This window comes from Dioscorea cayenensis, chromosome 14 (assembly GCF_009730915.1).
Source record: "Dioscorea cayenensis subsp. rotundata cultivar TDr96_F1 chromosome 14, TDr96_F1_v2_PseudoChromosome.rev07_lg8_w22 25.fasta, whole genome shotgun sequence".
NCBI lineage: Eukaryota > Viridiplantae > Streptophyta > Magnoliopsida > Dioscoreales > Dioscoreaceae > Dioscorea > Dioscorea cayenensis.
Window position 1 is genome coordinate 9,797,811 of NC_052484.1, and position 72,089 is coordinate 9,869,899.

Here is a 72,089-nt window from a genome sequence, read left to right on the forward strand (position 1 = left end):
TGATGTACTTCGGTTGGAAAAAAAGTGTTACCGAGATTTATTGAAGCCACCGATGCCCGTTTCCAAAAATATTGAGGCCACATTAAGTTGTCACGAGGTCTCCATCAAAAAAACATTGAACATCAATTAGGAGAGATCTTGGACATGCTTGCTAAGGAAAAAAAGAAGAATTTGAACAAGCAAGGCAAGTATCTCCGGGACATGATGAGGCCATGAGCAACATTGAAGAAATTGGGCAAATTGAGTACATTGGGGCGGAAAATGAAAAGAAAGAAGTTGAACATCATCTTGAGATTTTGGATTGTGTGAATGAAGATTATGCTTGTGTCCCTCCAATTTGTGTATTCACTAGACCATCTTGGAGGTTGGCACACATCCACATGCCTACAAGCATAACTTGTGCCTTGATCCTTGTTTGGTCCAAGACTTACCTCATCAATTGCATCCATGATCTATTTTTGCTTCCTTTCTTCCAACCTTGTCTCCACAGCCCTAAATGCGCAAAAGAACACAAATACACATGAATGAGACATAAAATCTGATAAAAGTAATGTTCAATGTAAGAAAATTATACTTTGTAATACTTTTACACAAGCACTTATCAAGAAGTAACACCAAGGTGTTTTAGCTCACCGAGTTTGTGAGTAGGATTTACTAAATTATGGGTTATAAATCATGCATGTTTTCTAATATTTAAATTGCTCGCCTTTGAATGATAAACTTCTTGTTGCTAAAACTCTTGAAATATTTTCCAGGGGATTTAGAAATCATGATGATTTATGACTTGGCTTATTTCGTGAAGATTGGTAAAGTTTATATATTACTTGTGCTTTGGAAGCCCTATGTTTTGAAATATATATTTTCAAATTGTGTATTTTCATGGACTTGATATTCTTATTATAATGACCAAAAAGCCATGTGTAAACCAAGTTAAATTTCATTGTGATAATGCTATATTTGAAGCATACTTTCGAAAGATACTCTTCTATGATGTTTTCTTGATGAAAATGGTTTCATTGAAGATGTGATAATAAGTTTTCTCATTCTTGGAGCGATTTTGTATTTGAACACTTGTGATCTCTTGATGAGATTTATACTATCATGTTAATGTATACACTGAGCCTACAGGCTAGATACCTATTTACTGGTTTTGATGGTGACATGGGGGGATCCCCAATACTTGCTGCAGTAAGAAGTAGATGGTTTCCACAGGCCGACCTAGTTGAGGTGGTGATAAGTGCTTGTGTGATATTAATGCCAAGCATTCTTTCCTTATGTTGAGCATTACTCTTCTCGGGTTTTTACACTAATATGTGTGTTTTTAAGTTACTTTTGTGCAGGTAGGGTTGTGAGGCCGAGTATGAAGGAAAGAAGCCAATGTGGATCATAATGCACCGATTATGGAGGAAATTTTGCTAAGGTTCAAACGCGAAGACATAGGTCGGGTGCGAGATCCTAGAGTGTGTGCCAACCTCCTCGTATTTGAGTTAGCACAACCATTTGGAGTGGCACAAGGGCAGTCACACTCAAGCATTCCGACTTATGCACATAGAACAAGATCTCCAACAATTTGTCCGTCATTAAAGAAGCAAGTGATCCACGACGTGAATGTGTGCCCGTTTGCGTTACCTCGATGAAAGCATGGATTCGAAAAGCTATTCAGGCCAGATACTGTAGCAGGATAATGCAGCAAAGTACTGTAGCAGCACTGTTCACAGCCGGCCGAGAAAACAGGAATTCAGAGAATCCACATGGGCGTGTGGAAATTATACACGGCCGTGTGGAAATTCCACATGGGCGTGTGAAAAATCCACAAGCCCGTGTGGTCACCCGATTCCAGCCCCATTTAAAGCCGATTCAGCCCCGATTTCAGCATTGTTTTCTCCATCTTTTCCCCAACTTGAGAGAGGGCTTCGGCTAGGGTTTTGAGGGGTATTGGCCAAGGTTTTGGAGAGGTTCTATGGCTCCGACATCGTCATTCCTGAGGAAGAAGGTTGGTAGGGGAGCTTCCGTCGAGGCGTATCCTATACCGGACGAGGGAATCCTTGGACGACGAGTAGAGGACTCTCCACAAGACCATCGACACGATCATCGAGGTGGTTTCTTTATGGATTCATTGCTTTTATATTCGATTCCTTTGATTATACTTAGCTCCATGGAGAGATAAACCCCTAGTGGGTACTTGGGTATTTGTGAACCCTAGGATGTATTCGTTTCATTGAATCTCTTTATTATGCTTTCAATTAATTGATGTTTATTGTGAGTTCCAACCTTTAATGCTTGATTGTATGAACATTTCCCCTAGAGTAACACTAGGGTTGAGAGTTCTTGTTGGTAACCTTGTGAGTGAGTGACACACCACGAGCGTTAGACAAAGCTAGGTTAGAGAGGGTTGAGAGGGTGAGTCGAGAGGTATAGGAGCGTCCCCTTTCCCCTCCAACATGATAGATTCTACCTCCGTTCCTCGAGTTCTTTGCGGCCATAATAGAGTGAATGATCTAAGGGATGACCCTCCGCTGGGGCTTAGTTGCGCGTGCAACGGAGTGAAGCGTTGAGGTGATCTTAGTATCTAGGGCTTAATCGTGGTTAGGGACCTTCCACCTGGACCAAAGGGTTAGGTCTATAATTAGGAAGAGATTTATCTCTTGGAATCCCTAGAGCTCTCTGCAACTCTATTCGAGTGCGAGGTTGAGAGGTTATCTAATCTCTCCTCCGGGACATGTATAGAGTTAGGCATAGTTGACCTTAGATTTGGGACTATGTAATTAAGGATTTCCACGACTCACCATTGCATCGATTAGGAAGCATAATAGAGGGTTCTTGCACTTGAAACAATTATCCTAGGCGGAGCATTATCGGAGTACCCCATCTTTATTGATTGCCTTACCTCCTCCTTTACTCGTACTCTCTTACTTGTTGCTTTTACTTTTGAGAATTGAATCATTGTCACACTTATCACTATTGATCTTTCACATAGCTAAGAAGTGGATTAAGTGTTTCTATTCCCTACTCCCTGTGGATTCGATACCCGCTCATCCGGAACTATTACTTCGACAAACCCGTGCACTTGCGGGATATACGCAAGGGGACCTTGTCAGGTGGTGTGGAAAAACTGTCAAACCGGTTGTGCCACTTCAGGTGGGAGCGTAGAATACTGACTTGGATATTGTTGGGTTGTTAGAAGTCACCACACGGGCTTCCCAATGGCCAACACCAAGATACGTGCATCTTGGTTGCTCCTGGCCTAACCGCGGCCATAGTTAGTGATGGAGGGTTTTTGAGGCTATTTGTGAAACTTTTGACATTTGATTTATTTATTTGTTCACATTATGAACTCTTGAATTGTTGAGTTATTGAATGGGTTTATTAAACTTGGATTTCAGGCTTGTACCATTTTCATGGATGATTTCAAAAAGTTTTATTTTGCATTCCATTGAGGAAGTTAAAAATTTTCTTATGTTAAATGGTTATTTAATGTATCTTATTTATTGATGAGCATTGAAAACATACTTTTAGCACTCCATTTTATTTATTCACGTATGAGATATAGTTCAATGTTTATCCCCTCATTGAGTAACTTAGTTACTCACCCCCTCTCTTTTTCCTTCCAAGTGATAGCACAGCATTGGGGTGAAAGCGTGAAGACTAGGCCGAGTTTATATTGGTTTTTTTTTTCTTGAGTTGTGTATGATACTTAAACATTTTGGCATGTATTAGATGGATTCACTAGGATGTTATACTTTCATGTGGTGTATTACTTTCCATGGATGTCCATATTTATCTCAGTCAGGACCTTGTGTTGTATGAAGAATTTACCCAGTGTTAGAGTTGTTGATATCATTGTCTTTATGACCTCTATGTTATGATTATCTATGTGCCCATTGTGTGTTCAATCGATGTTCTTATGTAGTAAGGTTGTTGTATGTCTTCATTGTTAAATTATCCTTTCTTTATATAGTGGCTATTATATAGGGAATAGGTTAGCCTTATGGTGATCTGGGGTAGAGGCAAGTATTTGACCTCCCTTGGGTTTTCATGGTGGTATGTCACGTGTGGGACCCATAGGATGGGGTGTGACATACCTCTCGTATTTTCCTATGTAAAAAATCTCACACACATTATATAATCTTTTAGTCTTATTTTCAAATTTAGAGTCATTAGTAGTAGTCACCTCCTTCCCTGTGGACAAACACTCTGCATTTTACTCACATCCTATTACGTGATCCATACACTTGTATCTCTATCACTCTCCTAGTCTAACCTTTTGAAATATTTAATAGGGCATAAGGTTTATGCTTACCCCAAGATCAGCAAGTGCTTTTCATCAACAAGATTTCCAATTATGTAAGAGATGATAAATCCCCAGTGATACTTTTCCTTTTTCAGAAGCCTATTAGTGATGATCACCAATCACTCTTCACTAAGTTTTGTCGTGGACACTTCTTCTAACCTCCTCTTATTAGTGAGCAGTTTCCTCAAGAATTTTTCATACCTTGGCATCTAAGCAAGATCTTCAACAAATGGTACAATTATCTATAAAGTCTTGAACATGTCAAGGAATTTTCTGTATTGCTCCTCATATTGATCCTTTTTGACCTTAGAAGAGTAAGGAAGCTTTAGTTGATATATGGGCAGTTCAACCTTAAAAATTAGACTACTTGATATTTCTTGTTCTATTATTGGTTAAGGATTAACAATTTCAAGCTCGGATTCTTTCACTGTAGCGATGAGAGTTCTTTTCCACTTCTTAGGGTGACAGACTTCAGGGATTCCCTAGGATTTACTTCCTTCTTGCTCGGAAGGGAACCCGGGAGTCGCTCGACAAGTATCTTTAACATTTGAGCTACTTGGTTCTCCAAATTCTTCACCGAAGAATTTGTATTTCTCATCATCTCCTCATGACCTAAAATACAGGTTTCATTATCCTTTATGTACCGTGTCAAAGGGCTATGATGTTTGGTGTCTGTAGATTAGGATGGACACTGGAATTGAGGTTGAGGTGGCCTTGGTTGTTGCTGTGGACCCTCTTCCTATCCTTGCTGACTCCATGATAAGTTAGGATGATTCTTCCACTCTAGGTTATAAGTGCTTCTATATGCCTACAGTCTACTTATTTTGATAGTCAGACACCAGAGTCAGCAGGGGTATAACTTGTACCTGTCTAAGCTCCCCAACTCTCACAACTCATAACTGGAGCTTGAGATTGTGACTGGCAAGAATCCAAACACTTAGTAATTGCCTCAACCTATGCTGCTAGTGTGGTGATGGTATTGATAAGGTCCCCTTGCGTATATCCCGCAAGTGCACGGGTTTGTCAAAGTAATAATCCCGGGTGAGCAGGGTCGAATCCACAGGGAGTAGGGAGTAAAGACACTTAATTCGATTCTTAGCTATGTGGAGTATCAACAATGATAAGTGTGATAATGATTCAATTCTCAACAATTAAAAACAACAAGTAAGAGAGAGAAAGTAAGGAGAAGGCAAGGCAATCGATAAAGATGGGGTACTCGGATGATGCTTCACCTAGGAAAATCGTTTCAAGTGCAAGAACTCTCTATTATGCTTCCTAATCAATGCAATGGTGAGTCGTGGAAATCCTTACATACATAGTCCCAAATCTAAGGTCAAATATGCCTAACTCTATTCATGTCCCGGAGGAGAGATTAAATAACCTCTCAACCTCGCACTCGAATAAAGTTGCAATGAGCTCTAGAGATTCCAAGTGATAAATCGCTTCCTAATTATAGACCTAACCCTTTGGTCCAGGCGGAAGGTCCCTAGCCACAATTAAGCCCTAGATACTAAGATCCCCTCAACGCTTCACTCAATTACACGCGCAACTAGGCCCCAGCGGAGGTTCATCCCTTAGACCATTCACTCTATTATTGCCGCAAAGAACTCAAGGAACGGAGGTAGAATCTATCACATCGGAGGGGAAAGGGGACTCTCCTATACCTCTCGACTCACCCTCTCAACTCTCTCCAACCTAGCTTTGTCTAACGCTCGTGGTGTGTCACTCACTCACAAGGTTACCAACAAGAACTCTCAACCCTAGTGTCACTCTAGGGGAAACATTCATACAATCAAGCATTCAAGGTTGGAACTCACAATAAACATCAATTTATTGAAAGCATAATAAAGAAGTTCAAAGAAACGAATACATCCTAAGGTTCACAATCACCCAAGTACCCACTAGGGGTTTAGCTTTCCATGGAGCTAAGTACAATCAAAGAAATCGAATATAAAAGCAATGAATCCATAAAGAAACCACCTCGATGATCATGTCAATGGTCATGTGGAGAGTCCTCTACTCGTCGTCCAAGGATTCCCTCGTCCGGTATAGGATACGCCTCGACGGAAGCTCCCCTACCAACCTTCTTCCTCAGGAATGACGATGTCGGAGCTGTAGAACCTCTCCAAAACCTTGGCCAATACCCCTCAAAACCCTAGCCGAAGCCCTCTCTAAAGTTGGGGAAAAGATGGAGAAACAAATACCAAAATCGGGGTTGAATCGGCTTTAAATAGGGCTAGAATCGGGCGACTCCACGGGAGTGGACGGTACACGCGCCCGCGTGGAATTTCCACACGGGCTTGGGTAATTTCCACACGCCCGTTTGGATTCTCTGAAACTGGCATTTTCGGCCGGCTGTGAACAGTGACTACTACGGTGTTTGTTACAGTGATTTGCTACATTACCTGCTACAGTACTATGCCAAAAATACTCCCGAATCCATTTTTCATCGAGGTGACATAAACGGGCATACGTTTATGCCGTGGATCGCTTTGCTTCTTCAATGACGGATAAGTTGATGGAGATCTTGTTCTATGTGCATAAGTCGGAATGCTTGAGTGTGACTGCCCTTGTGCCCCTCCAAATGCTTGTGCAAACTCAAATACGGAGAGGTTGGCACACACTCTAGCATCTCGCACCTGACTTATATCTTCGCGTTTGAACCTTGGCAAGATTTCCTCCAAAATCGGTGCATTGTGATCCACATTGGCTTCTTTCCTTCATAATTGGTTTCACAACCCTACCTGCATAAAAGTAACATAAAAACACACATATTAATGTAAAAACCCGAGAAAAGTAATGCTTAACATAAGGAAAGAATGCTTCGCATTCATATCACACAAGCACTTATCAAGTATACACCTCATACATACTAATGGCATACAACTCCATTGATATCTATTGGCTCTCATCTCTTCAATCAAGGTTTGTGCGGCACTAGGTTGTTTGCTATACAAAGAAGCCCAGATGCTGCATCTAACATCTACTTTTTTGTACTATTTAGCCCATCATAGAATGTCTAAATCTACATCCATTCTACTATACCATGCTGTGGGCATTTTCTTAACATCTCCTTATACCTTTCTCAGGTATTGTACAAGGAATTAGACTCCATCTACATGAAAGAGGAGATATCACTCCTCAACTTGTTGATCTTTGCCTGTAGGAAGTATCTTATCAAGAATTTCTTGGATAATTACTTCCAAGTGGTAATAGACCCTTGAGGCAAGGAACTTAGCCACTATTTGGTCTTTCCTTGCACTGAAAATGTAAAGAGTCTCAAACAAACTTGCATCCTCAGACACATTTCTCAACTTAAAATTATCGCAAATCTCCAAGAAATTCTTCAAGTGTTCATATGGGTTTTCGTCCTAACTCCCATCAAATTATCACATTTGTTGTACCATCTATATGAAGTTTTGCTTCAATTCAAAGTTGTTTACCATGACATGAAGACGAACAATACTAGAACCAGCTCCTTCCAAGTTCGGTTGGGCATAATCAGAAATGCTCTATTGTTGGTTCCCGACCATTTATTCTACTTGATCAACTTCTATACTCACTTCAACAAACCCGGTATCCCTCAAATTGACTTTCCTCAATCTTCTTTGAAAAGTTTACTCAATTTCAGGATCAGGGCTCGCTAATGGAGATGAAGAACTCCCTCGAGTCATACACTTGCTCCTTCAAAATTGAAAAGGAATAAAATAAGCCAAAAACAAACTAAGAAAAGAAAAACAAAGATATGTACAAAAAATTGGTAAGAAGAAAAGAAAAGAAATAATCACAAATATGAACAAGATAAACAATTACTAGATCACTATAATCCAAATTTTTCTAAAACTTGATGTACGCTCTCCACAAGTGCACGGATCGTAACAAGTAATATAGTGGTACCTCGTGAGGGGTAGGGTTGTCAAACCTCAGTGACTACGACACCTAGTATTGATTTCTATTCTAATCTCTACTCGATTGACAAAGGATTGGGTGTGCAATAACTAAGAAAAAAATATTGGAGAAGAATGGAAGGATAAGTGAAAACAGATAGATTGTGCAATTAATGAGAAGTAATGCCCCAGACTAATTCCCAAGTGCATTAGTGTACTCACTTCCTTCTAATGACTATCAGGTACATTTCAAGGTTCTTAATTGTGCTCACAATCAATGTTGTATCAATAGCTTTCCTATACGTCAAGTTTTGAAATTGTGACTATGGGTCTCTTATACGTCAAGTTTTGCAATCACACAAGGTAATTACAACTACAACAATTGACACCCGTCAAGTTTCACAACTTAAACGATGTAATTTAAGTACATCAAGTTATACAACACAAGATTTAACATAAGAACACATTAAAAATCCACAATCATTATATGCAAGTAAGTCAAAATACACTAAGCAACAAGGTTCATAACCCGGGGTACAGTGGAACGATTAGCCCTTCATGGGTTCATACAAATGAGAAAGTGAAAAGGTACAAAATATTAAGAAATCATAACTCCCTTTTTCTTTGCAAAATCTTCTCAATTGGATTCAAAGAACTCCTTCAATTGGCTAGCTTCACTCCTCAAAGGTGCCTCCAACTCTATCTTGGTCTCCTAAGAAGGTGTGGTGAAGTTTGGTCTTGACCTCTTGTGATAGTCTAAAAGTAGGGCTGAAAACCCTCGTCAAGCTCTTCCTTGAAAAACCTAGATCTAGCCACCTAAAGGAACTTTTTGAGCTCAACACAGCCTAATCATGGGTGTGCTTAAGTCATGCTCTTCTTGGGTCTTTGGAGATAATCGGCTAAGTGTCCAGGCAGAGGAATGCACTGGGAGAGCACAGTCATGTTTTACCTATGCTCAACCAAAGCACGCCCATGAAAGAGGCAAAGAACTTATGCTTCAGCTGAATGGAGAGAACTTCAAAAATCCAAAGAAATGTACAGGGAGGAAGCACGCCCATGCTTGACTCATGATTACCCTAGAGCACACCCGTGCTTGATTTGTTGTTCAGCTATCCTGAAATTAGCAATAAGCACAGTAAAGAAGCACAACCGTGCTTAGGAAGTGCTTGGCTTAAACACTTAGAAAATGATCTTCTTTTACTAATTTTTCTTTCAATTTCACTCCTATTTCTTTGAGCCCTAGATTCTTCATGACAAACAAAATATACCAAGACTAGCATCGAATATAAATAAAGAATGCTAAAAGACAAGTAAAAATATAATTTAGAGGTAGATAAAATATGATATGAAATGCACTCATCAGTTCTATCTAAAAAATGGAAAAATAACCATAGAGAATGTGAGATCAATTTGTAAAACTCATAGATAGAAAAGAAGTGAGCTAGGGTTCGAGATTAAGAGATGTGGACGATTACAAAGGACAAACACCCAAGCCTGCAAAGAAGATCTACCAAAAAATGGGGAAGAGTATAAAAGGGAATGGGGAAGAGCTAGATAGCAATCATATGGTGAGCTTGTAAAAGAAACATGGGTGAGTGAAGAAGAAGGTGAAGGGGAAAGTCCCTTTCTCTTTGACAATGCCCCTTGCGTGTGACCCGCAAGTGCAGGGGTTTGTCAAAGTAATAAATCCCAGGTGAGTGGGTATCGTATCCACAGAGAGTAGTGAATAAAAATACCAAGATTGCTATCTAACTAAGCAAAGACGGAATAATGATTTTTTTAATAAAACATAATGAAAGCCAGAATAAAAGAAACAAGAATGAGAGAAGCACAAATAGATGAGACGTAAGGCAATCGATAGAAGTGGGGTACTCGGATATTGTTCCACCTAGGACAATTGCTTCAAATGCAAAATCAACTATTATATCTCCTAATTGACGCTTAATGAGTCGTGGAAATCCTTAAACACACAGTCTCAAACATAAGGTCAACCGTAATCAACTCTACACTATGTCGCGGGGGAGAAATCGATCAATCTCAACACCTCACACTGTGTAGAGTTGTAAGACACTCTAGGGATTCCAAGTGATAAACCCTATTCCAATGTATAGATCTAACCCTTTGGTCTAGGCGAAAGATACCTAGTCGCAATTAAGCCGTAAGTACTAAAGTCACTTCAACGCTTCACTCCATTGCCTATGCAACTAAGCCCCAGCGGAGGTCATCCCTTAGCCCATTCACTCCACTATGACCGCAAAGAACTCTTGGAACGTGGAGGTACGATAAATCACATCGGACGGAAAAGGGGACGCGTGTGTCACTCACTCACAAAGATTACTAATGTAGACTCTCAACCCTAGTGTCACTCTAAGGGAGAAATCATGCAACAAGCATTCAAGATTGAAACTCAATTAAAAACATCAATTAAGGAAAACATAATAAAAAATTAATAAAACAAATACATCCTAGGGTTCACAAATCCAAGTACCCACTAGGGTTTTAGCTCTCCATGGAGCTAGTTACAATCAACAATGAAATCGAATGTAAAAACAAGTAATCCATTGAAAAACCCCCTCAGTATTCATGTCGATGGTCTTGTGGAGTATTCATGTCGAAAGCTCCCCCAATAACCTTCTTCCAAGTGGAGCGCGGTGTTAAATCCGTGGAACCACTCCAAAGACTTGCAAAAGTCTCTCAAAACCCTAGCTGACGGCCTCCCAAAGATAGAGAAAAGTTGGAGAGAAGGGTGAAAAGGGTCGTCAAAATAGTGATTTGCTACAGTAACTTGCTACAATACTCTGCCAAAACACTCCCAATTCCACATTTTTCATTGAAACAACATAAACAGGCACACGTTTATGCCATAGATCGCAACTCTTCTTCAATCAAAGGCCTCATTGGTGAAGATCTTAATATCAATGCACAAGTCATGATACGCAAATGTGACTGCCTTTGTGGCCCTCCAACTCATTGTAATAACTTGAATACATGGAGGTTGGCACACATTCACCTATCTTAGAGCCTCACATGTGTCTTCGTGTTTGTTCCTTCCAAGATTCCACCAAATAGTGCGTTCACGATCTAGTTTTGGCTTCTTTTCTTAATACTTAGCTTCATAACCCTACATGCGCAAAGAACACAAATACACATGTATTAGCGCTTAAACTTGATAAAAGTAATGCTCATCGTAAGGAAAGAATACTTCGCATTCTTAACACACAAACACTTATCACTCTTCTCAAAGTACAAGGGCAAAAGAACTGTCACACCCTGAACCCAGCTCAATTGACCTGGGACACTGACAAACAGTCGTACACCTACTAGGCTAAAACTGAGTAGACATACAAGGCCTCAAAACTTGATCCAATACAGAACAAAGAAACACAATATGTTGTTTGCAAAAACAATACAAACTTATTCAAATGCCCATAATAAATGGGACATATTACAAGCTAATTAATTGGTGATTACCAAACTATCCTCCCTAAGCTATACACAACTCAAATCTACTCCTGATCTAAAAAGAGATATCAACAGCATTTATGAGCTTAAAAGCCCAGTAAGTACCCACTAAAAAATATAGGGATCATTTACAAAAGTGATAATTTATCAAAATCAAAAATCAGAAATCAAATTTAGTTCAAATAAACACAGATGTCAAAAACTGAGCATATAGGTCCCCCAAACAATTATTGCCAAAACAAAATAACAGAATTCATATATTTACTCTCAGTGACCCAAGCAAGAATTATCAGAGGTCATATTTTTACTCTCGGTGACACGAGCCAGACTTATCAGAGGTCGTTATTCTTCACTAACGGAAAGCGGTGGAAAACAATAGTTTCTATATCAGAATACATGTCGACACGATCAAAGTTTAACCCCTAGTTTGCATGCCAAAATACTTCATGTTTACAAAACAATAAACTATCAAAATTCAAATTGGGCAAAATGCGAGTTGCCAGGAAAAATTTTTAACAGTACTGTTATCCCATTTTATCATATCAAAATAAACTATTTATTTTAATCAGAAATTAAATAAAATATCTGAAATTTGGAACTTAAATAATCTGAATTTAAATAAATATTTAAACCTTTCAGATAATTATAATCCAAAATAAAATATCATTAACTCAAAATTTATAATAATTTAGAATAATTCTGAAAATAATAATAAATCAATCAATCAAAATATAAATAAAAAAAATCATTACTTTTCACAAAAATTCCAGATCTTCAAAAAACTAGAGTATATACGTATAATAGGATTTATATGTGGGAAACTTACCTAATTAATGCCCAAAACTCCAAATCCCAAATTGAACAAGTGTCCTCAGAAACCCCTATATTAGAGAATGATTTCCAAGGATATAAAAAGCCTATTTAATACAAGCAAGAAAATTAAAAGAAGTGATAAGGTAACCTAACTTCTAAAGCTTTCAACAATGGCAGACGAACGTACATAACACTGGATTCTTAACCACCTAACTAGAATGATCAATTATCCCTACTTGAACTATCAAACATTCTGAATATCAACAAAAGAACTCACTAGAATAGAAATATATATAAAATGATTAACAAAAGCATGATTCAAGTAGGACTCGTACCATTGATAACTGAATCTAGCATAACTTTTTCTATGCTTTTCCAAATCACAAAATTCAAGATAACGAGAAGATTATACACCTATAACTATGACATATCCAAAATTTACATTGTTTAGAATACTACAAAATCTATACCATTCAATTGAATCTACAACTATTTCTACAAACTTTTAATTCAGAAGCATCCCTATCAAACATGCATATCTCTCAATATACAACTTCAAAAACAATGAAATTTAACTTACAATTAGATAACTTAATAATAAACAATTTTTCTATTTTTTTACATTACCCAATTCAAACTCCATGATCATCAAAAATGCTCATAAATCTTCAAATTATGCACAGAAATATCATCCGAGACAATTATACTGATAGGGTTATATCTCACAAACTAAAGATGTATAAATCTGAAATTTTGCAGGTACTTAGTTAACATCAAAAATCTACAATTTCATACATAAATCAATGTCTAATTTAGACTAAAAAATGATAAAATAAATCAAAAACTCATAAAGGCTTGCATAGAAATCCTACTCGAGGCATGTATATTTAAAGGCTATATCTTACAGGATACAACTGCCAAAATTTTGAAATTTGGCAGGTATTTAGCCAACTTCGAACTCTACAAGTTTCACATTTTACTCTCCTCCAAATTCTATCTTTAAAACCCCTAAAATTGAAGAGGGGTTTCTACCATTATAAAAATGAAATCTGAAACCTATCAAATTAATCCCAAACTCCTCAAACAAGAAGCTAACCTAACCCGTCCAACACTCACATCCATCATTAACAGATCAAGATCTAGAAAACAAAAATAACGATTCTACATTTTGGTGAAAGATTCAAGGAAGAGGATGCTTACTTTAACAATAATACTAAATCAACCATGGATGACGAGACCCTTCTCCCATCCTCGCCGCCGACACCATCCACAAACAGGGAGAGAAGGATGAGACTAGGTCTTTCTCTTTTCCTAACAGTGATCTAAATTAGAAGGAGGTGAAGAGGTGCCTAGGGTTTTGAAACTGAAAACACAATCAACGGCTAGGATTAAAAAAAATAATATCAATGGCTAGGATTAAAATTAATATCAATGGTTAGGATTTAATTAAGGGGTGGGGCTCACAAGAACACAAGGGTGTATCTCGCCCCATGCCTGTGTACTTCCTCACAAGATAGAGTGCTAAAGCAGCAACTCGACCCGAGAGTTACATGGCCATATACACTGCAGTGTGTCTCTTCACCTACCCATGTATTTATTTTTTTGTGTAGAACAAGTGAATGTGATGCTCATCCAGAGATATACATGACCTTTTATCTTTCTCCGTGCCTGTGTAAATTTCTATTTTGAAAAATCTATGCAATCAAGACAAAGATATAGAGTTACACGTGACAACGCCCCTTGCGTGTGTCCCGCAAGTGCATGAGTTTGTCGAAGTAATAAATTCCCAGGTGAGTGGGGTATCATATCTATAGGGAGTAGAGAATAAAAATACTTAATTTTCTACTTAACCAAGCGAAGACGGAATAATGATTTTGTTGATAACATGTAAATAAAGCAAGAATAAAAGAAACAAGAAAGAGAGAAGCACAAATAGATGAGAGGTAAGGCAATCGATAGAAGTGTGGTACTCGGATATTGTTCCACCTAGGACAATTGCTTCAAATACAAAATCAACTATTATATCTCGTAATTGACGTTTAATGAGTCGTGGAAATCCTTAAACACATAGTCCCAAACCTAAAGTCAACCGTGACTAACTCTACACTATATCCCAGCGGAGAAATCAATTTATCTCAATACCTCACACTGTGTAGAGTTGCAAGACACTCTAGGGATTCCAAGTGATAAACCATATTCCAATGTATAGATATAACCCTTTGGTCCAGGCGAAAGACCCCTAGTCAAAATTAAGCCCTAGGTGCTAAAGTCACTTCAACGCTTCACTCCGTTGCCTGTACAACTAAGCCCTAGCAGAGGTCATCCCTTAGCCTGTTCACTCTACTATGACCGCAAAGAACTCCTAGAATATGGAGGTAGGATAAATCACATCGGAGGGAAAAAGGGACGCTCCGTTGTCTCTCGACTCACCCTCTCGATCCTCTCTAATCTTACAATGTCTAACCCTTATGGTGTGTCACTCACTCACAAAGATTACCAATGTAGACTCTCAACCCTAGTGTCACTCTAAGGGAGAAATCATGCAACAAGCATTCAAGATTGAAACTCAATTAAAAACATCAATTAAGGAAAACATAATAGAAGATTAATAAAACAAATACATCCTAGGGTTCACAAATCCAAGTACCCACTAGGGGTTTAGCTCTCCATGGAGCTAGTTACAATCAATAATGAAATCGAATGTAAAAACAAGTAATCCATAGAGAAACCCCCTCGGTATTCATGTTGATTGTCTTATGGGGTAGCCTCTTCTTCTCCAAAGGTCCCCTTGTCTAGCCTAGGGCACACCTCGCCGGATCGATGCCGACGAAAGCTCCCCCAATAACCTTCTTCCAAGCGTAGCGCAGTGTTGAAGCCATAGAACCTCCCTAAAAGCCTTGCCAATACCTCTCTAAACCTTAGCCGCAAGCCTCTCAAAAGTTGGAGAAGAGATGGAAAAAAAATGCTCAAATTGGGCTGAATCGCGGCTTTAAAAGGGCTGGAATCGGGCATCCACATAGGCATGGGGAATTTCCACACGCCCGTGTGGTTTCTCTAGAAATCTCATTTTCCACCAGCCAGAAACACTCCCGAATCCATGTTTTTCATCAAGGTAACATAAACGGGCACACGTTTATGCCGTAGATTGCGTCGTTTCTTCAATAAATGGCCTCATTGGTGAAGATCTTGCTATCCATGCACAAATCGGGATACTCGAATGTGACTGCCTCTGTGTCCCTCCACATCATTGTACTCACTTGAATACCTGGAGGTTGGCACACATTCTCGTATCTTGAGCCCGACTTATGTCTTCGCGTTTGTTCCTTCCCAAGATTTCATCAAATAGTGCATTCACGATCTACATTGGCTTCTTTTCTCAATATTTAGCTTCGCAACCCTACATGAGCAAAAGAACACAAAAACACATATATTAGCGCTTAAACCTGATAAAAGTAATGCTCATTATAAAGAAAGAACACTTCGCATTCTTATCGCACAAGCACTTATCACGCGGCCAGATACAATGCATGTACTGCTCCCAAACTATAAATGCCTTGTTTCCATAACTCAATTCAATCTAAATTTGCTCAAATGTCAAAACACAACTAAGATAAGGCATTTTGGACAACATCGTGCTATAAACAAGGACCTAATTGCTTGAAAATTGCAACAAGAAACTATTCAATCATGGTTTATTCAAAACTCAGAAAAACAAACTAAACTATGAAAACTAAAGAAAGAAACTTGGGTTACCCCCAAGAAATGCTTGTTTTACATCACTGGATTGGCATACTTGCAAAACTCAAGGGGACTTATTAAGATAGAGCACTTCCTTACCCTCATGACTAGTTTCATACCCCAAATAAGAAACAGATTTAGGAATTAAAAAGATCTCATAAGGGAAGTAATTCTTGCCAGAATTTAATGCACTTAACTGACTACACCATAATGGGTCTTTAGCCTCGTTTAGTTTTCAGAGTTTTTATAAAACACCACTACATTTAGGGTTTTTGTGGCATTTTCCCCCTAAAAGATGCTTAAATCACAATTAAGCAGCATTTTCAACAAACAACGGCAAAGTACTGAAATTTAGCATCGTTTACAAGTAAAATGCCATGAAATTCATGATATTTTTAAATTTTAAATTCTTAAAATTTATACTTAGCAGCATTTTTCAAAAAAGGACACAAAACGATAGATGCTTTTTTATTTTAAAATTCACAAAATTATACTTTCACAGCGTTTTTCAATAAATGCAGCCAAATTATTGAAATTTAGCTGTATTTTCAAGTAAAACAGCGTGAAATTATTGATATTTTTAAATATAAAATTCATAAAATTTATATTTAGCAACGTTTTTCCAAAATGCCTCCAACCTATAGATACTTTTTAATTTTAAAATTCATAAAATTAAACTTTTGTGGCGGTTTGCAACAAATGCCCTAAATTATAATTTTTTTAAAATTTAAAATATATAAAATTTAATTTTCACCACATTTATCCTTGAAATCGCCGCGAAACTATAAATATTTTTAAATTTAAAATTTAAAAATTAAATTTACCGCCGTTTGTGCACAAAAATGCCACGAAATTAGAAGATCCAAAATTAGCACCATCTATTTTAAAATTTTAAATTTGGCGCCATTTATTTTATAATTTACATTTAGCAGCATTTTTCTTAAAAAACACTGCTAAGTACTATCATTTTTTTATTTTCTATAAATATCTCTTTAATTGGAAGAAAATGAAAAGAGAAAGAAAGTGGAAAAAGGAGAAGAAGTAAATGCATGATGAAAGATGAATATGATGGTGATGATGATGACGATAATAATAATAATAATAATAATAATAATAATAATAATAATAATAATAATAATAATAATAATAATAATAATAATAAGGAGAAGAAGAAGAAGGAGGAGGAGCCGGAGGAGGAGGAGGAGGAAATCTAAAAAAGTGAAAAAATTATAATAAAAACTAGAGAAGCATATTTTCTTTTTTATAAAAAAAAATAAGATGATGACGATGATAATAATAATAATAATAATAATAATAATAATAATAATAATAATAATAATAATAATAATGAAGAAGAAGAAGAAGAAGAAGAAGAAGAAGAAGAAGAAGAAGAAGAAGAACAACAACGAGGAGGAGGAGGAGGAGGAGAAGGAACTAGAAAAGAAGAGAAAAGAGAAAATAATAAAAATAAAAAAAAAATAAAAAAATCTAAAAAAGGGGAAAAAATTATAATAAAAATTAGAGAAGCAGATTTACTTTTTTTATAAAAAAAAATCAGGTTAAATTACCCTTATTTTTTTAAAAACCCTTTTTAAATTTAATTACTTTTTAAAAAAAAAACGCTCAAGGTCACAAAAATGCCGCTAACATAGTAGTGTTCATTTGAAAATGTCGCTAATTTGGTGTCGTTTGCAAATTAATGCCAATTAATGGAACATTGCCAACACCATCTTCACCGCTGTTTTCCCAAACATTTTTGAAAATGCCATTCCAATATTTACCGGAGTTTTAAAATGCCACTAAATATTAAAAAAAAGGCTGCAAATGACCTATTTTGTTGTTGTTCTCCTTGCCATTAATTGTACTTGCTCTTAAATTCTTGTGGCTCTTCGTTGTTTCTTTCCACATTATAGGGTACAGTAATGGCACCTTCTCAAAGACCGCCATCATCTCCAAATTTTGAGCTGTATCTTTTTCGTGCCCAATGGTTCCTCCTCTAGAATTTTCTACATGCATTCAGAAAATTACAACATCAGTAGCATCAATTGAAAACCAAGTATCATCTTCACAGATGAGTGCCTCATTGCTTGATGGAGCTTGAATACACCTTTTTCATCACCAACTCACAACACTCTTTGACCATCATTCATATATTAATGCCTTGGATGTTGCAAGAAATGGACTGCCCAAAATCAAAGGTATTTCCACATCTTCATCAACATCACAGATCACAAAGTCAACCAAGAAGATGAACCTGTCCATCTTTACTAACATATCTTCGACCACACCATTAGTGTGACAAATTGACCGTTCCACTAATTGGATCATCATCTTGGTTGAAGTTGGTTCCCCTAATCCCAATAAGATCTTATAAGGCATGACATTGATGCTTACACCCAAGTTGGCTAAAGCACTTGAATTGATATGCAATTGCCTAAATAACTCCAAAACCTCTTGAATTAATCATCCATTTCTCCTTTCCTAAGTTGGGAAGGGTATGAAATTTTTGGCTGGTATTCCCTCATAATAGGTTTCTCCACCACTTTGTTCTTGCTAGTCTTCTCTTCCACTTCAACTGCCTTCTCTTTTTCAGAATTTTGGTCTTTTTTAGTGCTCATCTTAATTTCTCTGCCACTTCTTAAAGTGATTTCTTAGTAGAACTTTGGGTTAGGGCATGCCCGGTCATGTATATAGCCATATGCATGGTCCGTGTATTATTCTAGATGCTCAGCCTGCTAATGCTCTGAAGGATACACGGGCAAGTACACGAATGTGTACCTTGCAGGTGTAGTTCACTGTTTGATGTTTGCGGCTCCTGTTGTCCTTGTCATGACCTGTGAGTATAAATGGAACAAACTAAGTACCATATTATCCATAAAAACACTTTTGAAGACCACTTAAGTGCAAAAGATAATCAATAGGATATGTATAATATAACACTTATCGCATGTACACTTTTTTTCATAATCAAGGCTTATTTTCTATAAACAATCATTTCGGTGTTGATGTTGGAAGCATGTATTTTGAAATTTATTATGTAATCAAACTCTACACAAATTAAGTATTTGTATGAAGTTGCATGAACCTTGATTGCTTTAATTTAATTTTAAATACCTTTAAATATAACTGCAGCAACTACCATTAATGAGAAAGTTGTTGATAATTGATTACTATGTTTTATTGTAGTTATATCATCATTTAAAAAAATATTTCATGTTTGCATTTGATTAATGTAAGCAAACAACCTTTTTGCCATTAAAAGAAAACAACATATATTATTGTTAATGTATGCAATGATTCATCACTCATGATTTCTCTAACTACACATTCAAACATCATTGACTTTCTTTTAGCAGCACATGTTATATAAAGTTAGAGATATATTTATAGAATGTGTTTATTTTCTATAATCAAAGTTATGTGAATTTAAGTCTTGTGTGACAATAATACAATAGATTGTCTGATTATTATTGGTGCTTCTATTTTTATTATGTATGGATTCAGATTAACAAGCAGGACGTAGGGGAAAAACCAAACACTATTAGACAACTAATGAAGATTAGACACTCATTGATGCCTTATTAGAGCTATAAAAAAAAAATCTTATGTGGCAAGTTGAGAATGGATTTCGCAAGGGGTACCTTATTCAATTAGAGAGGATGATATAGAAAAAGCTTCCACAAAGCATGATAAAAGCCTCACCCAATATTGAGTCTCAAGTGAAGCTATTGAGAAAACAGACTATTGCAATTACAAACATCTTACAAATTAGTGTTTTTGTTTGGAACTATGAAAAGCGCATACAACGAATATGTTAAGGTATGCATTACTATATATGGTAAAAGCGCATTTTTTTAGGGATACATGTAATTTGTATTACTAACTTTCTTTTCTAATGAAATGTAGAACCATAAAGAAGCAACTTGTCTCTATAGAAAATCCTTTCCTTTTTTTAATGACCTCACTCCAGTATTCAGAAAGGATAAAGCATAGGGCACTGCATGAGGTGACATTGGAGATGATGCAGAGTAATATGTGCAAAAAAAATTAGTTTAGACGAGGACATAGGTTTCTCTCAATTACTAAATGATGAGTTTTTTATGACTTACGCAAGAACCTGTTGCATCTCCATCACCTATAGCATCAGAGAGAAGTTGCACCTCAAAACACCGAAAGAGAAAAAATGTCCAAAGGGACCCCTCTATGGACACATTGACTGAAATTTTTCGTGACTTTGTAGAAATGGTTGAACCAGGATTTAGATCCATGGGTTAAGCAGCTGCTATCAAAGAAGCTCATCATGAAGAGCATGAAGTTAGGAAAAAATTACTAAATTAAATTCTTCCTTTAGTTGAAGGCCTCTACATTCATGAAGTACTGTTTATCTTGCAAGTTTTACCGAAACATGTTGAATTGAAAACATTTATCGAGTCACCTAGTAGCATGAAGTACCATTTTTTCATGTACTTCTGGCAAGGTTGGGATATACACCGCCCAGTATGTGAACCATGCATAGTAGTCAGGTTTAATGTCAAGGTTGGGTGCTTTACAAACTATATGCAATGTGTTATGTTTTTGTTTGTTTTTCATAACTGAACTTCTATAGAAATGTTGGTAAAACATTGTTGGTAAATGCACCATATCAGTATTTTCTTTAACTGTTTCTTTTTTTTCCTATTTGGATTTAGCTATGCAAGTTTTGGTATTCAAGAAGGAAGATTATTGTGTTGGGTTGTGTAACTTATGTTTCATTCTCTGGTTTTTCATACATGATTATGCTTGCTTGATACATGCAATACTAGATTCCTTTGATGTTTCCTTATAGTTAAATGCCCGAAATGTATTTGATTAAATCTCAAAAGTCCCTTTCTTGCAGTTTTAATTTGAATCCACTCCACATAATTATAGTGAGAATTGTCTATTCCAATCTTTTCTTTTCCTTCCTCATTAGAGTTATAATTTGCAGAAATTTCACAAGTAAATTGTTGATCAATTTACCATCGCCATTAAATATTTTCAAATATAAAAATAGGTTAACTTATTTAAAATTTTAATTATAAATATCTCAAATAATAAACATTTCAAATTTATAATATTTACAATGAATTTAGAAATTTTATCCTTTCTTAATTTGATAATTATTTGTATATTAGAAGGATTAAATTTTAATTATAAATATCTCAAATAATAAATATTTCAAATGGATAATATTTAGAATGAATTTAGAAATTTTATCCGTTCTTAATTTGATAAATTTTTATATAAAAATAATTAAAGTGTATTATTTAATAAAATATTAAAAAGGTACAAAAATAATTTTATCACATCTTTCTCTTAATTTTTTCCATTCTCATTTGTATTCTTTCCAACCAAACATTACTTTCGTTTCTATCTCCAACATCCTTAGCCTTTTTCCCCCATTCCCATCTTCATCCCGGGAACCAAATGAGGCAATATATTTTTATTGATTTTTATATAGAATTGTCCAAACTTCAATTTAATTTACACTAATGAAAATGAATATCATAAGATTAAAATTTTATTTTTTTTATCATTGATATTTAGCTCTTAATATTATTATTTATTCAAAATATTACTTATCAAATACATTTATTTAAATAATTGAATCCTATGAAAAATGGGTTTTTTTTTTAACATAATTTAAAAAAATTAAAATGCTTTTGTATTATTTACCAAAATGCGCATTTTGGTACAATGCCTACTTTTCTTTAACTAATGCATTCATACGTGTAAAAGTCTGATCCTTTTTTACTATTATTTTTATTACTTACCTTTGTTTTGTTGGTTTTAATTTTATAATTTGTTTTTTTAAATCTAATATTTAACTTTAGTCCTAATATTATATTTTTAAAAAAAAATTTGATGAACTGTGCTATATTACTCCCTTCATTCTAAAATACATGTTGTGATGTTGCACAAAATTTAGTGATAGCATTAAATTTTTTAAAATTTAATATAAAAATCAACCAAATTACTAAACTATGCCTCTTGAAACCATATATTTTTTAGATTATAAATATTACTCTTTTTATTTATAAAATTTAGAAAATTGAAAATGAATAAAATTAAAAAAAATATATTGCTTTGATATTGTAGAACAAAAATTATTTTAAAATAATTTTTTTTCTTAAAACGATTTGCATTCACACCTGTTAAAGTTTAAAAGCATGAAAACCGGTTTTTGTTTTTATGAGGGTAACCACCGATAGCTTATGATAATTCCCCATGTTCCAAGCAAATACGTGAAATATACACTTTGAGAAGACTATTTCAATTGTTTCGTATATCTCCCTAATAAAATTTAATTTAGAAAATATTATAAAAATATTTATTTTTATAATTTCCAAGATGGATAAAAAGTAAAAAATAAAAAATAAAAAGGAATACAGTGCAAATTTTGTTAATTTTTGGTAAAAAGAAATATAAACAATTAACAATGATTTATAAAAATATTTAAATAAATATAGTCTTGTTTACATAATTATAATAACAACTATCCATTTTCTAGACGAGTATATAAACATAATTTCTTAAAGTATTTTATGATAAAAGATTTGTTATGCTTAACGAAAACTACTTGAATGATGCAAATTAAAGCCACTTATTATGGGGTTGGAAGGTCAACAAAATGCAATCAAAAACCAGTAGGTGGCACTTCCATATCACATTATATATAAAGTATATATAACCCAATTTTTTAAATCAATATATATATATTTATATATAATTATGGTTAGACATTATCATTAATTAATTATTTCCACTCATCTGTATCACAAGGTGAACATCCCTCTTGAGCTATATCACTGATTTGTACACCCAAATCATATACCGAACCTATCTTCCATTCAATAGGTATGACCTGTTTATCAGCCCAAATCCATTTGCCGTCGTACCCGCCGGTCACAACCATTCGCATTTGCAGTGGTCCGGCCGGTGCTCGGTTAGTGTTCCAGACCGGGCCGTTGTAACTTTGAGTCATGTATCGCCAGTCAGAAGATCCAACCTTTACATCAAAATCAAAAACAGAGAATATAAACTATGTAAATATTCTCTAAATTATTTATTTATTTTTCTTTTCTTTTTTTTATTAAACTATGAAAGAGTATCATATGTATTATTGTAAATGGGCAAAGTGTTGTAACCTGAGCTACATCAACAGCAACAATGTCAGTTTGACCACCTTGGAAGAGGAACTTGATGACCAGATTGCTTGGTTTTTCACTGCTCTCTTCTACTATAACTGATAAGTTTCTCTTGTACGCACAAGGTATTCTTCATGATCACAATTAATTAATTAGTAATTCTCTTAAGCAAATGGAAACTAATATGTGCATTAAAATAACAATATTTACCTTTTATATGCCACATCCAAAATGCTAAAATTTTTCATCTCTGATGCCATCCCAGGTTTCGCCAGAGCTTCAAATGCAGGTTTAGCTAGCACAAATGATGTGGTGTTGCTTTTGCTCATGTCTGTCAGGATGACTTTAACACCACTAGTGCTGCACATCTTGTTCTTGCACCTAATCTGCCACCATAATGACTTTGTTATGATCGTTAGTATACACCTAAAAAGAATAACATAGTAAGTAGATTTGTCAAAGGGCCGGCTATCCGCCCAAATCCAAAAACCCGGCTGAAAAAATGAAGGGGCCGGGACAAAAATTTACACTTTTAATAAATAGAGTTTACACTTTATTATAGAAAGTTGAGTGAATATAATTGAAAATAATTTGGCTTTGAATTGATTAGTTCTGATGTCGAAAAGTTCGAATAATTTTTTGTTTTGTCTAACAATCTATTGCATTGAAAAATACAATTATTATTTTATTTTATTTTATTATTTATAGCAGTGGATAGGTCAAATTTCTTGTACTTTTAGAAAGAATTAAATGCAATCTCCATAACAATAAAAAAAAATAGAGAACCAAATATTTGGTATTAATTCTAAGTATTATTCTACTATGAAATACTTACAAAAAAATTTGTTTTAACTCTAATTTTGAAAATCCAAATAATGAATTACAATAAACTAAACATGTTTTTGTTGTGTTTTAGAAAATAAGAAAAAAAATCAAAAAATTTAAAAATTAAAAAAAAAAATAAAGGAAAAGCTGATCACCTGAAAACATGCTCCACATCCAACACCATGTCTATAGAGGGAAGGGTTGCTAGCAGCCACATATCCTCCATTGAAGCTCATGGCCATGGAACCATATCCACATGCTCCAGCTATACATGCATGCCAAACATATATGTTGATGAATTAATACTAAATGAATGAAATGAATGAATCCATGAATGAATGATGTCATGTGATGATCAATAACCTGAAAGTGATGAGGAAGAAGGGAAATAAGACACCTTTGATTTATGGACACATCTATCACAAGCAGTGGTGGAGGAGAAGACAATGAATGAGATTATGAGGAAGAAGAAGATAGAGAAATTCATCTCTAAATTTTAAACTAAGGGACAAAAAAGGAAGAAAAGATAGAGATTCTTAATTTGGTGGAACTGGTATATATATATATAGAAGAAAATGAAGGAGAGAGTGGGGCTAGCTAACTAGTTGTTGATGGAGTACAGCAAGGTGATGATAATGGGTCCATTTTATTATGTTTTGTTTGAAATAGAGTGGGAATGGAGAAGAATTTCTAGATTTAACACTATAACATGCCGACTATTTATGTTGGACTTTTTGTTTAAAGTGGAGGGAGAGGAGAGCAAATAATGGATGAATGGAGGTTAAATTTGATAAGAAATATTATATATATATGTCACAGGCAGGAAAGAATAAATAATATATGACATACGTTATTTTTTCCCATTTTTAACTGATTAATTATGTGAGGAAATTATATTTATTATCTAACTTAATTATTAGAACATTGAGTGAGCATGGTGTCCTTTTGTCATGTTGGAGAGGTCAAGATGTTTATTCCTCTATTTGCTAAAAAAAAATTATTTAAAAAAAATAAATAAAGAATTTTTTTTTTTTTTGGGAAGAGGAGCGGGGCGAACCCACTGAGAGCCGGGGGACGTCGCGAGCATGGTGGAACAAGTGGGGACGAGCGCGCTCACGTGGGCACTGAACCACTCGTCATGCAACCACTATTCACAACTCCCGAAATGTGCCTCGATCGAGAATCGAACTCTCACCACTCGGTGAGAGCTCTATCGGCGACTCGTGTACCAATAGACCCGAAGGTCATTAGCAAAGAAATTATTTTTTTTTAAAATGATGGGAAAGACAGAGCTGTTTTGTTGTTTATTTGATTGATTATTAGAATAGACAATATGCCACTTAGTTCAAGTGGTTAACAGTACCAAAAATAAATTTTTTGTATGATATGTAAAGTTGTGAGGGTTTAAATCCTCGTTAGAGGAATTAATTCATGGATGATGTCATATCTCACACTCATGCGACATAGAGACATGAGCTTGTCACTATTTTTTAAAAAAAATTAAATAATTTTTTTTTTAAATGCGGTGATAAAACAATTCGAGCAAATGTAGGATGATTGCGTGCTTAATTCATTGTGCAAAGAAAAAAAGAAAAAGTGCATATACTTTTCTTCTTTCTAATAATTGAAATTTAGCTGCATCATTAGTGTGTTGGTTAATTTTATGTGAAATGAGGGATATGAGCTGGGATTCCGAAAAATAACTAGTAATGCTTTTGACAAAATATGGGGTGCTGTTACTCTTAAATAGAACCCAAATTTGATTTACTACAGCCATCAAATTTGATTTACTACAACCATTAATTACTATAGACATAATGTCCTCATGGCCTACAAAATGGTCTACAAAATGGCAAAGGACATTAATAGCTTCCCTAACCCATCAAACAAACACAATCCTTTCTATGAACAGGGCTGAAAATTTTCCCAAGTGATAAATGAACTTAATTAAACTAGTTATTATGATTACTGTTATGGCTGAAAGTCTAAGTTGGCATTGTATGACAAGCAAGAATATGACGTGGCATAGGCAATGGTGATATGGAAAATGAAATGTCTTGACAAACAATGTGATAATGATGATGAAATGACAAAAGCATATGATGATATAGCAAGAAGTGAAAATAAAGACATAAAGGCCAAAAGATCATGTTAGGAGCTTATATTTGGAGAATTTATCTCAATGATCGAACCATATGGAAAAAATCTATTAGGAAGACTATTTTTGGAAATAACATCAAGGTGAAATAATCTATTTTGAATAGCAAGTTTATCTTATATATGATTTAATCTATCTTCGGTAAGATCTAAGATGATAAAATCTATCTTTGGTAAACTCTTCTCTTGGAGACCAAGGATTGCATAGAAGCTTAGTTTTGTGTGAAGCTATTTAAAGACACAAATTAAAAAAGACAAAGGCAAGCCAACATAATTCCCAAGACTATAATTAGCAAAGCAATTTAAAGGAAAGATGCAAAGTTAATTATGGGCGGAGTTATTTGAAGACATAATCTATTCAAGGACACAAGACATCTATAGCGAGATTTGATAGAAGATTGAAGACCCAAGGTTGGATGAAGGAAGATCATGCTTAGAAGATATTGAAGATCTAAACTTTGATGAGAGGAGATCAACTTTAGTAACAATATATTGAAGGCCAAACTTGGGTGAATGAAGATCAAGTTTAAAGTTTTGTGAAGACCAAACTTGGACCAAGTTTGGAAAGAAGATCGAGGAGATCTTTGGAGACCATCTTTGGTGAGATGGATTCGTGCATAGGTGGGTGTGAGACCCTCAGGAGAGGGACCTACTAGTATGACGTGAGGAAGAAGGCTAGTTGCTGGTAGCAGGAGCTCAGGAGGAGTGGACTACATCGACGCGAACTAGAGCAACTGGGAGGGTTGGAGCTATCGCAAGTCGTGTTGCAACAGGAGATGGAACTCAATTAGGATCAGTAGTTGGGCCGCGTTATAAGCTTGGTTGCAACTGGAGTTGTAACATCTAATTTTGGAAGGTGTCCAAGTTAGGAAGCCGCGAAAAATCTAAAAAAAGAAGCTTTGTTGGGATGTAAGGATGTCCATAAAACATACCCTACTTTAAACTTTAGGATGAACCACTGTGAAAAACCCTAGTGTGTGGGTTGAGAAGAGTAGACATCGGGCAATCTAGAGAGAGTCATTCTTTGTTATGAGTGAGAGAGAGTGGCTATTGTAACTCTTCTTTCTTTTCCTCTTTTAGTTGATTGTTTTCTCCGAACTTGGTCCCTTAAATGTAGGCAAATTTGTGCTGGACTAGATAACCAATTGTGTGTCTTCTTTCTCTTGCATAATTGATTGTGTGTGAGTTCATTACTTATGAGGTTGAGCGAAAAATTATCACATATCTAGCTATTCGGAACTAACAATTACTATTGATAATAATATATAGTATTCTTTTGTTAGTGCTATAGCTATATCATTATTATCATATTACTGCTATTATTATTATTAAGATGATTATTAGCACTATTACAAATTTTTATTGTTAGTTCCTCCGGTGTGGTTTGTGGGTATTAAGTAGCACTTAAGCACTCATAGAAGTCTCACACAAACCAATAAAGAAAAAGCACACAAACAAACACAAGGAGACACACAACGTTGATAACCCGGGTTCAAGGCCCACTCGCCTACGTCTGGGGGGCCAAGCCCGGAGATAAACAATCCACTAAAAAGAGGTAAAAAAATAGATGAGTACAAACACTTGTCACTCACACTCTCAATAATAAAGATCACTACCCTCTCTAGATTGTTTGGTGCTCACACTCTCCTCAAAGAGTCACTCAAGAGTCACACCTACAATCTACGAGCAAGGTAGCTTATATAGATGCCTCAACGTCCCAAATATAGCACATACCTCTTTTAGAATCTCCGCGGCTACTAATTTAAAAAACCTCCTGAAATTAGTCATTGCAACTCCCTGTTGTAACATAAGTCTGCAACATGGCCCCTGATCACGACTTGATAGAGTTCTGGTTACGTTGCGGACGACCTCAAGACCCATCAACCTCCCGGTCATGCTTAGTCCGAGTCGATGCGACCCAAATCTCCCGATCTCGATCGCAGGCAACTAGCCTATCTCCTCGCCTCCTCATCACGCAGTCCCCTCGCAAGGGCGCGACGTCCCCTTGTGCGTCTTCATGAAACTTGCCAAACTTAGTCTTCAATCCACCTAAATTTGGTCTTCAAAGATTCTCCAAACTTGATCTTCAATTCACCCAAGTTTGGTCCTCAAATCTTGCCGTTAATAGACTTCAATGATTCTCATCAAGGATTCTTCAAATCATATCTTCAATTAATCTTCATTCACACCATGAATAGATCTTTCCTTAATTAAGCTCCACCATATTTAGTCTTCAATCAAATCATCTAAATATGGTCTTGATATGATCTTGTCTTCAAATGTAGTGCATTGCCAAAAATAACTCCACCAAGATCTTTAAGATAGCTTCACCATGATCTTCAAGATATTTGGTCACATGTTGTAGACTTACTAAAAATATCTCCACCATGATCTTCAAGATATTTGCCTTGCACTCCAAGTCTCCTTGCCATGTCACTATGCTTGCCACATCATCAATTATGCTTTGTCACCTTGGTTGCCACGTCACTTGGTCTAGGTGTCAAATCATGCCAATAAATAGTGCGGTTGCACTAACATTTATCATAATCACTATCTTTATTATTATAGGTTTTTGGTAGCTAGCTAGAAAAAGAGGACAAGGATTTGTAACTAAAGATGTTTGTTTGGTACCGAAAGCAAGTGATAACCAACAACATCTCATGATGCAAGTCTTTAGAATTTGGAAAATTATTTTGTTTATTTATACGAGGACTAAATGAAAATTTTCTTTAACAAAAGCTCATTTTTGGGAGGTTTAACTACGATCTTTTGAGGAAAAAAAAAACCAAAATCCCATTTTATTATTATTTTTTCTTAACAGTTTCTCCTTCGTAGAAGATAAATCAAATTAATATATAAAAAACAATCAAAAGCTTTTAATTTATTAAAAAAGAATAAATGCCTGTCGGTCCCCAATCCAAGCAACTCGTAGGATAATGTAATAGAGAGAACTTGTGTTTCAAGAAAAGGTGATACTGCTACACAATCCATCTCCACTCACTATGTATTATATAATTAATTAAATACTAAATTTTATTCGTTAATTTAAATAATTATTATAAAATAGATGAATATATATATATATATATATAATACAAAAACATAAATTCTATTCTTTCAAAATTTTGAGTGGTCATAGATTATTTATTAGAGCTGGAAGTGCATTTTTTATCATTAAACTTTTCGTCTATATTTATTTTCATTTTTTTAGCCAAAAAATTTTCAATAACATCACCATAATAGTTAATCAAATGCAATAATATTCAACATATGATTAATAAAAAGAAGAATTATTGATACTCTAAAGGTGAAAGAAGGTACTCATTAGTTGTGGCATAAAAATATGATTATTTTGAGAAACACATGCATGCATATCCATACAATTTTATTTTCATTTGTTTTTAATATTTCTGTTTCAAATATAATTGCAATCTCAATCCTTCTTGAATCGGCTAATATACATTCACTCATTCCTTTTCCTTCTTTTTTTTTAAAAAAAAAATCTAATCATTTTCAAGATAAATTATTTCAAGCAATGTGATACTCAGAAAAACAAATAGAAACAAATAGTTATGTTTTTCTTAATAATAATTAAGGAGAGAAAGAAAAAGAGAAAAAAAAAAACTTCAAGCTCATCTAGTGGTTCTCTAATAGCCATCATTATTTAATAGAGTTGGTCCACTAACTAAATAATGCTAATGATAATACTTGAAAATCAAAATAGAATTTGCATGATTGTTCACCAACCACTAAAGGCAAACCATTAGCTAGCCATCACAAGGCTGTCCATTTAATTAATTTGTGGGGACTTAATTAAGTAGGACATATGTTAGTGATTTAATAACTGAATGAATTGATTATACTAAAGTCTAGGCTTTGAAGTATAGGCACTATGGCATGCCATGCTTATATAATTAGATAATTTTCTGTTACATAAGAAACTGAAATATTATTCCCAATTCCTACAATAACTCATTAGCAATGTTCAATCATTATGACTTACAGCCCAAGGTCCGTTGCTAAAATTTAGTGACCTTGAGACTCATAACATCATGCCACAAAACTGCTCAAAATATAACTACCCCCGGAATCTTTGACCGCCATCCCATGCCTAAATAAAGAGGGACTTATTAATCAATCCCCGAGTATTTTTAAATGCTTGGTTGTGTCCTTAGAGATATACATACATAAAGAGGGACTTATAAGGGAAAATACCTCACCAAAAGCAAGAAGAATGATTCAACAATCGGGCTATAAAAGATGGGGAGGTCAATCAAATTAGAGAATTCGGTCACAGTTATAGATCAAGAAATACCTTTCTTTTCTTCCATTTCACTTTCAACATTTCCCTTTTCTAACTTAGATATCAGAAACATCCCCATGAGCTAAATGCTAAAATTGACACTTATCAAAATGGATCTAATGAGTAAGAAACAAATGGGGCTACTCATTTAGGAGGGAAAGAGTCCAGACTTGACATACACAGGTGAGTTTTGCAGCTTCATAATATATGACATATCTATACCTAGCAAAACCAAAGAGTTAGGACTCACATATTGGTCATTAGCTCTATATTTGTTATCCATATCATCAAAGTTGCCCATATTATCAACACAGATTATTCATACAATTACCAAAAAAAATATTCAGAGTATATACTTCCTTATTTTCCATTGAAATATTTATTTCCTTGTCATTTTGCAAGAACTTTTGGTGCTAAGTCATTTTATAGTTGATGTTTACTAAAACATTTTTTTTTTAATATTTAGAAGTCTTCAATTAGAATGGCACAATCCCCAAAATAGTTCTTATTTATCCTTCCATTTTATGTCATATTTTCTCATAATCAAACATATGAGTGGCAAAAGTTTATTGTGTTAAGCATTGTGTATATAAATGTCGAGCTAAGAACATCTCGTAATATATAAAGAGGTGAACATTTTACCCTCCACTAGTTAACTCTCAGACACAAAATCATGATAGATACCATCAAACAAGAAATCTCAATTTTCAGCATTCATTAAGATAATAACATGGTTGATGACATATTTTGCCATGATTGTGATGAATATAATGAATATCTAATTGTAGAGAGAAATGTGATGAATATGATAAATCTGAGAACACTTTTATCATCTCAATTCATTAATCAACAGAAAAAAAACATTTGCAAATGCATAAGAATGTGATGAATGTGGGAAGTAACAAAAAATTATATTATACAAGACTAAAAAAAAAAGTACAACATCAGCATCATCTACTTTTCAACATATACCTGGATATATAATTGACATATGTGCATAATCAATATAAACATGATAATCACAATAGAGATGCAATTGGATGTATGAGCATAGGTGTGGAGAAAACAAAATCGTCATATGATTAGGTTTCAACCTTAAACAAACTAACATGGAAGAGTAAAAATACATAGATTACTACAAAACAGAGGGCAAAAAACAAAAGAGAAGTATATAGATTGATAAAGACACTATTCATGCACAAAATTCCAAAGTAGAGCCACATGAATCAAATAAATAAATGAATAATTAGAAGTAGAGCCATGAGCTTAAAGAAAAATTAAATCAAGCACCTCAACAACATTGGTGCAAGAATATCACACTTTTGAGATGTAATGTCCACGAGCTTGGCCTTAGACCAAGTTTGACCGGAGCTTGTTGACTTTTCTCAAGAAGGTGAACCCGTGACTCTCTGTCGCCCAACTCGTGACCCCCTGTCAGATCGCATGTAAACCCCGGTCTTGTCGGGGTTGGTGGGAGAATGCTTGGAGAGGTCTATATTTCTTCCTGGGAGGTTTTGCTTTGGAGACCATTTTCTTCCTCAAGGATTCTTCTCCATCCTCCCGACCACTTAACCCTTTTCGTTGGGATTCTCGGTACCGGCGGCAGCTAGGAGAAGGGAGTTCCTGGTTTTGGGTTCTCCACCGAGTTTCCAGGTTTTTATTTTGATTGTTAATCTTTTAAAGCTTCTAGTCTGAGTAGGTAGCATGTTGTGTTGAGTGTGGTTGTAAGCTGCTTGTGTGTAATTCTTCAGATTCATGCATGAGTGTATGTTGCCATTAGAAGCCTGTAAAGTCATCTTTGAACTCGTGTGTCCAAATCGTAGGACACCTTTGTTGTGGTATTTTACTAATCTCTCTTCTTTTAGTATGATACTTATTGTGTGGATGGATGTTGTCTCTCTTGCACTGTCAGCTTAAGCTTTGCATCTTTGAAACCAAATTGTATGCTGTGTTTGGGATCTTGGAAACTAGATTTGTTTGAGTGACAGGATTACTCTCTTGTTATATTTAAATTCTTATTTCCATGTTAATGGATGTTAGCAGGAGTCAGTTCCCTATTTATGCTCATTAGTTGTAATAACTCTGGTTTTTCTGGTCGTTGTTTGGAGTTGGTGTTTGATTGTTTTATTATAGGTATGCATGCATTTCTTGGTCTAAAGAAAATTTCTTTTTTCCTTGGGAATTCCACCACTATTAGTTAAATTCATTATAGAATGCTTTGCTTTCTTTTAGCCTTGCTGGTAGTCGAATGTTTTATATTTAAATTGGTGTGTTAGGTCTTTATAGATATTTTTGAGCATGTGTTAAATAGTGTTTTTTTTTTTGTTAGAGATTTTTTAGTGAGCTGGTGTATTATTGCAGAACCCTCCTAGTGTTAATATATTTTTTTATATATTTGTATAGTTGATTCTTTTGGTTGGCTTACTCATTTATTTTCTCCTGAGAAGTTGTAATTTCTGCTAATTTCCGTGCGTTCATTCTAGTGTAGGCATGCCATTGTGCTAGTTTTGTTTAGTTGGAAAGGAAGCCCAGCATGTTAGGTATTTTATTTAGAAGCATGACCTTCCTTCTTAAATATTTCATATTAGTTGTATTATGTGGCTGTGTCTTTTAGTGTGCTTGGCTGTTCAGTTGCTTTGCTAAACTTTGAGATCTTTTAATTGATAAGTTAGCTCAGGCTATAGATGTAAGATAAGCCCGGCCCAAAATTATTTCTGAGTGAAGTTTTATTTGTTGGGTTAGATTGTCGTAGCGAGCCTTAGACGTGGGACTTGGTGAACCCGGCATTGTAGCTCGGAACCAAGTAGGCTCTAGCACCCGCAAATTCCGTATTTCTGACAATTATTATGTATTTAAGTTATTTCATTATTTTATTTTATTTTATTTTATTTTATTTTTTTTGTGATTTTATTTAATTATTTATTTACTTACTTGTCATTTATTTATTTAGTTATTTAATTATTTTATTTATTCAGCATTTTCTCTGTCTGTATTTCGTATTTTTGCGGGTTTTAGTACATCTCCATTTCTGGCTCGCCCAGCTAGGAGGAGTAAGTCCTAGCCATGTGCACATGTTTTCTGTAGTAGAAGATCCGGCTTTGGCTGTTGATACTCTGTTTTGTTCTGTCCCGACTTCACAGTCGATGATCCAACCTCATGTTGTCGATTTCTGTTATTAGCCAGGGAGATGTACATGACTGTTATGCGTGTTTTCCATATTTTGGATTATTTCTGTATTCTGCGTATTTTTCTGCATTCTGTACGAACTATAATATGTTATTCTGCGATATCTGCTTTATCTGTTGTTTCTGCGATCCTACTGGGCCTTTGTGACTCATGCACTCTGTGAATTCTGTTCTCGCAGGAGAAGATCAAGTCTAGGATCAGGGGGGTGTCTGGGAGTCATATTGTCTGCTTTTATCAGTATCTCTGTACTACCCTTTTGTGAGTGTAAGGCTTGTATTATGACTGTATTTGTGTTTTGCAAACTGTTGGGTGGTATTTGTATTCTGTAGGGCTGCTAAAGCCCGTACTTGTTGTATTTCAGTTACCAGTATCTTATTCTTGCTTCTGTATTACTGTTCATATCAGCTTGCTAGGGTTGACTCTGACCAGGTCAAATCTGAGGCCTTGCACCCAGTGGGGCCAGCCCCACTGGATGCGGCCGATCTGTCAGCGGGCCCGGCTATGGGGCTGGGGCGTGACATGAGATTTCCAAATTCTGAAGGTACGTACTGATCCACTGAGACTGTTTCTACCCAAAATATTCCTACACGGAAGAGAAACTATAACATATTTAAATATTTTGTCTCAGCAAGAAATAAATTTAATGAACAGTAATATCACTTACAGTTCAAGAAGGTGCTCAAGATCACTAATAGATTCTGAATTGTGCCCAAGAAGTCATCATAGGAGAGATCCCTAGAAGAATTGTGATTAAAATATAAACATATTGAAATGCCAATTTTATCATGAACATAACAGAACTATGTAATTCACAAAAGTTGGCCAATATGTGCCTTGCCACCTTGATGGTAAAAGCTGTGAATAATGGAAAGAAATTAACAATGGCAAGATAAGCTCAAACCATCTATGCACCAAAACATAACAAAGTGCATGAACTTTATTAAAAGGAAATGAAATAGGAAAAAAGAAGAAGGAAAATCTGAGAGCACAAAAAAACAAAAAACTACTAACTTTATCCTTTCAAGCAATCCACACTGTTGAAATCTTCAACTGAGGATAAGTTCGAGGATGGAACAATGTCAATGGAAGACATTTGGCCAAAAAGAAAGATTGGTGGGAGAAAAGTTGTTCCTCATCGGAAGAAGTTCGTAAATATGAGCACCTACTGGCTACTGACTAGAAACCCAAAGTTTTAGCCGTTGAGGATCCTTGGATATGTCCCAGTACGCGCAAATCCATATTCGATTGCAAAAAGCATTACCCATAAAAAAAAACTTACAACAAAATAAATCATCTTATCAAGAGATCATGAAACCAGACAGATCATACTTCATCATGCATGTCAAATAAAATATTATATCCCTTAAAATGAAATCAGGCTGGGCTGCAATATGTCACATTAAAAAGTGTGCATCCAGTAAACATATATAGAATCAAAACATTAGTGGTGAATTTGTTGTTTCTGAAAAATTGGTGAAGGATATCCTGGAAGTTTCCTGCCAATCCAAAACTAAATCCATTCTTAATAATGCTGAAAAGATGCAGCTTTGATGGTACATATCAAGTCATCAAATCCCATTTTACCAAGGGAACAACGAACATATCTTTAATTATGACCTTACAATGTCCCAATGAAAAAGAAAAAGAAACTACATTTATAGTACTTAAGATTCAAGCATTTGGTATATGAGAGCAAAAACAAAAAGAAATCACATCATATAACTTGAGATTCAAGCATTTCATATTTCACAAAAAAAAAAAGTACAGTGAAATCACATCAACGAGAGATCGGAAACCATATTTTCACTCAATGATATGAAATCTTAAGAAATTCAAAAACAAGAAACAAAAGCAAAAATGTATAAAAATAACATAAAAGGATTTTAAAAAAAAATCACTAAATGATCTAATAAACATAAGGTCCTCATTGATATGAAGAACATAAAATAAATAAACAAGCAGTTTGAAGACATTGTTTTTTTGTGTTCCAATTGATGGAAAGAAAAACAAAACAAAAGGAACATTGAGAAATGTTCTGTTGCTCTCACTGAGATGAAGAACATAAGATAAATAAGCAAATTAAGAACATAAGATAAATGGCAAAATGAAGAAATTAAGATGGATAAGTCAATAGAGAATATAATGGATAAGAAAATGTTGAAACAGGTATCGCTAAAGTTTCTTTGTTTTGATTTCCTTTCTTTTCCTTTTCTTTTATTTACTCTAAGTTCGAAAACAATCTCAAATTTCAAACCTAAACCAAATAATGTTAATATTCAAATTAAAATTAATATAGTGTGAGGTTTGTTATTGAGGTTATCTAGAGTTTACTATTAATCATTATTTATTTTGCTGTAAACTTTTACCTAACTTTGATGATCTAGATTATTCCTTCAATTTATCAATGTGAGATGGCCATAAAGAACCTTTATAATTTTAGAAGACACATAATATAAGAAAGAATCAGAATCACAAAAAATTACTAATTCATAATGTACCAAATATCAATTATAAAATAAACTTTAAATTCTAATACAAGCATCCAAGTAAAGATTCATTTATCTTGTGCATAAACACATTTACAATCCTTAGCAACTTCAAAAAAATTCTCGTCTAGAGGGAAGAACCATTTAAAAGAGTGTAACAAAATCACAAATCCACCACTCTTAATATTGAAACTAAAAAGGTATAGTCTGCAGTATTCAACTTATCTATCCCTCATTATATGTCCAAGGCAGAGGGGTTATATAGGACATAGGAATTTTACATTATTTTGACAATCAAGATTATCCCTTCAATTTATCAATGTGAGTTGAGCGTACGAAGGCTTTATCCCATCCTTCTTTATACTTTTAGACAACAAATAACTTAAGAACGTCTAGAATATCTCATATCCATAAGCACATTCACAAGAGCCTTAGCAACTTAAAAAAGAAAAAAAAAAATTCTTATCAAGAGAAAAGAACCATCTTCAGTGAAATCATAAATAGACCATTGTTAATATTAAAATTAAAAGAAGTCTAGTGCTTAGTTTATTGTTCCGCTTGTCTAGAGTTTATTCTTAATACTATTTCTCCCACATTACAAGCTAAATGCCGATGGGCCATTTAGGTCTAAATTTTCATTATTTTGACCATATTCAATTCATCAATGCAAATTGAACATACAGAGGTTCTATCCCTTCCCTCTTTATACTTTTAGAGAACACATGACTTAAGAAAGTCTCATAATTTTAAAAATGAAAACAACGCATACCAATCCAAAGTGAAAGGCCATTAAATGAAAAAATACATCCAAGACAATCATCCAGTGATAATCAAAGATTCAATACATCTAAAAGCATTAGCAACCTTAAAAATAATTGAATACTCATAAAGGAATCGGACTTACATCTCATGAACTCCATCCTGGATCTTCACCAAGCCCTTCTTCCACACATGTTGAGGAGCTAAATTGGGATGAAGACCAGGGACAAGCGCTACAAAAAGCGCCAAAATAATTCTAATAAAATAAATTTCAATAAATAAATAAATTTAAAATAGCTAACAGATAATTCATAATTTAGACACCAATTCACTGAAATTAACACATTACAAAAAGAAAAGAAAAGGAAAGGAAAAAAAGAAAAACACTTTGTGAAAATCCGATAAATTTCAACAAATCATCGACTGATGACCATTATAAAAAGAAAAAAAAAATCCCTCAAAGCTAAAAAAATCAGTCAAAAGAAGCTTAGATTTTTGCCAAATTTAATAATAATAATAATAATAATAATAATAATAATATTAGCCCTTCTCCTCCTTTTCTGCAATTTTAGCCGACTGTGCGTCGCCCTTCTCCTTCTCAAGCTCCGGAGGCCGATGCTAAAGCTCCAACAAAGGTGGAACACTGTCAATCGAGGACTCTAGAAAATTAAGGGCTTGCTTGGATGAAGTGAAGGATGGGTTCATAAAGTAATGGAAAGGAGGGGGAAGGGAAGGGAAAGGAAGGATTGAATACATATTTTGCTTGGGGGGAAGGAAAGTAAAGTAAGGGTTTTCACTATTTTGTGTTTAGTTTGGAAGTAAAGGAAAGTAAGGTTATGTAATGTTATTACCAAAATACCCTTATATTGCTCTAATTCAAACACAAAAAACATAGGCATTTGGATTATTTTTATTTATGTTTTTGCACAACTAATCCAAATTTTTGGTTTGGGCCTTTATCATTTCAACATACAAATTCATCAAAATTAAAAAAAAAGTCCACAATATAATAAAAATTACTGTAGCACTAGCAATTATAACAAATAATAATTAAATAAACCATAAAATAAAAATAATAATTTCCATAAAACCAAAAAATACATAATATTTCATTTCAATAAACCATAATACATATTTTCCTCAAAAAGACATAAGTTGTATTTATAGAAATGTTAGAAGGGTAAAATCGTCCAAAAGATATTCAACCCTCCTCAACCCACCATTTTGGTGGGTTGATGAATGGAGGGAAATGGGGGGTTTTCAACCCCCCATTTACCTCCAAAACCCTTGCCTACCCTCCTATTTTTTCTCCCCAAGCATGGGTTCAAAGAACCCTTCCTTTATGAACCCTTCAAAACCCTTGCAAACCCTTCCTCCCAAGCACACCCTAAGGGTTGCCAATCATTAGAATGATGCAATCAAAAGGAAAAGGAGAAGATGATAACCTAGAAATGAGAGAGGGTTTGAAGTTTGTTGTTTAAAAAACACAAGGCCAAAAGTTGATACTCACTGTATTTACAAAATAACACTCCTTGAAAAGTTGATACTCACGGCAGTTGTATTACAACTGCAGTGTCTTGCATTGAATTTACAGCCAAAGTTTCAACTGCCTGTTTCCTTGTAGTGAAGATTACCCCCCGCATTTCCACGCGTTCAATCCTTTGTAAAAACGGGGCAAAATCAGTAAAGAAAAGAAACTCTTTTTCATAAAAACAAACTACCTCTTTGTGATTGTGTATTGTATTACAAAAGAAGAGTTAATATGGAAAATACCATATCAAATTCTTCAAACATTTGGTAAATATAATTATATTACCATTGCATATTCATCATATATGCATTTTTTCACTAGATAGTGTTATTTTCATAGTTTCAATCAAAGACCCTAATACACAATAAATTAGTGATAGGAGTGGTTGTACTTTTAATTAAAGAGTTTCATTTGTGACTTGATGTTTGGCACAACCATAAGCACTTTTCTTTTAACATTCTTCCGGCTGATGTAGATATCCATTTCGAAATACATTCTCAATACTTCACATAATATTTGTAGTTAACCCAACCAAGCCTTCACTTAGGGTTGTCTTCTTTAATTGTACAAAAGTGTTTGATCTATCCTTTACCCCTGGGTTGTGATTCTTGATCCATTCTAGATGAAAAAAAAACAACCAAATACATCCGAGCTATTCTTATTAAGTACATAGACATCATTTATATATATAAAAAAAAATACATACTACAAGTACTTTAAATTTACATAATTGTCAAACACACATGTGTAATGTGAACATTCAAGTACATGATTATAATAAAAAACATAAACTTAAAAAATAAAAAAAATTAATACATACAAGCATTCAATTGAGTACATGGATATCAATTGCAAAAATTAAATTGATTGCCATGCGTTAAACATGTACATGGCCATTTTATGCATAAATTGGATCTTCTCGTCTATTGGCTCAATAGTTACAATAATTTCAGTGTCTTTTTCTATTTTTGGCTCTAGTTGTGATGTCAAGGACTTTTTTCTTTAGTTTTGTCCTCCTTTCTAGGTGTGTTCTTTAGTGTTTTGTTCGTTCTAGGAGTACCTGGTTACAAAATGATTTGACTTTTCTGCATAATGCATGGCCAGAGAATTACATGGACATATACACGACCGTATACCTACCCATGTAACTCTCTGGAAATCTCAAGGAAATGCACAGTAGCAGTATCTCTATAGTAATTGTAATGTAGGCATGCCACGATAGCAGTGATACTATAGTAAACTTATAACACCCTAAAGACTCAGAATGCGGGCATAAATTTATGTGGGCATGTAACTGTGTTTTTGCCCGTGTAACTCTCTAGAAAAACTCTAAAATTGGTCAGAAAGATACATGGTCGTGTTCTTGGGCTTGTACCTACCAGTGTAACTCTCTGAAAAAGTCCAGAGAACTACAAGGGTGTTGTAACTGTGTGTTTGCCCTTGTAACTCACTGGAATTCAGAGTGTTTTACTGTAGCATCAGTACTGTAGCAATTACACAGGGTGATACACTGCCATGTAGATGAGATACATGCCTGTGTAGATGTGATACACGCCGTGTAAGGCTTTTCTAGGTTGCGAAGCATGGGTATTTTGGTCATTTAGCATTATTTTCCTTTTTCTTCTTTCCCCTTTCCTCTACCCTTCATCATTTATCTTCTTCTTCTTCTTCCTTGGAAGAGAAAAATTGAATACTAGATCTCCTCCATTTTCCTTGGAACTGAAGCTACATATATCATTTCCTCCAGTTGTTGAACTAGCAAGGTATGCCATCTTCCTCCTCCTTGTTCTCCATGCTTTGGTATGCATTTGGATTTCTATGCCTACGTTTTGGTGGATGAGTAAATAGAGCTTGCCTTGTTCTTCTTCTTACTTCTTGTTGTTAGAACTTGAGAGGAGTGTTTGCATTGCTTTGTAGCCCTTCCATCTTGTGGAATCCATGATCCTTCTTCTTCCTTGTTTTCGGGGTACTGTAGTATTACTGTAGCATCAGTAAAACTTGATCTTTTCTTTGAATTATTTTGGTTTAAAGTGAATCTCAAACCCTTATAATTCTATTGGGAACCTTTAAACCCGTCTTGAGCTAACATTACGACCGATTTAGGGTTGCATGCCATTCTTAACCTAAGGTTCATTATTGTGGTTCTTAGCTTACTCTTGCTTGTGTTGATGTGTGTGTGTGTTTGGTTGGTTAGGTGGTGAAGGCTCATCACTAGGCAAGGAGCTGGCAGAGGAGTAGCTACTTATGGGTTTCTTGCCTAAGTAGTGAGTGGGGTTTTGTGTTGCATAATTCTTTTGGAATGCTTTTAAATCTTCTTGGTTTTATTTGCAAGTTTGCTATGGTTTTATCTCGATGGTTTTATGTTTCGATTGATTTGGAAATAACTTTCTATACTACTGAATTATGAGCAAGAGTCTTGATATTTATTTCAAAGGTTTATGGTTATATTGATATATCAAGCTTGAATTGAAATATGACACCTTATACACATAGTATACTTATGACATTGATTTGTGTGGAAATGATATTCATTCCCGGCATGTGGACATTTTGATACTTTTGAAACTTGAATTCCCTGAGCAATATTTTGATACTTAATGTTGTTAACCTTCTATGGTTATGTGGTCTTTGACCCTGTTTTGTATTGATTATTTGATAGTGATGGGGCTATAACCCGTCTGATGCAGTAGTGGGTTCCCACAGACTAGCCTCTAGAGGTGGCGTGGAGGACCCGCTCCCTTGTCTTCTTCAGGTGGCACGTAGAACCCTGATTGGATGATACATCAAGATTCTAGAGTCACGATACAGAACCAGTGGGTCAACGTTAAGGACATGTGCGACCACGTCTATAGAACATGGATACACTAGTGTATTAGAAACTCCTTATGCATGATTTTTTTTGTAGTTCGTTCTTGTTGGAAAAATCTTGTGCATTTGTGACCAGTATATTTCTTAAACTCTATTATTAGGTTTTGTATTTGTTGTTTCCTTTGTGCTATTGTAGTACTCCATTCATTTTGTATTGTACATTCTTGTTATTCATGTTTAAAATGTGAAATTCCAAGGATTTTGTTAGCCATGTGGTGACTCGAGGGTTAAGTGGTGGGGTATCCCTCATCAGGTTATTATGGCAGTTGTTGCGTCCCAAGGCCCGCGGGGTCGGGGCGTGACACCAGTGCTAAATTGTCCACTTCATTTTTTGCAGGGTCTTCCATCATCTTTCTTTTAATAAATTTATGTAGCAAGCAAGATCCATTAAGGTTTAATTTATAGAAACATGACTGAACAAAATTTTCCAATGAATTTTTAGAGACCAAATGTCCTCTCCATTACATTTTTTGCTCTAGCATGTTTCATATTAAAGACTCCTGAGATACAACTGGTTGACAGCCATCAGCCGAAGAACTCAAGTGTTATCACTGTTCTCAAAAAAACGCAAGAAATCCCTGGTAATTTGTATATCCTGAAGTAACTAAGTAATAGAAACTTAAAATAGGAAGAAGTATTTTTTATTAGCTAATGGTCTTGGATCCATTTATTGTTATGGAAAAATTAAAAAAGAAATGGGAGCACATTTTATTTACGATTTGGCAGTTTTATTCTATTGGGCTTCATAAGAGCACCAATCGTACTCAATCGTCATGTGTTGAACCCTCCCAATTAGATAAGCATATATAAATTGCATGTCGTGGCTATAAGCACCGAGTATATTGGTAGTTATTTCAGATTTCTTGCTATATATCTTAGACAATTAGCTTTTGGCACATTCAGTCGGATAAGTGTTGTCACGCTCCAATCCAAGGGCCTGGGGACGTGATAACCGCCTTGACGACCCGAAGAGGGATACCCATACCACTTAACCCTCAAGTTCCCATAAGGCTAATGAAAACCCCTGGAGTAACAACATTGCATAGAGTATACAAAATAGGAAGCTCAAAGATACGCAAGGGAAGCATCAACAACATGACCTGATGATAGAATTTAGGTAATGTACTGGTCATAGGTACAACAAAATTTCCAAGAACTACTAGATAAGCAAACAAACCATGTACAAAGAGTTTAGATACAATAGTAGATCCATATTCTTATACAACATGTTCATGCTCACAAATAAACATATATAATACAGGAAATGAGTAAAGAAAGAAAGCTAGTGAATGCCTAGCACTTCATCCCGCGCAACACTAATGGTCGCTAGAGCTTGGAAAGAAGAGAGAGGGTGAGTAACATAAGTCACTCAGTGAGTTGGTTAGCACAATTCTAATAGAATACACCAAAATAATCGATAAAAAATTACAAAGCTAGGCTTTAGCCATACTACAAAAAGTTTAGCACATAATAGCATATAATAGTATATACATGTGTAAGAAAACCATTGATGACATAAAATAATTCCCTTTTCTCAAATAAAGGTTTCAATATTCATAACTCAAGAATAATAAAATACAAATTTTAAACCATAAAGAATGATGCTCGTCGTCAAGTCAATTTAGTTTCCAAATAATTTACAAGAGATCACATCTCACAGTTACTGACACACCCCTTGCGTGTGTGTATCGCAAATACACGGGTTGTCGAAGTAATAAAGTACCCCGGTGAGTGGGTAGTGGTATCCACAGGGAATAGTTGTTAGGAAGCAAGTAGTGATGCTATTTAGCTATCAAGTGAACTAATTTTGTTATTTGAGTGAACAATATCAATGCAAATAAAATAAAGAAAATAGAAAGGAAACGCAATAGGAATAAGGAGAGGTAATCGATAGAAAGATAGGGCACCCGGACATTGTTCACCATAGGACTATTGTTTCAAGTGCAAGACTAATCATTATGCCTCCTAATTGAAGTTTAATGAGTCATGGAAATCCAAAGACACATGGTCCCAAACCTAAGGTCAACTGTGACTAACCCTTACACTATGCCCCGGCAGAAAGGAATACTCTTAACGCCTCACACTCTGAAGGATTGCTTGAAGCTATAGGGATTCCAAGTGACAAACCCTATTCCCTAATATAGATCTAACCCTTTGGTCCAGGCGAAAGACCCCTAATCACGATTAAGCCCAAGCACTAAGGATTACCTCAACACTTCACTCTGTTGCTTGTGAAACTAAGCCCCAATGGAGTTTGTCTCTTAGTACTTCACTCTATCATGACCACAAAGAACTCTTGGAACGTTGAGATAGGATAAACCACATCGGAAGGGAAAGGGGACGTTCCGTAACCTCTCGACTCACCCTCTCGACCCTCCCCAACCTTGCTTTCTCTAACCCTAATGCAGTGTCACTCATTCACAAGGATTACGAAGATAGATTCTCAACCCTAGTGTCACTCTAAGAGAAAATCAATTCAACAAGCATTCAAGGATGGAACTCAATTAAAACATTAATTAAAGAAGCATGATAAGAGTCAATGAAACAAAATCATCCTAGGGTTTACAAGTCCAAGCACCCACTAGGGGTTTAGCTCTCCATGGAGCAATACACAATCAACAATGAAATCAAAAGTAAATGCATGCAATCCATAGATAAAATTCCCTTGTGTTCTGTATCGATGGTCTTGCGAAGCCGCCTCGTCTTCTACAAAGGTTTCCTTGTCAAACCTAGGGCACACCTCGTCAAATCGATGTCGATGAAAGCTCTCCCAATAATTCTCCTCCAAAGGAACGCGATGTCAAATGCCGTAGAACCACTCCTAGAACCAAGCAAACACCTCTCCAAACCCTAGCCGCGAGCGCCTCCAAAGATGGGTAAAATATAGGAAGAAGATCCCCAAAGAATCCTGAAAACGCAATAGTTTTAAGGGCTAGAATTGGACATCCACACAAGCATGTGGAATTTCCACATGGCCGTGTGGATTTCTAGAATTCAATTTTCTACGACCTATGAACAGTAACTGCTACAGTGATTGCTGCAGTACTTTACCGAAATGCTCCCGAATCCACTTTTTTCATGGAAGCCACATGAATGGGCACACATCCATGCAGTAGATTTTTTCGTGTCTTCAATAAAACCACATTAACGAAGCTCTTACTAATGTTGCACGAGTCAGAACAAATGAGTATTACTGCTTTTGTGCCCCCTCCACTTTGGTAGTGTTTGGATAGTGGGATATAATATTCCATGGATGGGAGATATCCATGGATGAAATATCCATGGATAAAATATCCATGGATGGGAATATCCATGTTTAAGTGTTTGGTTGGAGGGATATAATAGTAAGGATAAAGATTGTTTGATGTTTGGTTAGAGGAATAAGGATATGTAAATATTTAGATATCCATTTTTAAGTATGTATTTGATTTAAATAACGGATATTAATAGATAAATTTTTTATTTATTTAGCATGAAATATTTTTAATGGATTATTAATTAATAACATAATAAACGGAAACTATTATGAATAACTAGAAATTGCAGCAAATGATCGGAAACTATTATGAATAACCAAAAGGTTAAAAACTAAGAATGTACTTTCAAATTATCATTAAAAAATATTTTTAAATTGTTTAATTTAATTTAATTAATGGATGATATTTTTAATTTATTTAAATTTAAATATTTTAGGAAGTATTTAAATAACATATAATTAATAAAAATATATTTTATTTATTTAGTTTAAATTATTTTAATGGATTATTAATGAATAACATATTTATTTAATATTTAACTTAATTTTTTAGTTGAAATTAATTAGTTTAAAATATTTAGAGAGATGGAAATGGATGAGAGAAGGAGAGAGAGAAAGGGATGAGATGGTGGGATGAGTGGCATCCCACCAAATTGGTGGGACGCCACTCATCCCATTTTCAGGGATGAGGGACATCCCCATCCAGCCCCATCCAGGAAACCAAACACCCGGATGGGGCTGAAGCCCTGGATATCCCATCCCTATTCTCTTGAGCACAATGGAGGTTGGCACACACCCACATGTCTTTGAGTGCAACTTGTGTCTTCACCTTTGTTTGATCCAAGAACTTCATCACAATCACGTCCACAATCTGCTTTTGCTTTCTTTCACCCAACTTTGTCTCCATAGCCCTACATGCACAAAAGAACACAAATACACACGAATAAGCGATAAAATCTGATAAAAGTAATGCTCAATGTAAGAAAAGAATACATCGTATTACTTATACACAAGCACTTATCAAACTCCCCCACACTTAAGCTTTTGCTTGTCCTCAAGCAAAAATAAAACATTAAAGCATCTAAGAAGGAAAATTAAAAATGCTTGGCCTTAGGTTCACCAAAAGCATGCAAAAGAAGCATTCTACAAGTAAGGAAAAATTCCAACACCGAATACGAGAAATCCATGCTCTAGCTAAAAACTTGAATAAAAAAGGATAACAACCCGATATCGTGTAAGTATGTGTAAACTCACTAAAGTGAACCCAACGTATACTCCTCAAAGCTGTAATTGAGAGGGACTTATTTATTTATAAAGAGAAAAGAGAAGGTAGTAGCTTCACACATCCTCTAAGGTAGCCCTTTCCTAGGCGGCCGCTAAGGTGGCTTTCACACTTTCGAGGTGGTAGCTCTTTCTACCAGGGTAGTAGTTTTCACTCATCTCATGAGATAGCTCTTTCTCTCATTAGGGCATAACTAGTATCTGACTTATGAAAGTAGCTTCATACTTCATAGGTGGTAGCTCTTTCTACCTCCAATGCACAAACAAACAAACACATATATTTTTTTCTTTTCTTTTTCATTCATTCATCCATTTTTTTCAAAGAAATTTAACAAGAAACAAACTAAAACATTCCCTTAAATGTCAAACTTGAGTTTCCACAAGGTTTAATGAATGAGTAGTGCAACAACTGTCAACCGGGCAAAAATTCCTAAAAATTCAAGTAAAAACTAGAGCATAATAATACCCAATGTTAAAAATTCTCCTAAACTTAAGAATATAACCATTGTAACTAAGGTGAATTGCCATTGCCTACATGAGGATGAACAATGAAAGCATAAGTATAGAGCATCTAAGAAGGAAAATTAAAAATGCTTGGCCTTAGGTTCACCAAAAGCATGCAAAAGAAGCATTCTACAAGTAAGGAAAAATTCCAACACCGAATACGAGAAATCCATGCTCTAGCTAAAAACTTGAATCAAAAAGGATAACAACCCGATATCGTGTAAGTATGTGTAAACTCACTAAAGTGAACCCAACGTATACTCCTCAAAGCTGTAATTGAGAGGGACTTATTTATTTATAAAGAGAAAAGAGAAGGTAGTAGCTTCACACATCCTCTAAGGTAGCCCTTTCCTAGGCGGCCGCTAAGGTGGCTTTCACACTTTCGAGGTGGTAGCTCTTTCTACCAGGGTAGTAGTTTTCACTCATCTCATGAGATAGCTCTTTCTCTCATTAGGGCATAACTAGTATCCCGACTTATGAAAGTAGCTTCATACTTCATAGGTGGTAGCTCTTTCTACCTCCAATGCACAAACAAACAAACACATATATTTTTTTTCTTTTTCTTTTTCATTCATTCATCCATTTTTTTCAAAGAAATTTAACAAGAAACAAACTAAAACATTCCCTTAAATGTCAAACTTGAGTTTCCACAAGGTTTAATGAATGAGTAGTACAACAACTGTCAACCGGGCAAAAATTCCTAAAAATTCAAGTAAAAACTAGAGCATAATAATACCCAATGTTAAAAATTCTCCTAAACTTAAGAATATAACCATTGTAACTAAGGTGAATTGCCATTGCCTACATGAGGATGAACAATGAAAGCATAAGTATAGAATGCATGTAATGTGAACTCCCCACCCCCCCGTTAAGATGTACATTGCCCTCAATGTACGCATGCAAGCACAACAAGAAATATAACAATCAAAACATGTGTGTGGAGATGGGCAATTGAAACAATACTCCCCTAAACTCCTAATAGTACGTTTGGTGGAGCTAATTTCATTAAGAGTTGAGTTCCAACGGGTTATGGAGCACACACAGCTATGTGAAAAGCAACATGACCATGTCCATAACTATTCCTTAATTCCAAGACTCACAAGATTATTTGCACGTATACACAAGGGGATTCAGTGAAGCTCAATAAAAACAAAATAAAATTGAGTCTATAAAGAAATGAAAATGAAATACAACTCGAGAGAACTGAACAAAAAAGATAAACTCAGAAGGAAGATCTTTTCTGAGTGATACAAGTCCAAAAGAAAATGCAGAAATAAAATGTGAAAACATAAAAACATAGAAAGATAAAGATGCCTCAAGCGTCGTTGTCAGGCGCTGTCTCTGCTGGTGCTGCTAGTAGTGGTGCTGGAGATGTCGGAGGAGTGTGGGGTCTCATCACAAAGGAAGAAGTCACACCTTGATAAATGCTTGTGTGATAAGAATACGAAGTGTTCTTTCCATATGATGAGCATTACTTTTATCGGGTTTTAATGCTAATATGTGTGTATTTATGTTACTTTCATGCAGATAGGGTTGTGAGGCCGAATATTAGAGAAAGAAGCCAATGTGGATTGTAAATGCACCATTTGGAGGAAATCTTGAGGAGGTTCAAACGCGAAGATATAAGTCGGGTTCGAAATGCAAGAATGTATACCAACCTCCTCGTATTCAAGTTAGCACAACGATTTGGAGGGTCACAAGGGCAGTCACATTCAACCATTCCGGCTTATGCATGTATAGCAAGATCTCCACCAACGTGTCCGTTATTGAAGAAGCAAAGCGATCTACGACATAAACGTGGGCCCGTTTATGTTACCTCGATGAAAGCATGGATTCGGGAGTGCTTCGGGTTGGCACTGTAGCAGGATACTGTAAAAAAATGCAACAAACACTGTAGAAAGTACTATTTACAGCCGGCCGAAGAAGGATGAAAACAGAGAATCCACACGGACATGCGTTAATTCCACACACCCGTGTGAAAAATCCACACTGGCACCCACATGGGCGTGTGGATTCCCGATTACAGCCCTATTTAAAGTCGATTTCAGGATCTTTTCCTCCATCTTTTCCCCAACTTGAGAGAGGGTTGCGGCTAGGGTTTAGAGGGGTTTTGACAAGGCTTTTGGAATGGTTCTCCAGCTTCGACAACGCGCTCCAAAAGGAAGAAAGTTATTGGGGGAGCTTTCGTCGGCACCGATTCGCGAGGTGTGCCCTAAGCTTGATAAGGGGACCTTTGGAGAGGACGAGGCCACTCCACAAGACCATCGACATGAATATCGGGGGGTTCTATGGATTTCATTATTGATTGTAACTAGCTCCATGGAGAGCTAAACCCCCTAGTGCGTACTTGGATTTGTGAACCCTAGGATGCTATTGTTTCTTTAAACATTTTATTATGCTTTCCTTAATTGATGTTTTAATTGAACAATCTTGAATGCTTGTTGAATGATTTCTCACTTAGAGTGATACTAGGGTTGAGAGTACATATTGGTAACCTTTGTGGATGGGTGATACGCTATGAGGGTTAGACAAAGCTAGATTGGAGAGGGTTGAGAGGGTGAGTCGATAGGTAGCGGAGCGTCTCCTTTCCCCTTCGATTTGATTCATCCTACCTCCATTTCCTCAAGTTCTTTGTGGTCATAGTAGAGTGAATGGGCTAAGGGATGACCTTCCACTGGGGCTTAGTTATAGAGGCAACGGAGTGAAGTGTTAAAGTGATTTTAGTACCTAGGTATTAATTGTGACTAGGGACCTTTCACCTGGACCAAAGGGTTAGGTCTACACATAGGAATAGGGTTTATTACTTGGAATCTCTAGAAATCATTACGATTCTATAGGAGTGCGAGATTGAGAGATTGTTCAATTTCTCCTCTGGGACATGTATAGAGTTAGGCATGGTTGACCTTAGATTTGGGACCATGTATCTTAAGATCTCCTCGAATCATTAATGCATTAGTTAGGAAGCATAATAGTTGGTTTTGCACTTGAAGCAACAATCCTAGGTGGAACAATATCCAAGTACCCCATTTACATCGATTGTCTTTTTCCTCTCAATTATTGTGCCTCTCTCTCTTATTTCTTTTATCTCGTTTTATATTACTCTCATTCATCATACCATCAATTTATTCTCATTATAGTTAGATAGCAATCATTGTGTTTCTATTCACTATTCCCTGTGGATATGGTACCCACTCACTTGGGATTTATTACTTCGACACCCGTGCTCTTGCGGTTTACACGCATATTCGGTCGTGTCAAGTTTTTGGCGCCGTTGCCGGGGAGTAGGCATTTAGAGATACTTTGAACTTTTTTTTCTTAGCTATTCACTCATTCATTCTAGTTCATTTCTTCTTATTCTATTACCGTTATGATTTTCTTTTACTTTTTTTTTGGTGCAGCTCCAGGTTATGACCCGAGGGAACCCCTCAAGATTGATTGAAGTAGATCCCAAGCTTGAACGTACACTTATAAGAAAAAGGAAAGAACCTGTGCAAGAACTATCTAATCTAGCTGATTTGGAAGTAGAAGAATCTGAGAACATGGCAGAACAGAATGAGCAACAGCGGACATAATCCGATTATACCAGACCTTCAGTATTGGGGACACAATAGAGTATTGTGCGTCCCCCGATTACAGCTCAGAACTTCGAGCTAAAGCTGGCATTCATCCACATGTTGCAGCAATCCGCACAGTTCAATGGTTTGGCCGATGAGGATCCAAACAGTCATATAGAGAACTTTCTCAAGGTGTGTGATATGCTTAAGATAAACGGGGTGACGGATGATGCCATCAAGTTGAGAACCTTCCCATTTTCCTTAAAGGGGAGAGCGAAGCAGTGGCTACACTCATTACCTAGAGCATCGATTACCACATGGGAGGAGATGGTAGAAGCTTTTCTGGTCCGCTATTTCCGTTTCAGAAAATCTGCAAAGCTTAGGAATGAGATCTCGTCCTTTGTACAGTCGGAATTTGAGTCTCTATTTGAGAATTGGGAAAGGTTTAAGGAGCTCCTTAGAAAGTGCCCGCAACACAGATTCTTGGAGTGGATGATTGTTCAGACCTTTTACAATGGGTTGAATCCGAGTACAAGGCAACTCTTGGATATGGCAGCAGGAGGTACCTTAGGTAGCAAGACCCCCGGTAAGGCCCGTCAACTAATTGAAGAAATGGGGTTAAATAGCTACCAATGGAATGCTAGGGAGAAGAAAAAAGTAGCTGGGCTCCATGAGATAGATGCAGTAACTTCATTGGCGGCTCAAGCAAAATCATTGAGTAAGAAGTTAGATCTTCTAACTTCGAATAGAGTGGCGGCCATGACTACTTGTACCGGGTGTGATGGAGGACATGCTCTCTCTGATTGCCCTATCTCTGTTGGTGATGCATCTTCGGTTGAGAATGTCGATTTTGTGGGTAATGTAATGAGGAACCAAGGGAATCCATATAGCAACACCTACAATCTGGGTTGGAAGAATCGTCCCAATTTTTCGTGGAGCAACCAAGGTTCACAAAAGGCCATGGGGCCACCGGGTTTCCAACAACAACAAGTCCCAAACATGGAGAACCGAGTTTTAGGCTTGGAGACCCGTATGACCGATTTGGAGAAGGCCTTGACTAGGTTTGTGCAATCATCGGATACAAGGTTTCAATTAGTTGAGGCTACACTTCGCAACCACACTGCTTCTTTGCACAATCTTGAAAATCAAGTGGGGAAGATTGCAAAGTCTCTATTAGAAAGACCACAAGGGAGCTTGCCGAGTAATACCGAGACCAATCCTAGAGAGCATGTGAAGGTGATCACTTTGAGAAGTGGTTGAGAGCTTGGAGGTAGGCTTCCGAGTGAGAAGCCCAATAAACACGCATGTGAGGTTATAGAGGTTGAAGATTGAACAAACAAAGAGAAGGAGGTGGCACCTCCATCTTTCAAGCCAAAAATCCCTTATCCCTCTAGATTGAAGAATGACCAAGGGGATAAACAGTACAAGAAGTTTCTGAGTTTGTTCAAGTAACTCCACATCAATATTCCTTTTGTTGAGGCATTGGCTCAAATGCCAAAGTATGCAAAATTCTTGAAGGACTTATTGGCCAACAAGAGGAAGTATGAGGAGAGTTCTTAAGTGATCCTAGATGCTTCTTCCTCAGCGGTGTTGCAAAAGAACATATCGAACAAGAAGAAAGACCCGGGAAGCTTCATTATTCTGTGTAACATTGGCTATTTGGGGTGAAGAAATGGCATTAGCGGACTTAGGGACTAGTATTAACATCATACCATACACCTTCTTTCAGAAGTTAGGCTTGGGAGAGCCTAGGCCCACTCGGATGACTTTGCAATTGGCGGATCGAACAGTGAGATATCCGAGGGGTATCATTGAAGACGCGCTTGTTAAGGTGGACAAGTACATTTTTTTGTTGACTTTGCAGTGCTAGACGTCGATGAGGATGCGGATGTACCTTTGATACTTGGGAGGCCATTCTTGCGGACTTCCAAGGCATTGATTGACATGGACGGCGGGAGCTAACATTGAGAGTTGGAGATGATAAGCTCACATACCGCCTTGCTGAAGCCATGCAACATTCTCTTGATTTTGATGATGCTTTGTATTTTTTAGACACTACTGATGAGATTATTGATGAATACATGCAGGAAATGTTCAATCCGGACCCGTACGGGGGGTTGTTCAACCAAGAGGTGGAAAATGAAGAAGTTATGATGCTTGGTTCGACTTAAGAAGTGTCATCTACTCCGCGGATCCTGAAGAAGGTGCTCCGGAAGATGAAGAGGGCAAGGAGACACCACCGGAAACGCTCCAAGGCTGTTGGAGACGCGCGTGAACCGAACAAATTGGATGCATTATTGTTAGGTGGTCCCAAGCCCGATAACTCCCCCTCTACCTTCAAGAGCCTTTGCTCTTCATGCTTTCAAGCTATGGATAAGAGGGCAACCTTCATCTATGAACCCCCATGAGGTAAGACAAGGTAAATCAAGCTTAGTGACGTAAAACAAGCGCTTTTTGGGAGGCAACCCAAGTGTTTACTATTTTCTTAGTTGAGTAGTGTAGTATTTGCATGAAAAAAATGTTAAGTGCTGGTGTCTTGATTTTTAGATGCTTTTGCTTGTTTGATTGTGGGTTTTTAATGTCATCGTGTGTTTTCATGTGGATTTGGTGAAGTTTAGGTCGTTTGAGCTTATTTTTTCGTGTTTTCTCTGGTCAAAGTTGCCTTGTAAAGCAGGCTCTGAGTGTATAGTTGTGTTCAGAAATTTTCTGCAGTGCTTGCAAAGTTTTCTAAGTTTTCTAAATGGTAGTGCATTTTTGTTCAGAGCTCATCCAGAGAAGATACAGGGGCGAGGACACGCCTCTGTGAGCGACCTTGTGATGGTCCACACCCGTGGGTAATTTCTGCACGGGCGTGCGCCTTCCTGCAGAGACTTAGCAAATTATCCCGAGAGCACAGAGGAGCGTGGAGTCGCCTCTGTGGGCGAACCTATGACAAACGCACGGGCGTGGGGTATTTTTCGCACGCCCGTGTGGATCTCTGCGGAAGAGCTCTCACCATCCCGAGAAGATACAGGGGTGTGAGCTTGCCCCTATGAGTTGGGCCTATGAATATCCACGCCCGTGCGGGATTTCCGCACAGGCGTGTGAAACACTTAGCGATTCTTCTCACCTGGACAGTGGAGCCACAGGGGCGTGCGACTGTCCTTGTGGGTCGGGAGCACGGGCGTGGTTATTTTCCACATGCCCGTGCGAGAGCATTTAGAAATAGTGAGGTTTTTTTGAGAGCACACAGGGGCATGCACTTGCCCCTGTGATGTTTTCCTGTGGAGGCGCATGGGCGTGGGTAATTTCCGCACGCCCGTGTGGATGCGGAGAATTCCAAGAGACGCGAGTTTTTCTTTAAAATTTTTGTGAACTCTTTTCTTCTTCATCTCCAATCACCCAGAAACCACTCCTGATTAACTTCCCGGCCCCTCACCGTTGTTTTGGAGGATTTTTTCTTCACATTCCGCACCGATTTTTGAAGTGTTCACATCTATTTCATCGTTAAACCTTTTTATCCTCTTTTCATCGCAAATTCTTGTTTTTAGCAGATTAAAAGTCTTGAGTTGCACGTATTTTTCACTTTATAATGATTTATACATGTCTGGACAGTGTTTAACAGTGGTTTTGAGTTGTATTTTTTGGAGAATTGTTGTGCAACCGTGCGGTTTTCACACCCCGCAGATCCTCATGGGCATGGATAATTTGCACAGGCCCCTGTGGAATTCTGCAGGATGTTTTTCTGCGCCTTATTGATCGTTTTCTCATCCAATTTTGCAGATATGGCACCTCGTGTGAGGACGCATGAAGTTAAGGATCTCCGAGATACCCCGCCTGAGCCAATACACATGAAATTCTCGAATCCCGAGCATGAAAACATTCAATGTTAAAATTTTTTCTAAACTCAAGAATACAATCAATGCAACTAAGGTGAACCGACATTGGCTATGTGAGCATGTATATCAATCAAAAACTAGTACAAAAGAGATGTGTGCGCTATGAAACTCCCCCCCACACACACACACTTAAGTTGTACATTGTCCCCAATGTACACATGCAAGCTCATTCATAATGTAACTCAATTAGATTCAGATGTGGGAGAAGCAATCAAAACAATACTCCCCTCACTCCTAGTGTTGCATTTGATGGAGCTAAGTCCTTGGGAGTGTTGTTCCAACGGGTCATGAAGCTCACCGGCCAAGTGCCGAAACACCTTGGCCGTGCCCATGACAAAGTCTCAATTTTCATGATGACAAGACCATCTGCACTCATACATGAGGGGGTTCAGTGAAGCTAAAAAAAAACAAAAATAACTCGAGTATATAAAAGATAAGACAATGAATACAACTCGAGATACAAAATGAAAATAAACTCAGAAAGAGAGTCCTTTCTGAGTATACAAGTCCAAAATAAACTGCGAAAATAAAAGACAAGGAAAATAAAATCAAGTGTTGATGTCGCGCTCTGGATCCTCTGTTGCTGCTGGTGCTAGATCAAAGGGTGCTGGTGGAGGTGGTGAAGGAGATGCTGGCGGAGCTGAGGGTGCTAGAGGAGTCCTCGGCTACAGGACAAATGATGAGCCGACGTCTCGCTCTAAAATCTACTGTAAGGTGTCAAAACGTGCCATGAACTCTGTATACTGTGCGGCCTGCATAGCCCTAATATCGGCAATCCCTGCTCGGGTATCCGCTACCTCTGTCCGTATCACCCCCACAGCGTTCTCGAGCCTCTCAAAGGGATCCTGGGCTCGAGATGGTGAAACCATGCGCACAGGGGGTGGGTCCTCTGTCACCGGAGGTGCCTCAGTCTCCATAGGTGCTGACTAAGGCTCGGGGGCAGGCTGGGAAGCCTCGGCATCATCACCCTCCTCCTTGGCTATCTCTGGGGTCGGTAAAACCAGAGCATAAACCCCTGTCTGAACCCTACGGACCATGCCCGTCAATCTCATCGTCTCCAGGCTCAGGGGCACAGGTATACTCGTCTTCTCGGCCCCGTGAATCGCGCCCAAGAGGCCCATTCCGAGAGCTAATCTCGTAATGTATGGACCCGAGAAGATTGCTCCCAATTTGGCATACTGGCCCTGATGTTGTATGTACTCAGCGACGATGTACCTTAGATGGATCGGTGTGCGCTGCATCATCGAATAGAAGTACAAAAGCTCCTGTTGGCTCAGAACGCCAGTGCTATCACCACGGCCATTCACCGACCTACTCATGATGGCATGTAGATATCGGTACATAGGTCAGGAAAGTTACGTGGCCTTGGACATCCCCGGCTCATACTGGCCCTGACCACATAATGCTCTGTAAGCTCTCTGTGGAGTCAGAGCTCCAGGATAATCCATCGGTAACTGAGAGTACTCCTCAGTGTCTGTAAATGCCTCCTCGTATAAGTCGAGCCGAACTGAAAACTGCGTGATACTCAGACTATAGTGATGTCCAAGTGCTCTGAATTAAACTACGGTGAGGTCGTCGAATCTCGCATATGATCTATCGAACTCGAATGACGACAAAACCTCCAGTGTACGCTCCCGGATGGCTGGCTTTCTAGTCGATAATAACTGCCTCCAACCACCTACTAAAACGAGATCCTCGACTTCATCAGCAAACTCATCCCTTGATGCAAATCTATCAATATACTTGTGTCCAAGAACCGAGTTTGTCTAAATCGAAGTCTCGACAGATGCTCAAAATGAGCCTGATGCTTGGGGATAGTGAATCTCATGCTCTCAGACTCGGGGGACGACTCTCGCTGTCACTTTTCAACTTGCTTCTTTGACCTGGGTGCCATAGTCTGCAAAAATTGAAAAAGAATTGATCAAACAAGTTAATTCAACATCGCTGCAGAAATCCACACGGTCGTGCGGAATTTCCGCACGCCCGTGTGGATCCACAGGCTGTGAACAATCGCACGACCGTGAATTAAACTCCACAAATGCACCATTACAATGCTTTTACTTCATTCTAAAAATAAATAATCATTCTAATTGAAGAAACGAAGCATTATTGACTATTTTCATCAATGAAAATCATGAATTTGGGAAGGAAATCAAAGATAGGGCTTACCGTCGACTTGAGATGAGAAAGCTTTGAAAACGGCCGGAAAACCAAGTAAAATTCTTCCAAATTGGCGATATGAGGTCGGGAAACAATGTAGAAGTGCTTTCAGACAACCGGAGGATATTACAATGAAGAGGAACAATAATCCTTTTAAAAGGACTCGCGCCTCTTGTAGTTCTGTACATCCACATGGGCGTGTGGAAATTACACACGCCCGTGTACCTCCATAGGAAAGCTTCACAGGGGCAGGTGCACGCCCCTGTGGGCTCTCGGAAAAACACTCACTACCTCTGAACGCAAATGCACGGACGTGTAATAAATACCCACGCCCGTGCGCCCGACTCACAGTGGCAGCCGCACGCCCCTATGGCTGCTCTGGACGTCCGAGAAAAATTGCTAAGTGTTCCGCACGCCTGTGTGGAAATTCCACACAGGCGTGGGCATTCACAAGCCCAACTCACAGGGGCAGCCGCACGCCCCTGTGGCTTTTCGAGATGGGGAGAGCTCCTCTGCAGAGATTCGCACGGGTGTGTGGAAATTACCCACGCCCGTACGATTTTCACAAGGTTGTGATTTCGTGAAAGTCTGCCAATCTCTGCAGGACTTCACACACCTGTGTGGAAATTACCCACGGGCGTGCGAGGATCGCATGGTCATTCACAGGGGCGAGTCCACGCCCCTGTGCCTTCTCTGGATGAGCTCATAATACAAAACCATGGGCGTGTGTTAATTCCACACGCCCGTGTGTTTTCTATGGATACTTAGAAAACTCTGCAGGCTCTTCAGAAAATTTCTGAACATGCTTACACACTCATAGCCTGCCCCAATATGCAATTTATACCAGTGAAAAACATGAGAAATAGCTCAAACAACCAAAACTTCGCCAAATTCACATGAAAACACACGATGAACTTGAGAACCCACGATAAAAATCGCAGCACAAGTATATAAAATTCAAGACACCAACACTCAACACTTTATTCATGAAAACACTAAACTAACAAATTAAGTAAACAGTAAACACTTGGGTTGCCTCCCAAGAAGCACTTGTTTAACGTCACTTAGCTTGACGTACCTTGTCTTACCTCACGGGGGCACATAGATGAAAGTTGCCCTCTTACCCATGGCTTGGAAACATGATGAGCAAAATCTCTTGAGGGTAGAGGGTGAATTGTCGGGCATGAGACCGCCTTGAAATGGTTCACCCAAATTGTTTGGTTTACACATATCTCCAACAGTCTTGGAGAGTTTCCGGTGGCGTCTCCTAACCCTCTTCAATCACCGGAGCACCTTATTCAAGATCCCTGTGGTAGATGGTACTTCTTCCTTCGAACCAAGCATCATGATCTCTTCATTATCCTCCTCTTGGTCGAACAAGCCTTCGTATGGATCCGGATTGAACATCTCCTGTATGTATTCATCAACAATCTCATCAGTAGCATCTAGAAAGTACAAAGTATCATTGAAATCAAGAGAATGACGCATGGCTTCAGCAAGGCAGTATGTGAGCTTGTCATCTCCAACTTTCAAAGTTAGCTCTCCGCCGTCCATGTCAATCAATGCCTTGGAAGTCTGCAAAAATGGCCTCCAAAGTATCAAGGGTACATCTGCATCCTCATTGACGTCTAGCACTATGAAGTCAACCGGAAAAATGCACTTGTCCACCTTGACAAGCACGTCCTCGATGATACCTCTCAGATGTCTCACCGTTCGGTCCGCTAGTTGCACAGTCATCCGAGTAGGTCTAGGCTCACCCAAGCCTAGCTTTTGAAAGAAGGTGTATGGCATGACGTTGATGCTAGCCCCTGAATCCGCCAATGCCATTTCTTCACCTAGATTACCGATATTACACGGAATGATGAAGCTCCCTAGGTCTTTCTTCTTGTTCGGCATGTTCTTTTGCAAGACCGCCGAGCAAGACGCATCTAAGATCACTGAAGCACTCTCCTCCAACTTCCTCTTGTTGGTCAACAAGTCCTTTAAGAATTTGGCATACTTAGGCATTTGGGTCAATGCCTCAACAATAGGAATATTGATGTGGAATTGCTTGAACAAACTCAGGAACTTCTTGTACTGTTCATCCCCTTGGTAATTCTTCAATCTAGAGGGATAAGGGATCCTTGGTTTGAAAGGTGGAGGTGCCATCTCCTTCTCTTTGCTTGTGCCCTCTTCAACTTCTATAACCTCGGGTACGTGTTCATTTGACTTCTCACTCGGAAGCCTACCGTCAACCTCACGACCACTTCTCAAAGAGATCGCCTTCATATGCTCTCTAGGGTTGGTCTCGGTATTGCTCGGCAAACTTCCATGTGGCCTTTCCAATAAGGACTTCACAATCTGCCCCACTTGATTTTTAAGATTATATAAGGAGGCGGTATGGTTGTGAAGTGTAGCCTCAACTGATTCAAACCTTGTATTTGACAATTGCACAAACCTAGTTAAGGCCTTTTCCAAATCGGTCATTCGGGTCTCCAAACCTGAAACTTTGTTTTCCACATTTGGGTCTTATTGTTGGAAACCTGGTGGCCCCATGGCCTTTTGTGGACCTTGGTTGCTCCACGAGAAAGTGGGATGATTTCTTCCAACCCGTATTGTAGGTGTTGCTGTATGGGTTCCCTTGAGTCCTCATGCTATTACCTACAAAATCGACGTTCTCAATCGAAGATGCATTACCAATAGATATCGGGCAATCGGAGGGAGCATGTCCTCCACCACACCCAGTGCAAGTAATCACGGCTGCTACTCTGTTCAAAGTTAAAAGATCTAACTTCTTACTCAGTGATTCCACTTGAGCCGCCAACGAAGTCACTGCATCTATCTCATGGAGACCGGCCACCTTTTTCTTCTCCCTGGCATTCCATTGGTAGCTGTTTAACCCCATTTCTTCAATTAATCAACGGGCCTCAACGGGGGTCTTGCTACCTAAGGTACCTCCTGCTGCCGCATCCAAGAGTTACCTTGTACTCGGATTCAGACTATTGTAAAAGGTCTGAACAATCATCCACTCCGGGAATCTGGGTTGCGGGCATTTTCTCAGGAGCTCCTTGAACCTTTCCCACGTCTCAAATAGAGACTCCAATTCCAATTGTACAAAGGATGAGATCTCATTCCTAAGCTTTGCAGATTTTCCGGGAAGGAAATAACGGCCAAGAAAAGCTTCTACCATCTCCTCCCATGTGGTAATTGATGCTCTAGGTAATGAGTGTAGCTACTGCTTCACTCTTCCTTTCAAGGAAAATGGGAAGGCCCTCAACTTGATGGCATCATCCGTTACCCCATTTATCTTCAGCATATCACACACCTCGAGAAAGTTATCTATATGACTGTTTGGATCCTCATCGGCCAAACCATTGAATTGCGCAGATTGCTACAACATATGGATGAATGCCGGCTTCTGCTCGAAGTTTTGAGCTGTAATCGGGGAACACACAATGCTCGATTGTGTCCCCAATACTGAAGGTTTGGCATAATCGGATAATGTCCACTGCTGCTCATTCTGTTTTGCCATGTTTCAGATTCTTCTACTTCAATATCAGCTAGATTGGACTATCCCTGGTAACGGCACCAAAAACTTGACACGTCTGAATATGCGTGTACACCGCAAGTGCACGGGTGTCAAAGTAATAATCCCAGATAAGTGAGTATCGTATCCATAGAGAGTAGGGAATAAAGACAGTTAAATTGTTTCTTAACTAATGTGGAAGATGAATAGTGATATGTGTGACAAGATTCAATTCTCAAGAGTAAAAACAACAAAAAAGAGAGCACAAGTAAAGGAGAAGGTAAGGCAATCGATGAAGATGGGGTACCCGGGTATTGTTCCGCCTAGGACAATCATTTCAAGTGCAAGAAACCTCTATTATGCTTCCTAATTAATGCAATAATGAGTCATGGAAATCCTTAATTGCATAGTCCCAGATCTAAGGTCAACCATGCCTAACTCTATACAGGTCCCATAGATGAAATCGAACAATCTCAACACCTCGCACTCGTATAGAATTGCAATGAGCTTTAGGGACTCCAAATGATAAATCCTATTCCTATGTATAGACCTAACCCTTTGGTCCAGGTGAAAGATCTCTAGCCACAATTAAGCCCTAGATGCTAAAATCACTTCAACGCTTTAGTCAGTTGCACTCACAACTAAGCCCCAGCGGAAGGTCATCCCTTAGCCCATTCACTCTACTATGACCGCAAAGAACTCTTGGAACATGGAGGTAGGATAGATCATACCGGACGGGAAAGAGGACGCTCCGCTACCTCTCGACTCAACCTCTCAACCCTCTCCAATCTAGCTTTGTCTAACTCTCATGGTGTGTCACTCACTCACAAGAGTTACTAAGAAGAACTCTTAACCTTAGTGTCACTCTAGGGGAATATTCATACAATCAAGCATACAAGATTGGAACTCACAATAAACATCAATTAAATGAAATCATAATAAAGAGATTTAATGAAACGAATACATCCTAGGGTTCACAAATACCCAAGTACCCACTAGGGGATTAGCTCTCCATGGAGCTAGATACAATCAATGAAATCAAATATAAAAACAAAGCATCCATAGAAAACCCCCTTGTTAGTCGTGGTGATGGTCTTATAGAGAGTCCTCTACTCGTCGCAAGGGTCCCTTTGTCTGGCCTAGGATACACCTCGCCGGATCGATGCCGACGAAAGCTCTCCCACTAACTTTATTCCAAACGGCGCGAGATGTTGGAGCCGTAGAACCTCTCCAAAGTCCTAGCCAATACCTCTCAAAACCCTAGTCGCAGCCCTCTCTCACGTTGGGGAAAAGATGGAGAAAAAAAATACTGAAACCGGGGCTGAAATCGGCTTTTAAAGGCATGAAATCAGGAATCAACACGCCCGTGTGAGCGCCCCCTGTGGATTTTTCACACGCGCGTGTGGATTCTCTGTTTTCCTATTTTCTCAGCCGGCTGTGAACAGTGCTGGTACAGTATTCTTGCTACTGTTTTTCTACAGTACCGTACTACAATAGCGGCCCGAAATACTCCTGAATCCATGCTTTGATCGAGGTTACGCAAACGGACACACGTTTACGTTGTGGATCGCCTTGCTTCTTCAATAACGGACACGTGGGTGGAGATTTTGTTCTATATACACAAGTTGGAATGCTTGAATGTGACTGTCCTTGTGCCCTTTCAAATGGTTATACTAACTTGAATACGAGGAGGTTGGTACACATTCTTGCATCTCGAACCCGACCTATGTCTTCGCGTTTGAACCTTAGCAAGATTTCCTCCAAATTGGTGCATTTACGATCCTCATTGGCTTCTTTCTTTCATATTCGACCTCACAACCCTACCTGCATGAAAGTAACATAACTACACACATATTAGCATTAAAACCCGAGAAAAGTAATGCTCAACACAAGGAAAGAACACTTCATATTCTTATCGCACAAGCACTTATCATCCATATTGCAGTCTCGCTCTAACTTCGAAGGCTCAAGTTTATCATTCAACCCTAATTATGGAGCCTCATGTTTTCTTGTTTAAAAAAAAAACTGGAAAGTCGGATCCCATGTAGGATGCCCTACCGGTTATTTTAAATTCATTGTAAAAAGATGGTAGAAAGAGCTATCACCCTAGAAGAGTGAAAGCTACTCTCGAGTAGTCAAATTTTGGGCATTACAAGTATACATTTGATGACCTACCGGGAGAGAAGGCTACCTCTAGGGTGTATGGAGCTACTACCCTTTGTAAATAGTCAATTGTAGGTTTAATTTTGCTAGGTTGAAACCTGAGAACTGTGAGGCACTCAATTTAGGGTTTGCACACCCAAGTCCTTGGAAGTAAGAGTGTAGCCATTCATTGATTATCCTTATTGTTCCTAACCCTTGTTGTTTTCCCTTTGTTTAAGAAGTCCAAGTTTTTCTTGAGATCGGAGGTGATGCACTCATCTTTATTTTCATTGAGTGATGTGTGATTGCTTGAGGACAAGCATTGATTCAAGTGTGGGGGTATTTGATGATTGCAATGCATATCATGTTTTCTTATCTTCAATTCATACTTTTTCTTATTTTTTAGCACATCTTTATATATATTCGGTGCTATTTTGGGTATGATTGTTAATGATGCGGGAATTGTGGAGCTCGATTTAACTAGGAATGAATTCGGTCATCAAATGACAGAAATTTCAAGAAGTGCTAAGTGTTCAAGCTCAACACGGGCAAAGCACAGTCGTGCTCTGTCCCCCTGAATCTCTTAGCCTAGTGTGGACCAAGTGAAGAAGCTAGCAGGGGAGTGGCACCGAGGTGAACACGGTCGAAGCACAATTGTGTCCCTCCCCCTGAATTTCTCAGGCTGGAATTACTATTCTTCTCAACTGAAGGAGCACATGCTGGTGGCTCCTAGCATGATCATGTTTATGGAAACATGCGCCAAACACGACCGCACTTCCTCCCATTTAAAATCTCAGGTGGACACTTAGCGGAATCACTCAAAGGTAGTCCATGGAAACACGGTCGAAGCAAGATCGTGCTTAGACCGTGTCGAGCTTGAAGACAGCCCTTTTAACTCCAGTTTTTAGGGTTTTTCTCTCATCTTTGTTCGGGACTCAACTCTCCACTGGGAGGACACTGAAGAGGGTGAAGACAAGCTTCACCACACATTCTAATGGGATCAAGAAGGAGTCAGAGGCACAAGAGAAGTGGGGTTGAGCGTACGGAGCTCAGCAAGGAAGATCATCTTGAGTAGAAGGGAGTCATGTCTTCTTTCTCTTACTCTTCATTTATATCTTTCTTGTTGTACCCATCCATGAGGGGCTAATAGGCCACGGTGCCCCGGGATGTTGAACTATGTGGTTTTGTATGCTTCGACTACTTGATTATCAATGATTACGGAGTTCTTTAAGTTTCTTGTGTTTAATCTTGTGTTTGCTTATCTTGATGGCTTGAATTGCATAGCTGCCTTGGTAATTTAGTTATCTTGGCATAACTTAGTGTGTTTGAGATCCATAGATGTAACATTGCTTAAGGGCACACACTTGAATCTTGGAATGTACCTGGTATTCATTATAATCAAGTCAGCATACTATAACTCATAGGAATCGTCTTGGGGCATTGCTCTCTTGTAGTTGAAAACACAATCCTTATCTCCTAATTTCTACCATCATTCACTCTTACACTATTAGTTCTTAATAAAATCTTTCACCACTCTTTGTCTGACTAAACATCAGAAGATAGATTAGTACTTTAAGTCCGGTCCCTGAGGTTCGATAACCCTACCCCTTACTGGGTACCACCGTATTACTTGTGTGTGACCCGTGCACTTGCGGAGAAGAGATCAGATGCATCCACACAAGTATCAACATCTTGAGTCACTTGCACATTTAAAGAAATATCCTCACTCCTACCAGTCTCTTTAACAACATCAGTTGCCAACTCTGCAAGTTGTGAAATTGTATTTTCTACCAATTGAGTATCTTGCATTTTTCTTTCTTGCAATATAATTGTCTTTGTTATATCTTCTTTTTCTACCCAACTCCAGAATTCATCTTCAACAAATTTCACATCTCTGCTTACTATTACTTTCCTTGAATTTGGAATAAAAACTATATGCCTCTGCATCTAAACAATACCCAACAAAAACACCTATTTCTGCTTTTTTATCTAATTTTTGTATTTGCTATGTAGGAATACGAGCATATGCCACACAACCAAACATTCTCAAATGAGATATTCTAGGTTTAACACCAAACCAAGCTTCATAGTGATATTTTCCCAATACTACATATGTTGGACACACATTAGATAGATATACAGCTGTTAAAACTACCCTGCCCAATATTCATTTGGCAATTTACAAGCACTTAGCATACTTCTAGCTTTTTCAATCAAAACTCTATTCTTTCTCTCAACAATTCCATTATGTTGGGGTGAATAAGGAGCTGTAAGTTCATGCTTGATATCCTTTTTTGTACAAAACAAATCAAACTCCCTTGACTTAAATTCTCCACCTCTATCTATCCTAATGATTTTTAATTTCTGTCCAGATTTCCTTTCAACAAATGCAAAAAAAATATGAAAGTACTTAAATATTTCATGCTTGTATTTAAGAACATATGCCCAACACATTCGAGAATAGTCATCCACAAACAACAAGAAATACTTGTTATCACCATGTAAAGCTATTTGCATTGGACCACAAACATCAACATGCACCAAATGTAATTTTGTTCTTACTCTCCAGGATGTTCCAACTTGAAATGGAAACCTAGCTAATTTTCCATATACACAATCTTCACAGTGATTCACTTTCTTGATAATTGGCAAACCATACACCATATCTTGTTACTGTAACACATGAAATCCTTGAAAATTCAAGTGCCCATATCTTTTATGCCACAAAAGAGCTACATCTTCTCCTTTCATTGCCACATTTGCTTGCTCACAATCTGCAAATTCTATTGGATACATGTTACTTCTATTTTTCTAGATTTTTAAAACTTGTACACCTGATTTAATGTTCTTGACACTGCATCCATACTGATTAAACTGCACAACATACCCACTATCAATCAATTGCCCTACACTGAGAAGATTATGTGCTAATTTTGGCACATACCGAACTCCCTGAATCAGTTTTACTTCACCTTCAGAACAATAAATTGTAACTGATCCTTTGCCACATACATCCATTTCTTGATCATCACCTAACTTGACCTTCTGAGAGACTTGTTCATCTAACTCATGAAACAACTTCTTATTGCCTATCATATGACTTGAAATGCCACTGTCTAAGAACCAAACAGATGAATTATTTATGTCTTCTCCTCCATGCACCAAGAAAAATTTCCATAACCACTAACACCTTGATCATTGTTTGAACTAGAACCCCTTTCAAAATTTCTATTTTGTGACCAACAGTGAGACTGTAAATGCCCAAATTTCTGACATTTAAAACATTGAATATTTTGCAATCCACCTCTATTACCTCTTGGGCCATTGAAAAACCTTTGTTCTCCCCTTCGTCTTTCTCCAAATTTTTTTTGACCACCTTTACCTGACTACAATGAATTAAAACCAAATTCATATTGTTGCCTTTGACCATCACCAATACCTCTTCTTGAATTATTCATACCTCTTCCTCTTCCTCTAAAATCCCTGCCTCTTCCTCTCATAGGAAATCTACCTCCACATCCTTCATCTCTTATCACAAAAGCTTTATCCTCATGTTTATCAGAAAATTGATTAAACCTTACCTCATGAGCTTGCAAGGAACCACTCAACTCATTCAATGTGAGTGTAGAAATATCTCTAGCTTCTTCAATAGAAGTCACAACATGTACAAATCTTAATGACAAACTTCTCATCATTTTAGACACCACATCTTTATTTGCAAGCTCAAACTCTAGACCTTTGATCTTATTTACAATTACAAGTACTCTCGCAATATATTGTTGGATAGTTTCTTCTTCTTCTTTCATTTACAATAACTCAAATTTTTGTCTTAAGGTTTGTCTCCTCACTGAAACCATCCTTGTAGAACCATGATACTCAATTTGTATATGATCCCAGGCTTCCTTTGTTGTAGTAAACCTCACAATTCTATCCAAAATATTATCATTGATAGTCTGTTGAAGTAAAAACAATGCCATAGCATCTTCTGTCTGGCTCTCAATCACCTTAGCTTTTGAATCCTTGACTTCTTTGTCTTCTTTCATCACATCCTCTTCCATCACCTTCCAAAGCTTCTGAGAATGAAAAAAAAATTTAATTCTCACACTCCAACGGTCATATCCCTCTCCTTTAAACATAGGAATAGTAGAATGAGAAATCTCTATAGTGGTTGAAGAACTTGCAACCATCTTTATTTATTTTCACTAACCAACAACCCAAATTTGCACTAACAAACTCAGAACACCTCTTAAAACACAAACCTCTTCACTCACTCACAGCACCACCTTCAAACTACTTCTGTATATTTATCACAACACTTCAAAGCAACACACAAACATGTTATGCTTCACAACACCTCACAAACACTTCACAACATAACAGAGATTACAGGAAACATCAAAATCAATTACCTCGGAGCTCTGATACCACTTTTTTAACATTCAATCAAACAACATATTGAGTTAAAACAAGGCTTGTTCACTATCTTCTTCTCAAGCAAGCACTAGTTCAGAGAATCTATTCAAAAATAGACAAACCTCACCCTTTATATCTAACATTATCCTAAGTTTAAAGAAGCACTTAATAACTCCTTGTCAGCCTCACAGAGAAAACATAATTTGACCACTTGCTTGCCTCGAACTAATTCCACTTATCCTGATGCTTTTAATCCCCACCATCGATAACCTTTCCCTCCTGGATCACAACAAACTTACCCAACTTTCAAATATACACAAATTTCACTTATACCTTCTATTACAACACTCACTCAAACAACCTGGAACACAAAAATCAAAACATTTAAACATAAACTCAGACACACTTTTCATAACAATTCAGCTTCTCTCCTTTGCTCTTCAATCAGATTCCAACAATGTTTGTGCAGAGTGGAAAGATGGGTAATTAGATTAATTAAATACTAATTCCATCTACCTTAATTTATATAATGTTTATTAAGATTTTTTTTTCTTTTTCTTTCAATGGATTTCCTTATTGGTTGTGCAAATCCCAAGGATGGAAATGAGAACTGATAACATACCCTTCAAGGTTATATATTTTGTCATAATTAATTATATCACTAATCTTTATATTTATATTAATATTGTGTTTTAATTAATTTTTCTTAATTACAGGATGAGATGCAAACATTCACAACAATGATTGTAGACATTTTAAAGAAAGAGAACTTACTTGCACATCAAGGAGAACCAATCATACTTAGTCAGGGATTATCATTAGTGTTAATAAAATAATTAACATTATGTTTTTGAGTAATTTAATGATTAACGGATATATTGAGAATGAGTATGGAAACATTCAATCTCTATATGGAGCTACTAGAGAGAATTACATTCAATGGTGTGCTAAAATGGATCAATCTCTAGGCATTGGTGTTCTGTGGATTATGTGGCAACAAGCTATGAGCCACAACCAATAGTATAAGTATTTATTTCATAAGATTAACATAACAAAATAATTAACCTTGGAAATAAACATGATGAGAATGTAGTCGATTAACAAGATTATTATATGTATATTTATTTCTTAAGATTAATTGAATATTTATTCAATTTTTACGAATGCAAGTGTACAACATGATTTGTATATTATCCTTGTTATTCCATGTTCACATTATTATATGTATACAAATTTTAGAGGTTAATGTTAAGTTATGAGAATGCAGTAGATTTTCACATTATTAGATGTGAGTTGATTTTGTTGTTCGATGTGTTGCTTTATTGATTCGTTGAAGCTTTCACACCATAGGTTGTCAAAAAAATTATTTTCAAGAATTAGAAGAGGAACACTGAGGGATAATTTCATTGAAGCTCTTGTGCTGCAGTTTTCACTGAAGCTCTGCTCTAGGTTTTCACTGATGTTCATTCACCCAACATCAAAAATGGTTCCTCCAAACTACCATGCAATTTTTGTAACAAGTTCATTCAATTTTAGTGGATATTATTGGTGTTCTATGTAGTGGGATGCTTTATTTAAAAATTGAATTAATGTACAAAATGCTTTCAATGAACTGGATAAGGACTCTTTACTGATTAAAAAAAGTTGAGCTTTAGTTTCTAATTAATGTAACTTGTACCGTTGTACGGCATAAGATTAATGTATTGAAATATTAATATGGTCTTTGATGTTGTCTCATATATATATTTGCTTATATATGTGATTTGACGAGCTATTAAAGCACCCTATATAGGAATCGAGATAATATAGCATAGGTTGAAGTAGTCAGTGCTGAGCCCTATAGCCACTGATTTTTCCGCATTTATAGGATGCCCAAAAACTCATAGCGGCATAAATTTTCCACTGCTATAGTACATTACATAACCCCAACCATAGCAAATGCGATATTGGAGAAAGTGCACATTTGTTGCAAAAGAAATATAGAGACCAAGGTTTTCAAGGCTAATTGGGTATCTGTACCTATATCAATATTGAAGTTGAAATTAGGCCTATAACAGCAGATTTTATGTCGCTATAAGTGGTATTTCTTGAAGTGACACTATTATTATCTGAGTAATGCACGTACTTACCTCTTTTACTCATTCATGAAGCTCATCAAAGGGAGAATCTAAAGCTTTATATACCATTTCAATCTAAAGACACTTGAAGTTTCGAATCTAAATTAGATGTTTTCTGTGGCAGCCTTGATGGCCAGACTTTGATGATCACCCTTCTAGTGTTCCTTACTCAAGAGACAATTGAAGGATCTTATGAAGCTTTTAACTTGACTTGAGAAATGTATAAATTTTGATGAGATCCAAGTTTCTAGCAGAGATGATTTAAGGCCAAGGACTGATAAGAAAGATAACTAAGAACCACAAAAATGCGTCAAGTGGATTAATACCCAAGACGAGGATCAAGAGGAGGAAAAGCACCCTAGCCAATTACTATGGTTATATGCCTTTGAATATGAGTCAAGGGGAGATACTTATGCAAATACAAGATCAATAGATCTTTAAATGGCCCTCAAAGATGAGAATCTTTGTCGTTCAGAGGAATCCTCAAAAAGGTAACATCATTTTCATCATGAGAATAATTATGACACAAATGAGTGTGAGATTTTGAGGGATAAGACAAAAGATGTAATATGAAGGATCTACCTCAGTTAATATGTAAAGTAAGATCTATTATTTAAAAAAAAAAATTTGACCAACATAAGGTGATACACTATAAATTAGTATATCACGTTAGAGAGAGAAAAATGAATTCAATTTTAAACCATTATGCCAAGATAAACACTTGGTCGAATTTCTTAAATAAGAAGACATGAACAAATCATTATATAGATTTTTTCAAAAAATGATTTGGAAGGAGTTCACCTCCCACATAATAATACACCGGTCTATCAATATTAATCATAAACTTTGAGTTGCAAAAAGTCCTTATTGGCACTCGCCGATAGATGGACCTAGTAGTAGAGAGAGTTGGGCCTTGTAAAGTACCAGTTCACCAATTAAGTTTGGTACCCGAGGACATAGGCCTTGTTTGGGTTAGCTTAAAAAAGTGCTTTTTTTTAAAGTTATAGAAGCACTTTTTTTAAAAGTGCTTTTGAGAGTAAATTAAGTGCTTTTTAGTATTTTATGTTTGGGTAAGCTAATGTAAAAGTACTTTTATATATGTGAAGTTGTTTGGATGTGGATTTTTAAAAGTGCTTTTAGCGGTGGCAAATTACTAAAGTGGACATTCATTAATTTTTCATTGAGTTATTATTATACATTGCTATTAATAATGATAATGAAAACATTAATGATAATAATAACTTAATGTATTATAATTATAATTATAATTATAACTATAATTACAATTATTATTATTATTATTATAACTTAATGTATTATGATAATAATAATAATAATTATTATTAGTATTAGTATTATTATTATTGTCATGTTTGTTGTTATTTAATAAGCTAGGACTGAGGGCATTGATTTGTTTAATTGTTGAGGGTAAACTGGTAATTTATAACACCCAAAAACATCTTTTTAGAAGTGTTTTTTTCAAAAGCACCTCTTTACTAGCTTTTAAAAAATACTGAATTTGGGCTTTTTTAACAGCTCCCGCTTTTGCAGAAAAGCTAATACAAACATCCTTTCTTCCATCCAAAAGTGCTTAACTTATAAAAAAAGTTCTTTTGGGCTTTTTAGAAGCCAATCCAAACAACCCCATAATCAATTTATTGTTGATAGCAGGGGCTTTGCCTATGTAGGCTACAATAATGGTAACTGTTTATGTAGTCAAATGCCCTTCATTGTTTAAGACTATCATTGGAATGCCGACCTTAAATGCCTTGAGGGTTGTGGTCTCCTCGTACAATCTTATGCTAAAGTTTAAAAATAAAGCAAGTGTGTGGAGACTGTGAAGAACCTAGTCAGCTGCTCAGTAATGCTACATGACCTTGCTCAAAGGTAAGAAGCAAGAAACCTTATCCTTTAAGATTTGGGAACAAGGTCAAACAAAACCTACAATGAAGACGAACTTTAGTAAAAGAGTTAGTTGCATCTTTATTGAGTAAAAACCAACTAAACAAAGTTGTTTATATTTAGGCAAAGCTGTAAGACAATAATAGAGAGAGTATCACATGCTTTCTTTTTTTTTTATGCCAACATGGAAATTTTTTTAGATCCTTGACATTCTACTATGAGTAAGCCATATGGTCAGAGAACATCACCTGAATGTAGATCTACCAAACAAGCATGTTTCAAGAGAAAAGATGTAATTTCTCTACCAAAAGGTAACGGGTAATTAATAAAGAGGTAGAAAATTTACTTAAGGCTGTCATGGAGAAGTCTAATACCTTCACTAGCTGGCCAATGTTTCTTTAGTTAAGAAGGCCTCAGGAAGTGGATGTGATGCATATATTTGATAGATTTAAGGTTACAAAAATAGTTTTCTATTTAGACTAATTGATAAATTGGTAGAGTCCACTACAAGACATAAGCTATTGAGCTTTTTTAATGCCTTCTTGAGATACAACTAGATCCAAATGGCAAAATCAAATGAGGAGAAATACTCTTTTCATTACCGATAAGGGGACTTATTGCTAAAAATGTATGCCATATGGTTTGAAAAATGTCTAGATATTAGTAAATAAGATCTCCAACAAAGTAATTTTGAGGAACATTGAACCATACATAGATGATATACTCATGAAAAGAGAAAAAACAACAGAATATGTGATTGATTTTGAAGAAACCTTTCAGATCTTCTAAAAATTTAATATGTGTTAGAACCCGAGCAAGAGTGCCTTTGGAGTGAGATTAGGAAAGTTACTAGGTTTATGGTGACCCAAATTGGAATTAAAGCAAGTCTTGAGAATATTAAGGCAGTTTCAAAAATGAGTTTTCTAAAGATAGTAATGTTGGTTGCCTTGGAAGCCTATGATGGTTCATCCTTTTCCACCTCTTCTAAGCACTCTAGAAAATAATAGATTGGAATGAGGAGGATAAGTGGGCTTCCAACAGTTGAAAATGACATTTAAGCTCCTTGTTATTGCTAACTATGCCAAAGTTCGAAGATTTATTGCAATTGTATTTAGCTACTTTATAGTATACAATTAGCTCAGTTTTGTTAAAAAAGGAAGAGGATATGCGAATACGGATCTTCTATACTAACAAACTGCTTAATGGTACAAATGATATATCCCTTTTAATTGATTAGTTTACATGCACCCTAGTTACCTAGCCCGATATGTTGAGGCCTGATGTGTGCTATTGAAAACGTGCATGCTTGCAAGTGCAATAGTTGTACAAGTAATAAAGTGTGTTTTAATATCAAAGTCGATCTCCTGAGGATAGAAATACTAGACACTAACTAACTTGTCTTTTATTATCTAGCCTGGAACCAACGAGAAACAAAACTGAATTCAAGAACTAATGAAAATAAACACAAACAAATTAACTTAAACAATGACAATAAGTTAATTGAAGAATCTAAATGAATAAGATGGTGCTTATATAATGAGCTCCTTTGGGTTTAAAGGCTGATTTCATGAAAGAGCATTGATTTAATTCCATTAATTATTGGACCGTGGATGTTTTTATCTTATGGTAGCCTTATATTTCTAAGCAACTAGCACCTATTTCTAGAAAACGCAAGTGTTTTAAATATGTCCTCTATCATTGCATTAAGTTTTGTGAACCCTTCTATTAGGTCACCCTAATATGGAGAAATTATGTCATCTATCAATTTTGGTTGAGCTGCTACTAATCTCTTTTAAACATGGGAGATTTAACATGTACACTAACTAATACATAATCGAATGAATCAGAGCCTTTGCTAACTAGATTCATGTCCATGAACTTGGCTTTCGCTTACTAAATCCATAG

The 72,089-nt window shown here is 36.8% G+C and overlaps 1 protein-coding gene, 1 long non-coding RNA gene and 2 other non-coding genes across 4 annotated transcripts; 2 read left to right on the top strand and 2 right to left on the bottom strand.

Annotated features, from left to right (window-relative positions):
• Nucleotides 1-22,841: 22,841 nt before the first annotated feature.
• LOC120275864 (expansin-like A2) lies at nucleotides 22,842-24,779 on the bottom strand. Its single transcript, XM_039282586.1, has 5 exons — nucleotides 24,546-24,779; nucleotides 24,338-24,447; nucleotides 23,568-23,743; nucleotides 23,358-23,487; nucleotides 22,842-23,218 (listed from the first exon to the last, which is right to left on the bottom strand). Exons 1-5 carry the CDS (start codon nucleotides 24,667-24,669, stop codon nucleotides 22,967-22,969), a joined length of 792 nt encoding a protein of 263 aa, XP_039138520.1. The 5' UTR covers nucleotides 24,670-24,779; the 3' UTR covers nucleotides 22,842-22,966.
• A 7,318-nt stretch (nucleotides 24,780-32,097) lies between these two features.
• On the top strand, nucleotides 32,098-34,227 carry LOC120276014. The gene is made up of 2 exons (XR_005541190.1): nucleotides 32,098-32,295; nucleotides 34,007-34,227. It is a non-coding gene; the product is annotated as an uncharacterized LOC120276014 (long non-coding RNA).
• A 16,215-nt stretch (nucleotides 34,228-50,442) lies between these two features.
• LOC120276606 lies at nucleotides 50,443-50,549 on the bottom strand. The gene has a single exon (XR_005541320.1). It is a non-coding gene; the product is annotated as a small nucleolar RNA R71 (small nucleolar RNA).
• An 8,570-nt stretch (nucleotides 50,550-59,119) lies between these two features.
• LOC120276610 lies at nucleotides 59,120-59,226 on the top strand. Its single transcript, XR_005541323.1, has one exon. It is a non-coding gene; the product is annotated as a small nucleolar RNA R71 (small nucleolar RNA).
• Nucleotides 59,227-72,089: the final 12,863 nt, after the last annotated feature.

Excerpts from the sequence above, each read along its gene's own strand:
- LOC120275864 (XM_039282586.1), bottom strand. The coding sequence starts at position 24,669 with ATGAATTTCTCTATCTTCTTCTTCCTCATAATCTCATTCATTGTCTTC. Across the intron at positions 23,744-24,337 it reads GATGTGGAGCATGTTTTCAG|ATTAGGTGCAAGAACAAGAT; the intron begins GTGATCAGCTTT and ends TTATGGTGGCAG. Across the intron at positions 23,219-23,357 it reads TTGCTGTTGATGTAGCTCAG|GTTGGATCTTCTGACTGGCG; the intron begins GTTACAACACTT and ends TTTGATGTAAAG.